General features: G+C 44.2%; 1 protein-coding gene across 1 annotated transcript; it reads right to left on the bottom strand.

The window, feature by feature from the left end:
- Positions 1 to 1,722: 1,722 nt before the first annotated feature.
- BUB1B (BUB1 mitotic checkpoint serine/threonine kinase B) lies at positions 1,723 to 53,776 on the bottom strand. Its single transcript, XM_056133598.1, has 23 exons — positions 53,572 to 53,776; positions 50,842 to 50,988; positions 44,650 to 44,709; positions 44,114 to 44,258; positions 41,052 to 41,248; positions 36,560 to 36,732; positions 33,804 to 34,018; positions 33,505 to 33,596; positions 29,643 to 29,872; positions 27,696 to 27,808; positions 26,806 to 26,918; positions 26,192 to 26,238; positions 24,515 to 24,575; positions 24,290 to 24,395; positions 20,791 to 21,065; positions 18,870 to 18,997; positions 17,834 to 17,974; positions 17,412 to 17,512; positions 14,476 to 14,625; positions 11,664 to 11,806; positions 6,335 to 6,506; positions 5,273 to 5,379; positions 1,723 to 2,031 (listed from the first exon to the last, which is right to left on the bottom strand). The coding sequence occupies exons 1-23, from the start codon at positions 53,601 to 53,603 to the stop codon at positions 1,791 to 1,793; spliced, it is 3,189 nt and encodes a 1,062-aa protein (XP_055989573.1). The 5' UTR covers positions 53,604 to 53,776; the 3' UTR covers positions 1,723 to 1,790.
- Between the last annotated feature and the right edge of the window lie 7,172 nt (positions 53,777 to 60,948).

Below are 60,948 nucleotides of genomic sequence, written 5' to 3'. Positions count from 1 at the left end.
TATATACGCTTAAATATTTTATTTTTAGTTGGAATACACTTAGCATTTTCTGCTTTCTAATAATCTTATAGCAGTAACAGTGACAACTAGAATTAAAAATTAGACACCAATAATTTTGATATTTAGATATGAAAAATATAGGGAAGAAAATTTGTGGAAAACTATTTCTAAGGCCAGGTGTAATTCATGCTCCCATTTGTCGGCCTAATATGTCTCCCAGATCTTTTTTTTTTTTCCCCTTTTTGCGTTACACCCGGTGATGCTCAGGGGTTACTCCTGGCTTTGTACTCAGGAATTACTCCTGGCAGTGTTCAGGGGACCACATGGGATGCTGGGAATCGAACCTGGGTCAGCTGCGTGCAAGGCAAATGCTCTACCCGCTGTGCTATCGTTCCAGTCCTGTCTCCCAGATCTTCTCCCCAGTTATTTTCTGTTTCAAAGTTGTTGTTGTTTTTTTTTTTTTGTGGGGGCTTGTGGTTTGGGCCACACCTGGTGCTCATGGCTGACTCCTGGCTCTGTGCTCAGGGGTCACTCTGGCGGTGCTCAGGGGGCCATCTGCGGTGCTGGGTATTCAAATTAGGTTTGGTCACATGCAAGTGCCCATTCACACACTATTACTATCTCCTTGGCTCCAAAGTTACATTTTTCATTCTGACCTGCCTCTTCGAATATTCCCTATAATAAAATCCCATCTTCCTTTTTAATTTTGTTTTCTATCTTGGGTCACACACAGTGGTGTTCAGGGATCACTCCTGGAAGGTTTGGGGGGTTGGGGGACTGTCTACAAGTTAGCTCCCTTAAATCCCAGTGGATGAAATCCGGGTCAACATCTTAACCTCTGTACTACTGAACTCAGTTTCTTATCTCTCTCTGGTTTCTGGGCCACACCTGGCAGTCCTTAGGGCTTACTCTTGGCTCTATACTCAGGGATCACTCCTGGTGGTGCTCAGAGGACTCTATGGGATGCTGGGGACAGAATGGGCCAACCACATGCAAGGCTGTAACTAAGCTCCACTAGGCTGCTGTGCTCTCTCTCCAGCCAAGTCAGCTCCTTCTCTTCTATTTCTTCGATACTCTTCTGTCTCCCTAAGACATTCTACATGTAACAGAATGACCAGGGAGGCTGATGAACCCCATTCAAAAGCTTTCTTTTCCTTTCTGACAGCCAGAAACCCTGGAGCGGCAGCATCACTAGATTACACAGACCAACGGCTCAGTGAAAATTGACCAACATTTCAAGTGGAAAAATTGCTTAAGAAAATTTGTACGTCATTTCATCTGCTTTTCAATGTAGACCCCTGCGTGAAGCGATAAGGAACCATTGGCTTCCCTGTCTTACTCTAATCCCAACAGTGCCCAGTCTCACATACATTCATTTCTATGGTAAAGCAGCTTCTGTCTACAAAAATCAAGTCATCCGTTACCTTAAAAAAGCAGACAAGATGTTAGAAGCAAAAAAATGAACAAATACTCCTTTTTTATTATTTACAAAATACAAAGCGAGCATGAAGGAACAGGTCACAAGTTACAAAAGGGAGGAGACAAATGCACAAAAACAAAACAAAAAAAAAAACAAAACAAGGTGCCATCCACATGGAGCCCGGCTAGAAAACGGAGTTGTCAAGGTTAGATACAGCCAAGAACAGGGTCCGTGCTATGTCAGGATGCCAGGGGTCTATAAACAAACCTTTACGAAGAGTAGGGGTGGGGGTAGGCGGGTAGGTGTTGGTAGCGCGTCTAAATCTATCTACAAGAAACGACAGCGTAGACCGGTCTGTTATTCCCAAACTTCAGCCACTGGTCTTAGGAACCTGAGGGAGGTCTGCTTGTCTGTCTTGCTGGGACAGCAAAACCTCAGGACTGACAAACTTCCCCACCTTCCATAAGGCTTTGTTCAGGTGACTCTGGAAGGTGGCATCGAACAGCCCGCTCAGGCCCGCTGCGAGTTCCCTCAGAACAGACACTGTGGGCTCCTCACTGGCATTCAGAATCCGCACAAAGAATTTATTCCACAAGTCACCATCTTTCAGCCTAAAAACACACAAAACCGGTTCCATCAAGTTTAAGGCACGCCAAAATTAGGGTCATGTCTGTATTCTGCTTAGTGGCACGTATATGCAATTGAGATGACTGAAAGTAAGGCCATGACCTCTAAGGTTTGAGATCACTTGAGCGAAACCTTTGAAAGCCCAGGGTGAAGAAAGGAAAAGGAAAAAAGAAAGACTTCTACAGTTGGAAAAGCCTGAACAAAATGCATGCAAGAGGAAGGTGTCATCTAAATTGGCAACCTTCTTCTTTGTTCCAAGATGCAGTACATTTTTCCCCCTACAAATAGATAAGAGCTAACTTTTGTTTTCTTTTCTCTCTGGGCCCACTCGAGCAAATCGACGATCAACGGGAGGGCCTTTACCTTTACCTTACACTTGGCTGTGCTCAGGGCTTACTCCTGGCTCTGCACTCAGGAATTACTCCAGGCAGTGCTGCGGCAGGGGGTGGGGGGAACCATGTGGGATACTGGGATACTGCGGATTGAACTAGGGTCAGCCATGTGCAAGGCAAATGCTCTCTCTGCTGTATGATTGCTCTGGCCCCATTTTTATTTTTAGTGAAGTTTAACAGATTTTGTCTGGGAGTTTTGGGGAGGGGAGGGGAGGGGAGGGGAAGGGAGAAGAGGAGGAAGGAGAGGGGAGGAGACGGGGAGGGGATGGAAAAGGAGAGGAGAGGAGACAGGAGGGGAGGGGAGAGGAAGAGAGAGAAGAGGCGAGGGGAGAGGCAGATCGAGCTCCTAAGAGAATGCAGGCATCTGCAGAATGGAGAGAGCCCTAGTACACATTCCAGTGTTTCAAGTATGAAGGCACGGAACTCCACATCAAGAGGGGCGAAGTGGGCGACGGGGACCTCAAGCGCTTGGCAGCAAAGCATGAGGGCAGCAGAAAGGCTCAGGTGGCATATGCGCTGTCTCCTCTTCTCTCTCCTAAAGACTAGGTCAACAGAAATAATATGGTTCCCTCCTGGTGCATCCAGTGACTTACAATCTTCAGAAGTCACCGAAAACTTCAAGCTTGACTGAATAACTACTGCTTAAATCTCTGAGGCTCGGGCCTCAGTTCGGTGTTGTTCTTTTTCTATTGTCTATGGTGGGGTTGTTAGAACCCACACAGCAAACCCCCCACCCCGCCCCGTTTCTGTTGGCATCAGACCCACCTAGGACCCTAACCAGCAGAGAGACTGGAAACTACCCCATGTGTTTCACACTGATCTCAAGCCTAGTTTCATTTTCTATTTTTTTGTTTGTGGTCCATACCCAGCAGTGCTCAGGGCTCCCTCCTGGTTCTGTGCTGGTTTGGAGGGGGTCCACATGCAGGGTTAGGGATCGAAGTGGAGTCTGCTGGGTGCAAGAAAAATGCCTAAAACCCTGAACTATCTCTCTGGCCCACTTTTTGCTTTTTGGGTCACACATGGCGATGCACAGGGGTTACTCATGACTCATGCACTCAGGAATTACTCCTGGTGGTGCTCAGGGGACCATATAGGATGCTGGGAATTGAACCCGAGTTGGCTGTGTGCAAGGCAAACTCCCTATCCGCTGTGCTATTGCTCCAGCCCCTTAACTCGATTGTTAAAGTGCTTCTTAGAGATAAGGTTGACTAAATTCTGAATTCAAACAAACCAAAACCTTCTACAATTTAAATGTTGGGAGGAGGAGTATTAAATTTCTGATAATGATGGGCTGAGAGATAATACAGCAGGTAAGTTGGCTTGCCGTGCATGCAGCTGAACTGCCTTGGGTTCCATCCTCGGCATCTCATATGATCCCAGAGCCTGCCAGGAGTGTGGGAGTGCAGATCCCTGAGTGCAGAGCCCCAAGAGTAAGCCCCACACAAAGTCGGGTGTGGTCCCAAAACAAAACAAACACCCAACCCCCCCAAAAATCTCTGACAATGATTGTTTTAAAACCGTACCAGTAAAGGGCCAAAGAGATAATACAGCAGGTGGGGTGCTAGCCTTGCACATGACTGACCCAGGACCTGGCACCCCATATGGTCCCCTGAGCCAGGAATAAGCCCCAAATACCACCACGTCTGGCCCCAACACAAACAACAATCTCAGTGAGTGACAGTAAGCTTATCCTGGGACATTATTAGCATACAAAGCTAAATCAGAAGATGGGATAGTTAGTATGTTTGAGGAACAGGCTTGATGGAATCCCAAGGACCTGAGATCAAGCAGTGCTTCGCTAAGAGAACAATTACTTCTTTTGTTTTGGGGACCACACCCAGTAGTGCTCAGGGCTTACTCCTGGCTCTGTGCTCAGGGATCACTCCTGGTGAGGCCTGGGGAACCATATTGGGGTGTGGGGAATCAAACCAAGATTGGCCTCAAGGCAAGCATCTGACCCGCTGTACAATCTCTCGGGCCCTGAGAGCTTTTCCTTCTTCACTAAGAAGATTCAGTTCTCTGCTCTGGTTCTACTCATTCAATAAGTAAATGGCACAAAAATAGCGTACAATTCAGAAATATAATTTTTCAAAGATGTTCAGTATTTTTTTTAAGCTTTTTGGGTCACACCCGGCGATGCACAGGGGTTGGTTACTCCGAATTACTCCTGGAGGTGCTCAGGGGACCATATGGGATGTTGGGAACTGAACTGGGGTCGGCCGCATGCAAGGCAAACCCTTTCCTGCTGTGCTCTTGCTCCAGCCCCCTCAGTAACTTTTAATAACAATAACTATTAAAAATGACTGAAAGACTAATACCAATTCGTTAGAAAATTATTCGCACACAATGTTTCTATTAACACTTCTATTGATTTAATTTTTTTGGTGGTGGTGGTGGGGGCACCTTGTTGATGATCAAGGGTTACTTCTGGTTCTGCACCCAGAAATTACTCCTGGCAGTGCTCTGGGGATCACATGGGATGCCAGGGAGTGCGTCTGGGTTGGCTGTGTGCAGGGCAAGTGGCCTACCCGCTGTACTCTCTCTCTAGTCCCCTATATTAACACTTCTAAACTGAGACGCTTCCATCCATTTGGTCTGTAGGATACAATCTAGACTCAGAAATATAACTTGATAATCTAAGTCGTTTGATTCTTATTTTTAACCAGCAATTTCTTTGTTCTGCACTAGGTACACCCTGACATTCTGACAAAAAGGGGTTGGAATTAATGGAACCATGTCATTAGCAGAAACTAAGGCTGCCAAAGCGGAAAGAGCATCCAAGAAGAGAAGACAATTTGGCTAGACAAAACACCCTGAAATCACCAATACTTACTCAGAAATATTTTGGCTAAGTTTCCAGAGGGACCCATCCCAGGTGACCTGTAGATGTTCCTTGAACAATAGTAAATGTGCTAAATCTGCTATGCCAAACAGATCTACCTGAAATCACAAAAAGCACCATCAGCTAAAATAATTCTCGGCTACTATAGTGGCAGTTTATTTGCATAGGAAATTGAAGGAACTATAATAAGCAGGTTTATCTTTTTTTTGCGGGGGGGAAGGGTGGTGGGCGGCACACCCAGTTATGCTTAGGGCTTATACCTTGTTCTGTGCTCAGGGAACACTCCTGGCAGTACTCAGGGGATCATATGTAGAACTGGGGATTGAATCCCAGTTGGCTACAAGCAAGGCAAGTGCCCTACTCCCTGTTCTACCGTTCCACTCCCAAGCCAGTTTATCTTATGACATATATATCGGCAGATCATTCCTTAGTCTTACATTAAAGGGAGAACCCCCTCCCAAACTGATTAACAGCACCAACTAAGAATCAGCCTTAAGAACAAAAGACGACAAAATTATCTGTGCTGTCAAATTGGAATCTGTAGACCTACTGAATTTGCATGGACTCCAGCTGTGATCTAAATGCACTCTCCACAACTAGTTGGGTTCTGCAGCAAATACCAGATGTCCAACACTGAGCCGGAAGAAATTCTTGCACAGAACGCCACCATATACAACACTCCCTTTGTCCCTCATGCTCTTTCTGTATCATTGTTTCAATTGTTTCATGTGGTCCTCACAATTATGACTTACACAAGCCCACGGCTTTCCTGATTTCACGGAGAGCACAGAAAACGGCAGCTAAAAGACCACGTAGCTGGGTGACAGAAATGGCCCTGACACAGTGACTGAGTCAGCCAACAGCCCGCACGTGCGTCCGCTTCAGTGTAGTGACCGAAGAATGGCACATTTTTCTCGACTTGGTGAAATCTGAAAACTAGGTCATCTATTCTGAGAGAGACACTCTGAGTAAATACTAGCTCCCGCCCCCGATTAGAGTCGGGAGAGGTTCAGGAGCCCTCCGCGTGTGCGCTCAGGCCCGCCTCGGGCTTACCTGGTAGGGAGAGGAACAGTTAGCCAGGATCTTTTGTCCTTCCAGGAGCTGTACAGTCCGAAAGCCGCTGAGAGCGAAAACGTCTGGCTGTGTCCTGAGGTCGACGCTGTAGGAAAAGTCCACTATCTTCAAGGCTTCATTGCTCTTACTACAGTCATACGGATCATGAATTCTAAGGCCAGATTTCAGAGAAAGAGATCATTAAAATAGGCCATGAAAGAAGCTGCAGAGCTGGTCTTTTAAAAAAGGAAGAAAAGAGAGAGAGAGAGAGAAAAAAGAGGTGCTGCAGGTGTCTTGGCCGTGCCAACGGCTCCCTCCAGTGGTTAGTTATGGAACTGCATCTCTAGGAGCCTTGCAAAGTCCATCCAAATGAGAAATGTCATGACAGTTTATTCACACAAAGTTGCCCCTGAAACTTAGGTGGGTTTATTTATTAAGAATTAATGGCTGGACGACACCCAAAAGGGGAGAGATAACAAAAGGGAGTGCCTTGCCACAGAGGCAGGGTGGGATGGGGGAAGGGGGGGTGGGAGGGATACTGGGATTGGTGGGGGTGGAGAATGGGCACTGGTGGAGGGATCATTGTATAACTTTGTAAGTTATACAAAACACAAAAATTTGTAAGTCTACAACTGTACCTCATGGTGTTTCACTAATTAAAAAAAAAAGAATTAATGGCTGGAGGGGCTGGAGCAATAGCACAGCGGGTAGGGCATTTGCCTTGCACGAGGCTGACCTGGGTTTGATTCCCAGCATCCCATATGGTCCCCTGAGCACCGCCAGGGGTAATTCCTGAGTGCATCGCCAGGTGTAACCCCTGTGCATCGCCGGGTGTGACCCAAAAAGAAAAAAAGAAAAAAGAATTAATGGCTGGAGCAATAGCATAGCGGGTGGGGTGTTTGCCTTGTATGCGGCCAACCTGGGTTCAATTCCCAGCATCCCATATGATCCCCCTGAGCACTGCCAGGAGTGATTCCTGAGTGCAGAGCCAGGAGTAACCCGTGTGACCAAAAAAGCAAAAAAAAAAAAAGGTACATATAATATCAACACTTGATATAGGTACTGACAGATGATTCATCTGTTTCCAAGATGTTAAGATGTTTCCCGATGTAAACTTACAAATTGGGATGGGCAAATGCACTATTAATAAAATTAATAACTTCCCTTTTTTTTGGGGGGGGGGGGTGACATACCCGGCAGTGCTCAGGGATCACTCCTGGTGTAGTTCAGGGGCCAACACAGGGTACCAGGGATCCCAGGTCAGCTGTGTGCAAGGCAAGCACCTTCCCCACTGCCCCTGATCTTTTTCTTTTCCAAGCTGCCTTCATTGAAAGAATACAGCCAACAATACATGTAATACACAAAGTATTGCACGTAACACAAAGTGTTAACTTTATGTAAGCTTTCTGTAACAAGCACACCTTAATAGCTAAGTTTTGGGGAGTCAAAACTTATATACACAGCTCCCCGGCTATGGAATGGAAGGGCCATCAATATCCTTGACTCCTGCATTGGCCATGGGTCAAGATATACCTAAGCCACAGAGCACTAAGCTTCCATGTGGCACAAAGAACTGGGAACAAATGGGAATTGAAGCAATAGAACAGCGGGGAGGGTGTCTGCCTTGCCTGTGGCCGACATCCCAAATGGTTCCCCAAGCACAGCCAACATCCCAACATCCCAGATGGTCTCCCAAGCACGACCAGGAGTGATTCCTGAGTGCAGGGCCAGGAGCAACCCCCAAGCAACCCAGGGTATGGACCAAAAATAAGTAAACCAACAAAAAAAAGCACTGGAAGTAAAGTGCTGGTCTTGGATCCTACACTCACTGCATACAATAAACAGCCGTGATTTAGACACTGCTGAGTACTATGTTGGGGGCAATTAAGTGTTATAAATATCATAGGCTTTCTTGGTTATTATTATAGATTTGACTTTCAAAGCATTCAGGTTCCTCCAATCCCAGAATCTATTTTTATTTATGGATTTTTCTGCTTTTTGGGTCACACAATATTTATTATTATTGTTATTTGTTTGTTTGGGGTTGCATCTAGCTGTGCTCAGGGGTTAGTCCTGGCTCTGCACTCAGGAATTACTCCTAGTGATGCTCAGGGCACCATATGGGATGGCGGAGATCGAACCCAGGTTGGCTGCATGAAAGGGAAATGCCCTACCGGCTATCTATCCTCCAGCTCCATTCCAGAGTTTAATTGAAAATAATATATTAAGTCTGGGTTTTTTGGGGGTACAGGTGCCACCGGTCACCACCTGGTTTGATTGGAAACATTGTCTCTCTTATTACCTGTTATTCCACCTTTATTCCTTTGTTATTGCTGTTTATGGAGCACAGCTGGCAGTGCTCAGGGCTTACCCCTGGCTCTGTGCTCAGGAATCACTCTTAGAGGTGCTCAACAGGACACATGAGGTGCTGGGGATCAAACTGAGTCTGGCTGCACGCAAGGGAGGTGCCTAAACCCCTGTACTACCTCTCCGGGCCCAACTTTTCTTCCTTTTTCTTTGGTGAGGGGTATGGGGAGCGGTGTTGCTTACACCCAGTGGAGTTCAGGGATCAATCCTGGCTGTGCTTAGAGGACCATGAGGTTCTGGGGATAGAACTAGGGTCACCCATGTGCAAGACGAGTACTTTACCTCCTGCACTACCTTCTCTGAAGCAACTTTTCTTGAGAAGTGGATCTCACAGCACTAATTTTCCGTGAATTAATTAATAGTATTTTCCTTTTGTCTCTGCTTTTCTCTGCTCCCTCTGATCTGATTGATGATTAATGGTAGAGGATCCTATGTCTAAACAGAGGCTTTGACTTTATTTCATCACAAACCCCTACAGCACAGCATGATCTATAAATATTTACTTCAACATTCATAATTGTGGGGTTGGAGACTATAAAATTTACAACTGTGGGCATGGGGTTAAGGCACTTGCCTTGCACACACTGACCCTCGTTCAATTCCTGGCATCACATACGGTCTCCTGAGTACCACCAGGAGTGGTGATTCCTGAGAGCAGAACCAGAAATAAGTCTTGAGTACAGCTAGATGCAAGCCCAAACCCCAAAGAAACTGTTATTTGTAATAGTAATAAACAAAATTTATAATGGTTTCCAAATGGTTCCTTGGTACAAGATTCAACTTCTTTTTGGTCACCATAAAATCTTAGTTCACAAATATGTTGGAAACTTAGGAGAGGGGCTTGAGGGATATACAGAGGATAGGGTATTTCACCTTGCACATGGCTGAGCCTGGGTTTGATCCCTGGCCTCCCATAAGTCCCCCAAGCACTGCCAGAAGTAAGTAATTCCTGAGTGCAGAGCCAGGAGTAACCCCTGAGCATTACAAAGTGCAACCCACAAGAGCCAAAAAATAAAAATAAAACTTAGGAGAGGTAGGAAAACTATTTGTTCAATGGATAAAAAGAAATAAGTTGTTCTAGCTCTCTAACAGATCACTCTAATTATGGGAACGATAACTCCTCTATTTTGAAACTCATTTCCTCCCTAAGAAATAGGTAGGAATGCCTTAGATGATTTTAAAAGGCTACTTTCATGTCTTGTGGAACTTTTATTTTCTACATAATTTCCTGAATCGTATTACCACGTGCTTCCCTAGAGCCCTCGGGTGGTGTAAGGAGAACATCTGAATCCATCCCGAAGGGTGAGACAGAGCCTTTGCTCATACTTTTCAAAGCTCGGGGAGCTCTAGCACCATCCTAGGATGTTCAATTTTGTGAAAAAGATGAAAATCAACACTTCCCCTGGTATTTTCACATGGAGGGATTTTTGGTGTCTACAATGGCTGGGAATATATCATTTAATTGGACAGGCAGAAGTTATCAGAAGGTGTAGGACATCTTGAAATGCTTGGAACAAACCCACATGAACTCTCCTCCAAAACATCTGTGGCGGCCTGGCTAAGAAACATTGCTGAGGGCTGGATAGTACAGCGGGTAAGGTGCTTATCTTCTGGTTTTGCACGTGGCCAACCTGGGTTCAACCCCCAGCATCCCATATGGTCCCCCAAGCCCCACCAGGAGTAGGCCTGAGCACTGTAGGGTATGGCCCCAGAAAAAGAGCAAACAAACAAACAAAAGGAAGAGAAATGTCACCAAATCACGCCTGGGGAAACTTCTAGGAAAGAAGGTGGGGTCCTCTAATCCTTCAGTTCTAATTGAAGAAAAGCATCGAGGATTTTGATTTTCATGCCAAACATGATTTAGTTTAATTTCCTTTTGCAGTGTAAGTACTTTGGAGATATGTAAAAAGAATGGTTCTACATATTAGCATATACCCTACTACTAACTTCAGAGAAAGTTAACTGCTTACCCTAAGGCACCACATTGGGGCAGAAAAAGCATTTTTAAGCCACGCTTCAAGCACCATGGACATGAAGGGCCATTGAAAAGAGGTGTTGGAGCTGGAGCAATAGCACAGCGAGTAGGGTGTTTGTCTTACACACGGCTGACCTGGGTTTGATTCCCAGCATCCCATATGGCCCCCTGAGCACCGCCAGGAGTAATTCCTGAGTGCACGAGCCAGGAGTAACCTGTGTGCATCGCCGGGTGTGACCCAAAAAGCAAGCAAAAAACAAAAAAAGGAGGCTGGAGCAATAGCACAGTGGGTAGGGCGTTTGCCTTGCATGCGACTGACCCGGGTTCGATTCCCAGCATCCCATATGGTCACCGCCATATGAGCACCGCCCGGAGTAATTCCTGAGTGCAGAGGCAGGAGTAACCCCTGAGCATGGGCTGGGTGTGACCCCAAAACCAAAACAAAACAAAAATTAAAATAATAAAATAAAAAAAACCAAGCAGCACTTAGGGTTTTAACTAGTATCTTTGCTAGATCTGCCCTGGCCTAACACAAAGCGAGACTAGGCGATCTGACTCGCATAGCTCCAAATGTCCCAGTTTTTGTATCTTCTTAACAGGAATCATAGAGTATGTGATTCTTTTCTTCTTCTTTTTTTAAATGCATTAAATGTTTTATCCTTTGAGTACTTTAGGAAATGCGTTAGAGATCTGTTCACTTTAGTTTTGTGTTCAGTGTCAGTCCTGGTTGGTGCTCGGGGAACCGTAGGTTGTGCCAGGGATCGAACCGCAACCTCACGCGATGTCAGCCTTGGCCCCTGTACCCCCCTCACCCCCGCCCGCTCTCTGAATTCTTTCCAACCGCAGCCAATGGTGACTTTTACACAGCCAACATTCTCGTAGCATGCTGTGTTTACTGCTATAGGTCTTATCAGCTATCAGAAGAAAATGGCAGGCACACAGATTTCGGGAGACAGTGGACACCCCCAGAGCGGAGGAAGGACGCACCTGTTTCTGAGAACCAGACTCCGGGCCCCCAGGTCACCGTGGACTATCTCTGCTGCGTGCAGCTCCTCAACTACCGCCAAGAGGTTATAAATAACCAACACCACTATTTCGTGAGTAATGAACTCATGGTGCTGAAGAAGATCCTGGAAACAGAAGAGGAAATTCATGAAGCCTTAGCTGAGGGGGTTAGTGTCATCTCTAATATGCCAACGCTAACTCCTCCTGGTGCCTTTCCGGTTTTCCACTAGAATGTGGGTTTCTTTGTGGGTTCTTGGAACCCGTTTTAACACTACTCTTCGATAAAACTCTAAGAACTTTATGAAATAATGGATAAAGACCATAAATGATGTGCCAGAGGGGACCCTCCCCTCCCACCCCTACAAAAAAATAGCATTGATCATGAGCCCAGCCCATAACAGCTGCTCTTATAAATGGCTTTTTGTTTGTTAAATTTAATCACTGTGAAATACACTAACAAAGCTTTCATGATTGATTCTTGGTCATACAATGATCAAACATCCATCCCTCCATCAGTGTACATTTTCCACCAATGTCCCCAGTATCCCTCCCACCACTCCTACCCAATCCTTCCCAACCCCACCTCCTGCCTCTATGTCAGACAATTTCCTTTTTCTTCTTCTTCTTCTTTTTTTTTTTGACAATTTCCTTCTTTCTCTCTGCTCTTGGGCATTATGGTTTGCAATACAGATACTGAGAGGCCATCATGTTTGGTCCTTTATCTACTTTCAGCACACATCTCCCATCCTGAGCAATCCCTCCCACCATCATCGACATAGTGATCCCTTCCCTATACCAGGTGCCCTCTCCCCCAGCTTGTGAGGCAGGCTGCTAACTGTGGAACAATCTTCCTGGTATAAATGGTGGTTTTAACATATTAACGTTCCAGTGATTTTATAAAATGTACATTGTTTACCAAATATGCAGTAAAAACCTCTAAGAATACGTCAAAGAATGATATTGTGTTCGGGCTCTAAAAATCACCCAGTGGGGGTGAGTATAGAAAAAACGAGGCAAAAATAGGCCTCTAGACTCGGGTTCCTATTCTATATGTAGAAAGTTGAAGCGCTGCCATTCTGCCCTAATGTGAAAAAGGCTGAAGAGAGCGAAAAACTGGTGCTTCCAAGGTCACAGGCAGAAGACATAGTGCTAACCACTGACTCCAAGACCGGAGAAGGCAGGTGCAGCCACGGTCCACAGGGCACTCTGTGGGGACCAATGTTGGAGCAGCTGGGCTGACTGGAGGGTCTGTACAGACAGGGCTGAGTGCGGAAACTCCAGGGAACCAGGCGGGCCGTGTGGGGAGGGGATTTCCCAGGTTTGGTCTCTAGGAGCTAGAACAGGTTGTCTCAGTAAATAACAGAGAGCAAGCTCCCTTGGGAAGGAGAATTATTTTGAAAATATGCCACTCCAACTCTGTTTTCACCTTTTTTTTAAAGGGGGTTGCACACCTGGAGATGTTCAGGGGTTACTCCTGGCTCTGCACTCAGGGATCATTCCTGGCAGTGCTTGGAGGACCATATGGGATGCCCGGGATCAAACCCGGGCCTGTTGCATTTAAGACAAGTGAGTGCCCTAACTGCTGTACTATGCCCTTAGCAACTCTATTCTTAACAAAGCCTGCCATCAGGGGTCATAGCAGAATCTTCTGGGACTTTTATCATTGCCCACCCAATCTGGGGAAGAGGAACAACCCATTCTAGCCCACCAGTCCCAGGGCAAGCAGCACAATCAAGATACACTCGAGACAGTCACAGTCTGTAGGCACAGACTCGACTGTATGTCATCTCTGCCCAGACTCTGTCTCAACCACATTACTGCAGCTGCTCTGATCTTGCACATTAAATCCACAACCAAGAAAAATTTACAAGGCATACTAAAAGGTAAAAAACCCCACAATTTTGAGGGATAGAGAATGCATCAAAACCAAACAAAGTGGGGGCCAGAGAGATAGTACAGTGGGTAGGGTGTTTGCCTTGTTCGTAGCTGACCAGGGTTTGATCCTGGCATCCCATATGGTCCCCCGAGTGAGCACTGTCAGGACTAATTCCTGAGTGCAGAGCCAGGAGTAAACCCTGAGCATTACTGTGTGTTAGCTGAAAAGGAAAACAAAAACAAAAAAGAATAAAACAAAATCAACCAAAGTAAGGCGGTACAATTAATTATCAGACTAGGATGAATGATTACTATTAGATGATTGGTTCATTGCACAATTCTATTTTTTGTATGTTTGAACAATGGCATAATAGTAAAATAAATAAATAAATAAAGCCAAAACCAAACTCAAAACAAAACAAAAAACAAACAAACCCAACCCAAGGACTCAAAGGCCTAAGGTGTGTGTCTTGTATGCTCCAGGCCCGACTTCACTGTCCTGTACCCCTGCTCACACCCCCTGCACTGCCTAGAGGGGTCCTGCTGGCCACTGGTACAGCTGGGTTGAATAGAGAACTGTCAGATTTGCAGGAGTGTTCCCTGGACTTCTGAGCCCTATTGGGAGGTCCAAAAAGAAATAATTTTTTTTTTAATGTAGGAGTACTGCTATTTATTCAGCCACTGATTAGCTGATTGAATTGTGCATGAACTCCACAAAAGGAAAAAAAAATTTAAAATAATAAATTTAAAATAAAAATACCACCAGAGATTCTTGGTTAAAAAAAAAAAAACACTTGGGAGAAAGAATGATCAATGCTTTAAGTTCAACTTAACGGGTCTATTTCTAAAAGCAGTAATTTCTCTAAAGCACGGATTTCCCTAAAGACTTTTAAGTGATACGTCTTAGATTATGACAAACCTGTAGAGTGAGGCAGTTTATATACTGGTACCAAATAATACAGCCGTCTTGATACTGAAAACAGTTGCAAAAATGATCACATTCCTGGTTTAAACGTTCCTTTAGTTTGAGGCTGATATAAAAGTCCCATGGGACGGGCTCAGACAATACCTGTAATAAATTATATTAGAAGAGAGGGGGAGAGGGAGAGAGAGAGCCATCAGAATCTCTGGCTGTGACGGCAGACTGAAAACACCCTTTCGGGTCCCTCTTGGCGCTGACCAGAGAGCGAATCTACCTAAAAGACTCACTAGGAATACATAAGAAGCCAAAAAGGGAACAATGAGTTAACAACCCACTTAGCTGACTCAAGGAAAGTGGACGGAATAGAGAGGGAAGCAGAGAGCAAGCAACTTCGTGCCTGTTTCCTGAGGGTATCAAACGGGCCCTGTAGCCCAGCCCCCCAACCGCCCTTCCAAAAGCCTCGCGGTGCCTGGCGAGAGAGCATGAAAGAAAAAGCTGTGGGCTAGAGGGCACCACTCCAACTGTGATAACGCCAGAGTAGAAAACCGGGGGAAAAAAAATTTCTATTTGAGCGTTAGTTAAGATGGAGCTCCCAGCCCTCTCCCTTCCGTTCCAGATTCATTTCCTCATTCAGTTTTCAGAAACCTCTAACCGGCTTCTGTGATCCAGGCAGGAAATTAGAAAAGTTTTCTCCGAGTGATCCGCCTGCGGGAGAGGCAGTGTTTCCAATAAAAGGGCCTAGAGACCATCCCACCAAGGCCCCGACTCTCAGGGTCCCTCCCCAGAGCTTCCCAATTGCCTTTTAGGCCCCACACGGAAATACAGCAGAGTTGAAGACTTGAACAAGTAAGAGAGCAAATGGACAAAAGGAAACAGGATATAGAGGGGGAAAAAACAAAACCCCAAAATCAACTTTAAAAATTGGTATGCTCAGAGAAATAAAAGCAATGTTCTATTTTTTTTTAAATTAGTGAAACACCATGAGGTACAGTTGTAGACTTACAAACTTTTGTGCGTGGGTTTCAGTTATACAATGATCGAGTACCCATCCCTCCGCCAGTGCCCATTCTCTACCACCAATGATCCCAGTAGCCCTCCCACCCCCCCCCACCCCATCCTCCCACCCCACCCCACCTCTGTGGCAGGGCTCTCTCTTTCCTTGCAATGTTCTATTTTTGAAATGAACAATACATTACATAAACACAATTCTGAGACTAAAAGAGGCTTTGCAAAGTGAATATATGGTAAAAGCAACAAAGAGCTCACTGGGGCTAGAGAGAGTAGAGGGGTTAAGGCACTTGCCTTGTTGGCGGCTGACCCAGGTTCTAGCCCCCCATATCACAACGGCCCCTTGAGTACTGCCAGAAGTAAGCCCTGAGTACTGCTGGGTATGGCTCCCCACACCCCTACAAAAAAACCCCAAACTCACTAAGTGGGTCAAGAAAACAATATCAGGGTTAGGGGCGAATTCTGGGTACCACATGGCCCCTGAGCACCACTGGTATGGCCCCGAAGGTCCCCATCCTTGGGCCCTAGCACAGAACCATTGGCCTGAATAGCTGAATACTACTGGGATTGGTCCTCAGGACCACCTGAGAAGGCCGTCCCCCCTCTAAAAAAAAAAAAAGTTTTTATTTTACTGAAAGACAAAACTGTCAACAAAACATTCTAAAAATAAGAAGAAACGACAAAGACAGAACACAGAAGGAAAAAAAGGTAAAAATTTCAAAGGATCTATCCATTAGGCTCCATGCCCTAATAAAAGAAATTCTAGAACGTGAGAGAGAAGACTGAGAAAACATTTCTCTAAAGTAACCATCTCAGAACAGAAAAAGTTTCCAGATTGAAATGTCTATTGAATTTCTAGCAAAAGGAGAACAAGAGACTTTTACCAAACCATGAAACTGTGAAATTTCAGAATAAGATCCTACAAAGATCAGAGAGGTAAAAATAGGCTCACCCACAGAATAGCAAGACGTTAAAAGCAAGATTAGAAGTCAAAATAAAACGGTGCTCATCTTCAAAGTGAAAAGGAAAAAAAGTTTTGAACCTAGAATGCCAACATCAAGCCAAATTATCAAAGATGTGGAATAAGAAATGTCAACCTACATGATTTCCAAAAATTCATATCCTACGCATCCTTTCTCAGGAAGCTAATAAAACACGAGGGACCTGGGTTCATTAATGCTGCATAATCCTACGTAATATTAAGCCTCCACCTTCAAAGTAATGGTGCCCCCCCTCCCCAAATGAGATCCAGAAAATTGGACATAAAATGTTAAGAGTTACTGTCAGACCCTGTAGCACTGTCCTCCCGTTGTTCATCGATTTGCTTGAGCGGGCACTAGTAACGTCTCCATTTTGAGACTTGTTGTCACTGTTTTTGGCATATCGAATACACCACGGGGAGCTTGCCAGGCTCTGCCGTGCGGGCGGGATACGCTCAGTAGCTTGCTGGGTTCTCCAAGAGGGATGGAGGAATCAAACCCGGGTCGGCCGCGTGCAAGGCAAACACCCTACCTGCTGTGCTATCGCTCCAGCCCTGTCAGACCTTAAGATTGGCAATTTCAAGGGGACAGTGCATATGTGTGTATATTTGTGTGTGTGTGTGTGTGTGAGAGAGAGAGAGAGAGAGAGAGAAGCTTAGACTACACTTCACTTAGATAACTGCAAACCAGACAATTCCAAAGTTCCTCTAAAAGTTAAAAGTGAAAAAATATACTCTGTAACTATCAAGAGACTTCACTATCACATCCCAACATGATATCTGATGCAGGCCAAGACGGTGAGGGGTTCCTTTAGGGTCCCTGATTTTGCCTGGAAACTTTCAGAGGATTAGAAAGAGCTCTGATTGCGTGACAGGACCACAGCGACCAAACCAGCCCATGTACATAAAGGTAAGGTAATAAAACATGACAAAGGATCAGTCCCACCTTTATTATGGTTAATTCCGCAGAGTTTTTAGGTGTCACCCAAAATAATTTGTAATCTTCACATGTTAGATATTCTTGTTTAATGCAATAATCCTCATTACCTGTTGAAAAGGTTTGATTCTATTTAAAAATCACTGTAAACACATTTAATCCCATTGCTTTTATCTCCTGGTGTAAGGGTAACAGGCACTTTATATTTGCCCACTAATAGTATCTAAAATACTCTCCAAAATTATCTTTAAGAACTGAAAGCCAGAATTCCCATTGTTACTCAGACACGAACTCTTTAATATGCCAACTTCTAGATGCCATTTCTTACAGTTTAGACATACTTAGAGTGCTTAAGCATTAAGTTAAAATACAATCACTCACTTACTCATCCTCTGTCATACACAAAAGGACACACATCCAAGGACACTCACCTAACTCAATCTCCCCTTCGATTTCCAACTTAGGCATTGGCCTGTCTTCTGTGAAAAATTCCATGGAGGCACACAGGTCTGGAAGGGTTTTTAGCAGTTGCCTTCGATATTGTGAACACCAAGGTGACTGAGCGGGGTTGTCTGGATGAGGAGGAAAAAGGCGAAGGCGAAAAAATATCACCCCAAATTCCAAACTGGATAACAGAACGGGGTGGTGAGGGTTGAAACGTCAACATAAAACTAGACGATCAGCACAGTTAATTTAACAATAGTGAGACACCTCAAGTCTTTATGACACAGGGTTTAGTAAATACCAAGTTTTTCTTTGAAATGTCACATTTGATGACAGCTTTTCTTTCCTTGCAGCGGGCCTACCCTCTGCGTTGCAAGGGACTGAACCTGGGGCTGCCATATACAATGCAGCCTACCCCTGCCCTCTGAGCTATGTCCCTGTCCCTAGTAACTGCTACCCACTCCCCAGCCCTTTTATTGCCGTGCTAGGGAATGGACCCAGGGCATTACATGCGCAAGGCAAGCAACTTGACTGATGAGCCATATCCCTGGCCTTACAGTAACTTTCCTGGAGAATAAAAACATTCCAGTAGACTGGAAGAGACAAAGGGTCAGTGGTAGAGGGTCTTGGACAAATTGTTGGTGGCAAAGGTGCAGTAACTTTGAGCATCAAAACCATGAACATGAACACCATTACAACCATGCTGCTTAAATGCCAATGAAAAGAAAAACGCCATATATCCTGGTAAATTGAACTTGGTACATGTTCATTAGACAGGGACTTATGCTTCCAAGTGATTAATCAAAACTTCTTCAACTTTTTCACTCTTAGATCCCTTTTGAACCAAGAACTTTTATGGGATTCCAAGAATAGAAAATAGGTACACAAATCAAACAGTTACTGGTAATAAATCATACATTTGACCCAGAGAACACATTTCTCATCATCTCTGCATCAGTTATATGAACCATGACGTAAGGTCATATGTCCCTGTAATAGACGTCAGAGTAGCCTGGAGCTTACCTGCAATTTCACTGGTAAGCTCCAACTTCTCAGGAATCTGGAGGCACTTGATGGAGGAGGTGCTCGTGACGGAGGAGGACGAGCACCCGGAGGAATGTGTGGCTTCTCGGCTGTCTTCAATGATTGGGCTGGAAAAAACACAAAGGAGTCAATCCTCACAGGAATAAATTTCGATTGATCTTCAAGGCTCACATGTGAAAAATCCATGATCAGAATCTAGGGAATAGTGTTCTGCAAGCAATGCCTAGCATCAACGTTCTGAATCTCATTTATAGTATATGCCAACACAACCATTCTCAACTATGTGGGAACTTTAAACAAAGACACCAACTTTCTTCCTCTTTATCAGTTCTTAAAATATACTTTTTTTTTTAACCCTTCAATAAGAAAAGACCATTCAGGAAATGGATCAGCAGCAGCACCTTGAAGTGGGAGAAGGAGGAAACATCAAGAAAAGGAAAATTGAAATCATTCAGCATGAATGCATGCTGGCAAATGGGATTAAAAGTTAAAGAAAACCTTTGATGGGTCATTTTTCACCCCGCTTTGGTGCCAGGTATCAAACCAGGCCCTTGCATGTGAAAAGCATGAGCTCTCCCATTCACTAAACTACCCCTGGGACCCTGAAAAAGCAATTTTATTAATTTATTTTTTTGGGGGGGAGGAGGTCACACCCTAGAGAGCTCAGGGCTTACTTCTGGCTCTGAACTCAGGGATTACTCCTGATGGCTCTCCAGGGACGTTAGGGGACGCTGGGGGTTGAGCCTGAGTTGGTCATGTGCAAGGCAAATGTCCTACCCACTGTACTATCATTCCAGCCTCCAATCAGCCTGCATGTAAATATGGATAACTCACAGGCAGGCTGTGTCTGACTTCCCACGCCATTCCCTCAAATCTATACATAATTCATTTTCCTGTCTCTTGAGCAAAATCCACTACTGAAATATACATTGGTTGCTGCCTACTTGAAATGAGTCTTGAGCAGACTATCATTATTCTTTTTATATTAAGATGTGTATTTTCCCCTTAAACATAATCGCATGCAGGAGTAATTCCTAAGTGCAGAGCCAGGAGTAACCCCTGAGCATTGCTGGGTGTGACCAAAAAAGCAAAATCAACAACAACAACTACCAAAAAAACCCCCCATAATGACATGTATGTTTTGATATAATGTGATTTTTGGGGGGGGATGGGACATCCCCAGTGTTGTTGGAGCGGGGCATACGGCCACAGTCAGTGAGGATCTGACTATTCAGTGGCTCACTGTTATTTTATTTTATTATATTTATTGTTTGCTTTTTGGGTCACACCTGCGATGCACAGGGGTTATTCTGGCTCATACACTCAGGAATTACTCCTGGCGGTGCTTGGGGGACCATATGGGATGCTGGGAATCGAACCCCGGCCGGCTACATGCAAGGCAAATGCCCTACCCGCTGTGTTATCGCTGCAGCCCCTCACTATTATTTTATCTCAGAGTAAAAGAGGAATAATTGTCTCTTTCCTCCCAGTCAGGTATGCTTTGCTGAGTTTCCTCAGATACTATTTTCCTGGATCCCTCAGTTTCATGACCGTGACAATTTACTGTTGTTTTTTGGGACACAGCTGGCGGTGCTCAGGGCATAATTCTAGTTCAGCGCTCAGGGATCACTCCCAGTGGTACTCATGGTCCTGAGAATCAAACTGAGGTTGGAAAAGAAAGAAGGCAAGAGCCTGACCCGCTGTAGTCTCTCTCTGGCGCCCGCAAACTTTACTTTAATGTCTGTATTCAAATCAATGATTATATTCAACATACTCTCTACCTAAGGAAGCCTACATATCATGTATGCACCTAGTACAGGGCTGGGCTGGCACTAAGAGATGGATACTCGGTGGTCACAACCGACAAGCACGCCTCCACCCAATATAGGGCCCCACACACCTCAGCTTCTTGATGCTCAGAGGTGGATTGTAGATAGTGCCACAGGCGATCTGCTGGTCCTCACAGGCCTTCCCGTCTAGATCTTCTACCTGCAACAGTCGCTCAGCGTCAGGAGGAAGGTCCTTCAAGGCTGCTATCTCGTGGAAAGGGGTGGACACAAAACGAGCTGCTCTGGCAAAGTCACAAGTGTCTTCTGGGTTCGGACAAATGGTCATATTCCTGAAACCCGTGATGATAGCATCCTCACTCAGAGGTTCGATGCCTGTGAGTTCATCCTGAAACAAAGACTACATAAACGTTTTGGAATAGTTCAAAGAATGAGAACAGTTATCTTTACTACTTTGACATGTTAGGGAAGTAATCGTCAACACAGGGTCTACTGAAGCAGCATATCTGAATCTCTAGGGTGGGAGACAAGTTTAAAAAGTACATCAAGGGGCTGGAGTGATTCACTAATAAAAAAATTAAAAAATGAAAAACAAACAAACAAAAAAAAACCCAAAACTATTTTACCCCCCAAAATACAATGATTCTCCAAACAAAGGAAAATTATTAGGGACTTTTCCCAACTATTTTGGTTCACATTCAGAGGTGCTCATGGGCTGCGCCAAGCTGTGTACTCAAATTTGGGGGCTATTACTGGCAATGCTTACTAAGGAAATTTACAATAGATAAAACTGAAGTGGTTGTTGGTTTAGGACTAAATAAAGATGCTGTACACACACACACACACACACACACACACACACACACACACAAAATGGAATACTAGTCAGCTATGATAAAAGATGAAAATTTGCCACTCACAGCAAATTGAAAATGAACTCAAGGAGGTTATGCAAAGGTAAGAAAGGTGAAAAGACAAGTACTGGAGGAAATGACCAATGTGCACATAAGGATATGAAATTTAGGAATGGACAAAAGAATAAATTAGTGAACACTGAACTAAGATTTCCTGAGAAGAGAAAAGGCAGAGCGTGTAAAAGCTAGGTGTTTTTTTTTTTTTTTAAAAAAAAGGGGGCTGGAGCAATAGCACCGTGGGTAGGGCGTTTGCCTTGCACACAGCCGACCCAGGTTCGATTCCCAGCATCCTATATGGTTCCCTGAGCACTGCCAGGAGTAATTTCTGAGTGCAGAGCCAGGAGTAAACCCTGTGCATCGCCGGGTGTGACTCCAAAAGAAAAAAATGGAGGGACTGGAGAGATAGGACAGCATCATGTGGCTGACATCTCCAGGTCTGACCTCTAGCATTCCATAAAGTCCCTGAGCACAAGTTAGGAGTAAGACCTTTGCACTGCTGAGTATGACAAAACCCAAAAATTAAATTAAAAAATTTTTAAAACGACAAAGAAGATCTAGCAATAGTTGTATTTCCACAGCTTAATGAACAGATACCTAAAGAAAGAAGTAAATTTAAAAAGTACCATATTTACAAATGTTTTACTGAGGCAGTCATCCCCTAGAATGTGAAGAATACACTGCTTTGAATTACTCTAGTAACTCAGCACACTACTCTTTAAAAGTCTTCAGAGAAGCTATTCATATCCTTAAAAAGCTGGGAGATAGCTCAAAGGGGTAGAATGCAAGGCTTGCATGCATAAGCCTTGAGCTGTGGACCCAAAACTAAAACACTAAAAATAGAAATCCTTCAGATTAGGGGTGGGGGATGTAACTTGGGGGTATCTAGTTCTATCACTGGTCCCACAAGATTAAAAAAAAAAGTGTTGGTTAAATAGTCAATTCTCTTCAACTTCAAATTTCTAGATGCTTGTTTGAAAACAAGATGACTTTTATTCCTTAAGATGTCAACAATAAAGGTCATTCATTTATTTTGACTTGAAGGTTCTTTTCAAGAACAGGTTCTTTTTACTATTATTATCACATTACTAGTCTACAGTGTCTATAATATCACTTTAAAAGCTTGCATAAATTTTCCATTATCAAAAACGGCATTATCTATCTACCTATCTATCTATATTTTTGGGGGGTGGGAGTTTGTTTTGGGGCCATAACAGCTGTGCTCAGGGATGACTCCTAGTGGGCTTGGGGGACCATATGGGGTGCTGGGGATCAAACTTGGGTTGGCACTGAGCAAGGCAAGTATTAATGCTTCAGTCCTGGCATTTCTTTTTTTTGGCTTTTGGGGTCACACCCGGCGATGCACAGGGGTGACTCCTGACTCTGCACTCAGGAATTACTCCTGGCAGTGCTTGGGGGACTATATGGGATGCTGGGGATCAAATCCAGGTTGTCCGCATGCAAGGCAAACGCCCTACCTGCTGTGCTATTGCTCCAGCCCCAGTCCTGGCATTTCTTATATTAAAAATCCTTTGCTACAGAAATTACTGCTGTAAAACTATTTTAAATTATTTTGAGCTAGTGATTTTTTTCCCCCACTTAGAAAAAGAGATGTAATTCATCTACCAAAGACTCACCCATTCAGTACCCTCCAGTACAGGATTTAAGGTACAGAAAGTAGCACAATCATCACTAATATCTAACTCCAGAACATTTTTATCAATCCAAGCCCATTAGCAATCACTTCCAACCTCCTCTTTTCCTCATTCCCTGGAAATCCCTAATCTACTCTGTCTTTACAGATTTAGCTTATTCTGGACATTTCATATAAATGCAATTATACGATATGTGGCCTTTTGTGTTTGGTTTCATTTACTTCGTGAGGCATTTTCAAGGTAAATTCATTTATTTCAAGGTAAATTTCATTCCTATTAAGGTCAAGTATTAATTCAATGAATGCATAAACAACCTTTTGTTATCCATGCATTAGTTGACAGGAATGGCACTATTTCTATTTTTGGCTATTATTGAATAATGTAGCTTTGATCATCAATGTGCAAGGTATTTTTGTGTGAACATTTAAATTTCTATACATATACATGTCTAGACTATATAATTAATGTTTTAATTTATCTCATATCTAGAATATAAATGTTTTAACTATATTATAAATATATTCTAGACATATACAGAAATAAATTCAGAAATAAAACAAAGGAAAGTATGTCCTAGATATATTTAGAAGAATATATTCTATTCTAGATTATCTAGAATTACATATTCTGGATATAGATACAAGAGAAATTAAAACATGTTAATTATATATTCTAGACATATGTATGTACAGATACATGCAAATATATGGAAATTGCTAGGTTATACAGTAACTATGTTTAACATTTAAGGAGCCACCAAATTCCAAAGTAGCTTTTGTTTTTATCTAGTCCTGACAGTGTAAAAGGCCTCTAATTTCTCCATACCCTCACCAACACTTAATTTATTGTTATCATTTTTAATGGCCATCCTAGTGGGTGTAAAGTATCTCTCTGATTCTGACCTGCATTCTCTGATGATAATGATGCTGAGCATTTCTTCATGTTATTTGAACACAGTGATTTTAGTTTTAGCCCTAAATTTTTGTAAGAACCCATCAATTCAGTCCACTGTTCTCTTTATATGAATATAGAGATACTGATCTTACACAAACATCTGGAGACACATCCTCAGGTGAAGTGATGCTTTCTGAAGTTTTGAGAATTGAAAGGGGTCTTCGTTGGGTTGAAGCCTGTGCGGAATCTGCAGGAAGGCTGGGAAAGACAATGACAGTGAGCATCTGTTTGCCCTGTGATCGGAGGAGCCCCTAATTCATTCCCATTAACAACAACAACAACAAAAATGTCTATGTGTAACAACAAAAGCTTCAAACCTGATGTTTGTTTTCTCTGACAGAAGAAACTCATCAAAAATGGGGAATGGTATACTGGGACCTATAAGCAAAGAGAGCAGTTTAGCGTTGCAGAGTTAGAGTTGAAGTGCTCTGCTCTTCAACACGCAGGTGAATAATACCTTTGTGTCACATGATAGCAGACCGAATGTTCCATATCAAGAATTTTAAACACAAAAGTTGAGGTTTTTATCAACACACAGATGATCTTGTTTCATCTTTGTTCCCCCATCACTATCACTCTCCAAACCTCAAATCCCAACTCTAAATTATTCTGAAGCAAACCTCAGACACCTTATTGTCCCACTGACAAAAGATGTTCTTTCGGGGCTGGAGTGATAGCACATTGGGTAGGGTGTTGGCCTTGCACACAGTCAACCCGGGTTCGATTCCCAGCATCCCATCCCAAGTACTGCCAGGAGTAATTCCTGAATGCAGAGCCAGGAGTAACACTGTGCATCGCAGGTGTGACCCAAAAAGACCCCCTTGCCAAATAAATAAATAAAGGTTCCTACTTTAAAAAAAAAAAAGATGTTCTTTCCTTTCTAGGTTCGAACATTTCCCCAATATCCTGTATTGCCTTGAAAACAAAACAAAAAACAAGTTTTTCACAGTTTCATATTTTTAACATTTAAAAAAAAATTTATTTTCTTCTTGGGGGGCGGGGACGGTGGGAGGCGTTGCAGCCAGCAGTACTCGGGCTTACTCACGGCTCTGTGTTCAGAGATCACTCCTGGCAGGCTTGGGGGAACCACATGAGATGCTGGAGATTGAACCCAAGTCAGTCGCATACCAGGCAAGTGCCTTAGCTACTGTACTATCTGCCTGCCGCCCCACCCCCTGCCTCCCGCCCCCCCACACGGCCTCCCCTCATTTCTATGGAAGAGAAATAAATTTGAATGCAAAACAGCTTTTGTTCTAAGCATTTTTTTCTAAAAACCCACTTTCCAGTCTCAGTTGCTGGTTACCCCTTAAATGCCTTATTCAGTAGACAGCAGTTAAGTGAAAGGTTACTTAGTAGTATGAATTTAAATCAAAGCTCAGTATGTCACAGCACAGAAGAATCTGATGAAAATAACTTTCACTCTATCTCACTCAAATCATATGCTTATACTCAAATTCCATGATTTAAAGGTAAAATTCCTTAGACTCCTTTTCAACTCTCTTTTTACTACACTTAGCATTCCTCAGGGCTCACTGCACTCTGTGCTCAGAGGTTACTCCTGTTTCTGTGCTCAGGAGTATACCTGGCAGTGCTCTAGGGATCATATGTAGTACCAGGTATTGAACCTGGGGAGGCTGCAAGCAAGACAAACGTGTTAATTGTTATACTATCTCTTCAGCCCTCCTTTCTATATATTTCTTAAATTCCCTCTATTATAAAAAAAATAGGGGCTGGAGCGATAGCACAGCGGGTAGGGCGTTTGCCTTGCACGCAGCCAACATGGCCAACACAGGTTCGATTCCCAGCATCCCATATGGTCCCCTGAGCACCGCCAGAGTAATTCCTGAGTGCATGAACCAGGAGTAACCCCTGAGCATTGCCGGGTGTGACCCAAAAAGCAAAAAGAAAACCAAAAAAAAAAAAAATATTTATCAGTTGTTATGGACTGTATTTGTTATCAGTACATACTATATAAGATTGTCAATGCAACTCACTTTTACATTGAGATTGGTCCTGCCAAATGTTTACTGCTGAAGTCTCTCTGTGAAAAAATGTTTAAAACATATATAGTATACACTGAATTCTTAAAAGTCAAATAAGAAAAATATTCTAATAACATCAATACAAAATTTTAAAGATGGAAGTCATTAAAAGTGCTACAGATATATATCTGATAAACTATGTTAACATGGAAGCCAATTATAAAATATTAAGCTCTCAATTTTAAAAAGCAAAATGGGAAGTGGAGGGATGAGGGGAACACTCTGGTGGAGGGGGCGGCATTAAAATGCTGTACCGCATGTAAACCCTATCATTGATAACACGTTAATGCAAAACAACACATAAGGAAAGAAATACCAAAGCTATAGTCATCATCTTACCGGACAAAATGGGCGATTTAAGAGAATCATTTGGTTTTTTTCTATAATAAACATGTTTTTCCCATTAAGAAAATTAGAATCCCATCCTCCCTCATTACAAAGTGGATGCTGTGATGGAGGCTTCCCTGAGACTGTAACAGCCAAGGGGACAACAAATCACTGCAAAGCCCAAGGCCGGTTCCCAGAGCTCTGCTATAAGCACTGCCCCTCCACCAATGTGGTCCTACCTGGCCGAGGTCACTGGACAAATGTAAGTGGACGGCACCGTGCCTGGCACCTCCTGAGGTGCAGAAGCAGTTCCTGGCCCACCAGTCTCCTCTGCAGGCATCTCCACGTCCTTCTATTTGCATTAAACAAACAAAAGTCAATGTGTCCCTCCAACAGAGAAAATGTCAGTTTCAAGATTTTGACATAACATTAGTTTTACCATATTCTTCCTCTGTAGAGCCACTAACCATATGACGTAACTTACTAGTAAAGGTTCTTTCCGATCATTTATATGTTTAGTATTACTGGGTACTGTTATGCCCAACTGAGCAATGCCAAGCATGTGCTCAGTCTCTATTTTATTTATATGGAGGGCCTTCCAGGCAGAGCCCAGGGACGTGGGGACCACCCCTAGTAATATTCAGCCAGTAACACACTGCTGCTCAGTCCCAGGGCTACTGGGGCCACCAGGGCTATACCAGGGGATGCTTGGGCGGGGGGTGGGGTCATTGGACTCAGGGCTGTGCGCATGCCAAGTATGGCCGCCAGCTTCTTGACCTGGTTAAACCCATCTTAACAGAATACAGCAAGAATGAAAACAGTTAAGTCAAAAGGAACAGGACAATGGTTTTTAGTGTGACTAGTCAATAAATTGCATCAATTGTATAACAAATGACCAAATCCATTTGAAACTGCCTGTTAAATTATTTTCTGCTCAATTTCCTTTACACTAGTAGCTAAGAAAGTACCAAAAACTTGGAATGAGGGGTTAGGAAGACTTTCACCTTACATAATGAGAGAGAGAAAGAGAGGGGGGGGGAGAATGAGGGAGGGTGGAGAAGGGAGACAGAGAAGAGAGGGGGAAGGGAGAAAGGGGGAGGGAGGGAGGGAGAGAGAGAAGAGAGATGACCTGTTCGCTGGCTCTTTCTTGCTGTGTGCTTTGGATTTCTTTCAGCTTCTTCTCCATCTCTGCAATCTGTTTCTGCATTTCTGCTCTCTTCTCTGCACTGGTCAGGAGCTCAGCTAGTAACAATAAAGTTGGTTTAGGAATGACTATTCACAGCAATCCATTCTGTCAAAAACTGTCTTGGTGAATATGTCAGCTAGATGGACTAGATGGATATATGTTAATATTAAAGCTAGAAATGATAAATGGGACAAAATTCTCAATTCGAGGCCCAGTCCATTTTATTCTATTATATGCGCAGTCTCTTCAACACCATCGGGAGTGGTTTCCCGGATAAAAACCAAACAAACTGGGGGCAAGAGAGATAGTGGTCCCTGCCTTGCAATGTGGCTGGCCTGGTTGAATCCTCACTCACCCAAAGAACTGCAGAACGTGAAGCCAAAAGTAGCTCATGAACACTAACTGTGGCGCAAACTGCACCCCCTCAAAACAAAGCAAAAACAGAACAGACAAAATGCAAGGAGAAAAGCGGATTTTAGTCATGGCAGAAAAAAAGGCAGGATCAGAGAAACAGAATAACCAGTAGGGCACTTTATTGTGGCAAACTCCCAGGTTCAATCCCAGGCACCACACATGGTTCCCCAAGTACTGGCCGGAGCGATCCCTGACAGAGTCAGGAGTATGCCCCTGAGCACTGTTTGGTGTGGCCAAACCTCCAAATCAGAATGAAGGCAGAAAATCAAGTTGTAAGATAGTCTAGCTAAAAACTTTATGGCTTGGACTAAGGAAGAGTAGAAATAGTCACTGTCACTGTCCTCCCATTGTTCATTGATTTGCTCGAGCGGGCCCAGTAACATCTCCACTGGGACACTTGTTACTGTGTTTGGCATATCGAATACGTCATGAGGAGCTTGCCAGGCTTTGCCGTGCAGGCAAGATACTCTCGGTAGCTTGCCGGGCTCTCCGAGAGGGGTGGAGGAATCGAACTCGGGTCAGCCATGTTGGCCGCTTGTAAGGCAAACACCTTACCCGCTGTGCTATCGCTCCAGCCCAATAGAAATAGTAATAAATTATAAATTGTATTAATAAAGTGAATTATTTATTGTATCAATAATTCATTAGGTAAGGGGAATGATAAAGAGGGATCAAAGATCATTTCTAGGGAGCTGGAACAGTAGTACAGTGGGTAGGGTGCTTGCCTTGCAAGCACGTGCAGCTGACCCAAGTTCGATTCCTAGCATCCCATATGGCCAGTCAGGAGTGATCCCTGAGCACACAGCCAGGAGTAAGCCCGGACACCACCGGATATGGCCCCACTCCTCAAAAAAGAAAACAAACAAACTTCTAAAACAAAAACAAAGAAAAATTGAAATGGTAACTTGATTCAACCAAAACAAAATTTCTAATGATGGTGAGGATCAGGGGACAGTGGGGAAAATGGAAATTTCTAAAACATTTATTTTGCTGTGAAGAGGCTATGAAAAATAGAGTCATGGGTGGAGAGGAACACAAACACAAAGATAATGAAGGACTTTGGGACCTCTGTGTGGTTTGTTTTAAATAGTGAAGTCCTTGGTCTGAGAGAAAGGGAGGGAAAAATAAGGGGGGCTACTCCTCTGACTCCTGAGTGCAGAGCGAGGAGTAAGCCCTGAGCAGCCAGATATGGGTGCCCTACCCTCAAAAGGGGGAAAATATCCACAATACAGATATAGCCCGGAGGGTTGGGATTTATATATTGTACACGGAGCACTAGGTTCCATCCCTAGCTCTGCACAGAGCCCTGAGCACTGCTGGGTGTGGCACAAACAGTTACAAACAAAACCAGAAAAAAAGCAGTAGAAACCAGGGGGAGGTACAAACCACCTTGGGGCAATCTTCACCAAACATCTCTCAGTTCAACCTTCCCATAGGGAAGTTATTTTCACAAACTTGAATGACATCAACACATACCTTCCCTTTGCTCTTTTAATTTCTTCCGGAAAACTTCAGCCCGGATCTCTTCAAAGGAAAACTCGCCCACCCCTGCATAAATCTTCTCCTTACAGTACATCATCTTCTCCTTCTTCTCCCCAGAGTCTTGCTGATGGCTTTGAACTCTTTGCAGGAAATCTGCTTCCTCCTTCCCAGGTTTTCTTGTGCTTAGAATATGGTTTATACTGGGTTCAATTTTACATGGAGTCCTAAAAGAGAAAAATTATTTGCCATATATCTTGAATGACTTATTACCATCATCATCATCATCATCATCATCATCATCATTATTATGGTTTTTGGGTCACTTTCGGCAGTGCTCAGGGCTTACTCTTGGCTCTGCACTCATGGACCACTCTTGGTGGGCTCAGGGGCCATATGGGGTACTGGGGATCAAACCTGGGCCAGCCATGTGCAAGGTAAATGCCCTACCCACTGTACTATCATTTTGGCCCCAAATTCATGTCTTTTTTTTCCCCTTAAAGAGGAGCACCCAAGAGTGCTCAAGAAACTACATGTGGCACTAGAATTTGAACTGGGGGAAGGCATGTGTGAGCCAAGTGCCTTATTCCTGGTCTAATCTCTCCAGCCCATTTACATGTTTTGACAAGACAAGGACATCAGTTCAAAGGCTGTAAGTGGGAAGATTTTCAAAAGACAAAAACAAGACTGAGAAAAGCAGCTAGAAGTAATTTAGATGGGTCATCAACAATTACGTTGTGAATGAGAACTAGCCACTCTCTTCTGAAGAAGGAAATTAGCCGTAAAATATCTTATATTCCTCTTAAGTGAAAATAAATCTTAATATCACATTTTAATCAAGTTTAATTAAAGGAAATTAACCTAGACGGTGCAGTCCATTTCTCATCGTATGGCACCCTAAAGAATCGGCGTTAGGAATGCAGCACTAAGAGAAATCATGAGGGGCCAGGCTCTCAGTTAAAGGGATGAGTGAAAGGTCTTACAGATTTGATATGAATGAAGCATAAAGAGTCTCGGTCAGGATAGGGGAGATGGTCTCAATCCAGGCCATGGATTAAGTTTCTTTTTTCTTGATTTTTTTGGTCACTCCTGGTTGTGCTCAAGGGACTGTATGTAGTGCTGGAGATGGAATCCAGGCTACTGCCTTTACACGCTGTACTATTTCTCTGGCCTGGATTATATTTCGTATATGTCCTTTGTTTTCTTACGTATCTTTGTTGGGGGGGGGACATGCGGGAAGGGGAAGCACATCCAGTGATGCTCAGGAGTTACTCCTGGCTCTGCACTCAGAAATTCCTCTTGTGCTAAGGGGACCATATGGGATGGTTGCATGAAAGGCAAACACCCTACCTGCTGTATAATCTTTCCAGCCCCCTCTTATGTTCCTTGTAAAATTAAAAATACTTGCTTCTTAAACAGCTCCTCCAAATCAAGTTTCCCCATGCTTTTAGAAGCCTTCCTCAACATGCTCAATCTGATAAAGGGTATTTAGTAAGCATCTACACAATCATAATTAATGATAGGAGGCTGAGTGCTTCCCCTCTAAGACCACAAGATAAACAAGATAAAGTAGTGACAATTCCATTCTACATTGTATTGGAAGTTCTGGCTAGGGCAATTAGGCAAGAAAAAGAAATAAAAGGCATTCAGATGTAAAAAGAAGTGATTTCTATTAGCAGATGACATAATCTTGCTCTGAAAACAGCAACAATCCCCAACCAAAAAAAACCTAAAAAACCTGCCCACAACTGGATCTGGAGAGATAGTACGGTACAACGGGGCAGGGGTCTGCCTTGTAAGTAATGGACTCGGATTTGATCCCCAGCACCCACCCTATATGGTACCCACAAGCCCTGCCAGAAGCCAGGAGTAAGCCTGAGCTCTGTGGCCTGTCATCTCCAGCACCACAAACGGTGTGTTTGAGCACATGATGCGATTGAAGATGACGCCCCGGGCAGGCACCGCAGCTAAAGGAGAATGGACCCCTTGAACAATGATGGTGAGTGTTGGGGCCAGAGATAGTACAATGGGTGGGGTATTGCATGGGGTGACTTGCTTCAATCCCCGGCACCCCATGGTCCCCCACCCACCAGGTGTGAATTGTAAATGGGAGTGGCCCAAGCCCCAACCATCACTCCCCAAAAAACCCCAATCAAACTGTCACTAATCATAGATAACATGAGATATATATACATACACATATATAATATATATATACAAACCCTAGTCTCCAAAAAAAAATTTCTAGAAATAAATCAATATGATAAAGTGATAGGCTACAAATAATACAACAAAATCTGCCACATTTCTATAAATAGTGAAACAGAAAATAAACTAGTTTTTAAATCCCATTTTAAATGGCTCTCAAAAAAAAAAAATCAAGTACCCAGCAATCAACTTAACAAAAGAGGTAAAAGAAGCCTGCCTCAAGAGCAGAGGGGAGAAGGCAGATGGAATAGAGAAGGGATCACTAAGAAAATGATGGCTGGAGGAATCAGTTGGGATGGAAGATGTGTGCCGAAAGTAGATACTGGACCAAACATGATGATCTCTCAGTGTCTGTATTGCAAACCATAATGCCCAAAAGTAGAGAGAGATTATGGGAATCATATCTGCCATGGAGATGGGGGGAGGGGGGGTATACTGGGGATATTGGTGGTGGGGAATGTGCACTGGTGGAGGGATGGGTGTTTGATCATTGTGTGAGTATAACCCAAACATGAAACCTTGTAACTATCTCACAGTGATTCAATAAAATTGAAACAAACAACAACAACAAGAATTGTACAAAGAAAACTAGGGGCTGGAGCGATAGCACTGGGGATAGGGCTGTTTGCATTGCACACAGCCGACCCAGGTTCGATTCCCAGCATCCCATATGGTCCCTCAAGCACCACCAGGAGTAATTCCTAAGTGCATGAGCCATGAGTAACCCCTGTGCATCGCTGGGTGTGATGCAAAAAAACCAACCAACCAAATAAATAAATAAATAAAGTTTAAGAAGAAGAAAAAAAGAGTATAAGAAAGAAAGCGAGAAGAGTAGAGGGGAACCATCATAATCCCAACAATTGTCAATAATAAGGATAACATCTGTTTTAAATCACAGTGATTATGCCTCCAAGAGTATCAAGTGTGAGTCTATTATGTGTCTTAATAAGAATGAAGTGGTCTTTTTGAGGGTGGAGAGAGAGCTGGAGAGAGGAGAGGGAGAGAGAGAGAAAGAACTGGGACATTGATAGTGAAAAATGTACACTGGTGAAAGGTTGGATGTTGAAACACTGATGACTGAAATCCAATCATGAACAGCCTTGTAACTGTGTATCTCACCGAGATCAATGAAAAAAGGGAAAGGGAAAAAATAATAATATATTCAAGGGAAGGGCCAGAGGGATAGTACAGTGGGAAGGGCACTTGTCTTGCAGGCAGATGACCTGGTTCCAACCCCCAGCATCCCATATGGCCTCTTCAGAAGTGATTCCTAAGAGCAGAGCCAGGAGTCACCCCTAGCACTGCTGGCTGTGGCCCAAAAACAAGCAAAAAATATAGACACATACACTCAAGAGAAACTGACAAAAAGGCACCAGGAAACTGGCTCTCCTCTGATCATACCTGGCAGAGCTTGTAGACTGAGCTCAGGCTGAGGTGCTTGGGATCACTCAGGGCAGTACTCAGGGGACCACGTGGTAGTGGGATTCCTAAGCCACGACCTTTGGGGGGCTATCTCCCCAGCCTGGACCCGTTTACTTGTATTCTCATAAAGAAAACGTGGTGGGGGAGGGGCCGCAATCTGGTGATCTAGAGAGTTGCTCTCCAGCCCGGAGTAGTTCTCACGGCAGAGTAATCTGAAAATCAAACTCACATGACTGGCTGCTGTGCCGTCTCCTCCACGTACGGAGTAAAGCTGGGAAGTGCGGGGGGCTCGGTCATCACTGAAGCGCCACTGCCACGAGGCTGGCGGTGAAGAAGACGAGAATTATTAGTTCATTGTGAAGTCCTGATGCCATAGAGGCAGACGGCACCCGGTGACACAGGCTCCCAGCACTGTGACTCTAAACCCCAAGTTGATGGGTGTGGGTGTCCCCGGGGCTCCTGGCACGCCAATTCTAAATCCCAAATTGGTCAGTGCGGGCATCTCCGGGGACCGCCCAGAGCTCTTACCCTGTGCTCCAAAGGCCTGCCCGCGTTCCAGGGGCCTGCCTGCAATTCGTTCTCTTTGGCCCTTGTCACAGGGCGGGCGGTCCACGGCTCGGCTGTGGGCACACACACCTCGGTGCCGCAGGTCTCACCCGCATTTTCATCGAAGACTGTGACTCTAGAGTTACTCTGCATCCGCCCCGGAAGTGGATTTTGCACTGCTCGGTTATGGCTTAGAGCTGGAGCGGGGGAAGGCAGGGAAGGGGATATTAAGACTTCATGTAAAATAAAGTAGTAAACACCAGCGAATGTACACCTAGGGAGTCCTGAGATCAATGAGATTACTTCTACCACAGGATCAAGTGCTTTTCCCACCGCAGACGAAGAGAGCATTTTTATTTTTTATTTTTTTCCTCATCAATATTTTATTTTATTTATTTATTCTTTTAGTGAATCAAAAATTTATTTTTTTTTTCCGAAGAGAGAATTTTTAAAGGGGACTATTTTTAGGGGTTTGGGTGGGCCACATAGGGTGGGGTTCCAGGCTGTATTCAGGAGTGACCTGTTGGTGGTGCTCAGGGGACCATACATGGTCAGGGGACCATATGTGGTACTTGCAAAAGAGCTGGGATTGATCGCAAGTTTGTGTGTAAGGCAAGCACCTTACCTCTATACTACCTCTCCGACCCTAATTTTTAAAAAATGTAATGGGTCAAATTAGTAATTGTTTTATGAGGGAGGTGGGAGGGGGTGTAAGTGTGGGGGATGGATCATACCCAGCAGTGATCAGGGCTTACACCTGGCTGAGCTCAGGTTTCGCTCCTGTTGGGGCTCAGGGGAGCGCATGTGATGTGGGAATCAAACCAGGGATGGTCATATGTAAGCCAAGTACCTTCTGCCACAAATTAGAAAATTTTTGTTTGGTTTTGGGGCTACTCTGGCAGTGCCCAGGGTTTACTCCTGGCTCTGTGCTCAGGGATCACGTCTAGAATTGCTCAGAATAGGGGGCCAGAGCGATAGTACAGTGGGTAGAGCGTTTGCCTTGCTCTCGGCTGACCCAGGTTCAATCCCCAGCATCCCATATGATCCCCGAGCACCACCAGAAGTAATTCCTGAGTGCAGAGCCAGGAGTAATTCCAAGTAGGTTGTGTGCAAGGCAAGTTTACTATCCACTGTACTATCTCTCCAGCCAACTATTGGGTGCCATTTGAACTTTTTTGGGGGTGCCATACCGGCTGTGATCAGGGCTTACTCCTGATTTTTGCTCAGGAATCACTTCTGACAGAGGTCAGGGGACAATGTGGGATGCAGGGTATCAAGCCTGGGTCAGCCATGTGAAAGGCAAATGCCCTATCCACTCTTATCTCTCTGGCCCTAAATTAGTAACTTCTATTTATTTTGGTTTTGGGCCACACCTGCTGGTGCTCGGGGATCATTATTGATGGGCTCAGGAAACCATATCAGGTTAGAGAGATGACTGAGGGGAAGGTACAATGCAAATACTCTACCCACTGTATTATCTCTGTCTTAAATTAGTAAGCTTTTCTGGTTTGTTTTTGGTTTTTTGGATCATACTCAGCAATGCGCAGGGGTTACTCCTGGCTCTGCACTCAGGAATGGCAGTGGTTCCTGGCAGTGGTCAGGGAACCGTATGAGATGCTGGGGATAGAACCCCTGCCAGCCCTATCAAGTGAGGTAATTGAGTGTAAGGCAAATGCCCTGTACTCTAGACCCCTAAATTAGCAATTCTTAAATCTGTTTTTTTTGCCCTTTTTCCTATTTTCACCTCAATTCTTGCTATCCATAGATATAGAAAAAAACCTCAAATTTTATATCGTCCTTCAGTCAATTCATCGTAATACTGGGTAGTCTTATCAGAGACTAACCTAGATTTTCAATATGAAATTTTCTCTCAATGGATATCAGCTGATATACTGAATCCATTAAAACAATTATCCACTTATTGAGATCTGTTGTGAGGCTATTTCAACAGTTTCACCAGGACGTGCATGAAATAGGCTTTAGGACAACCCATTTGGGGGGGATGGGAGTGGGTCTTGGGTACACCTGGCAGTGCTCATGGCCCACCCCTGACTCTGTGCTTGGAGGTTACGCCTAGCAGTGCTGGGGAACCAGCAGTGCCAGGGATCTCACTGGGGTTGGCCCCATGCCCGCTGGGACTATTCATCTCTTATACTCTAGTTATAATATGCAAAGAATACTCTAAATATTGGCAAATTGCTACCAGGAAAAGGATTTTTAAAAATTCTGGTCTGCTTAGCTAACTGCTATAAATGTAGTTACTTTTTAAAAGCGTACTGCTTTCACTGCTTTCTATTCAATTTGGCTGTGAAGCTACAATGCCCTCAAAAACAATGAATTTGAAAAGTCTACTGTCAATCATCTTTAGGTACATAGAGTCCAATTTCTGGCCCCTAAAGATTGAAGACCATGTAAACAAAACCTCCCAAACCTTGGGACAATATGCTTTATTGTTATCGCATATCATCTTCCAACTAACAATTCAGACTCAGAAAATCTTGATGCTTTTTATGTTAGGATTTTCTTAATTACTGTTACTCTTAATTAAAGACATAAAGTTGCTGACAGTTTAGTTTCACTGTACACTCTGATTTCATCTCTCCTTGGACCTTCTTCATCCTGCTACCGACTCCTGAGAAAACTAGGACAGTGTCCACATATATATTTATACATTAGCCCCTTACATAATTTGCCTACCACGGCAGACTAAGCTTCCCATAATAACAATGAGCAGTTACCCTTGAGAGCACCCCCTACACGGCTGACTGGAGCTCTTGCTATCTTTTTCCCTTTGCTCTTCAGTTCAGCCAGTGAGCTTCTTTGTGGTACAGAAGACGCAGAAACTTCATCCTCGTCTTCTTCTTTCTCAAGTGCCAACAGAGTTTGCCTAGACACTCGAGCTTGGAATTGTCTACAGTAAGAGAAGGATAAACATTAGCCACGATTAAAACTATTTTGTTAATATAAACAAGGAAGAATACTATGGGGAAATATACATATACACATATCACGATCATGATCACTACCACCCTGTTGTTCGTCGATTGCCTCGAGCAGGTGCCAGTAACGTCTTCTTCGTCCTAGCCCTGAGATTTTTTTTTTAAAAGTGCCATATTCAAGGCTTTTTCAGGGTTAGGAGAATGAGACCCATCATTGTTACTGGTATTTGGCGTATTGGGTATACCACGGGAAGTTTGCCAGACTCTGGCGTGTGGGCAGGTTACATTTGGTAGCCTGCCATTACATTTGGTAGCCTGCCAATATACACATATATATTAAAGAAAAGATTTAATTTCCTGGGCATTAAGAAAGAGATACCTTGAAACCAAAGACGGTTTTGTCTGGAATGAGTTAGAACCTCTCACCCACACCTTAAACATCCTCATCTGATCAATAAAAACTACTCTGCAGCACTATGTTAGAATGATCTAAGGATCGGATGGGAGGGACAAGCGGCCTAGAGTGGTAGTACAGTGGGTAGGGCGCTTGCCTAGCACATAGCCAACCAGGGTTCAATTCCTAGTACCCCATATGGTTTCCCAAGTTCACCAGGGATGATTCCTGAGTGCAGGAATAGGAGTAAGCCCTGAGCAATTCCGGGTGTGGGCTCCAAACCAAATAAACAACACCCCCCAAAAACCCTCCAAACCTCCCCAAAATAAACGGGATGTTTAAGACTAAGCTTATAGAATTTATTAAGAACTGTGTTTCAACCAACTTGTGATTAGAAAACTTTAAGATGTATATATATCTATATATGCAAGACATATGCTCTAATACTGAACTACACCCCAGCTATAAAGGTTTTTAAACGTACAAAACAGTTGAAAGAGGGCTGGAGCAATAGTACAGGGATAAGATGATTGCTTGCCTTGAGCACGGCAGGTTGGACCCTAATTCGATCCCTGGAACCCCATATGCCCCTTCCAAGCCCCTCGAGAGTGGTCAATAAGCACATACTCAGGAGCAAGCCCTGAGCACAGCTGATGTGACCCCCCCCCAAAAAAGGGGAAGCTAACATCCAAATACCATTCACCTAGATTAACCAATTGTTAATATCTTACACATCTACTTTAATCACTGTATGAGTCTCTCTCGACTCCTACAGCTTCACCCTCACACTTTTTCAGAAAGTAAGATTAAATCGCACCTAACGTGACATTTTATTTTAGCAAAGCTGTCACAGTTTTAAGTATTATCAAACTCACAGCGGTGTCTAAGACGGAATAAGTCCAGGAGAGCCTCTCATCCTGATTAGAATGAAAAATTCTACCCAGGATACTAAAAGAGTGACCAAGCCCTCTCAAAGTAATCCAAAGCAAGTGGACTGTGGAGAGGAGTCAAACTTGAACAACACACACGAGGTTGTTTCCTGTTTGGTTTTTTCCTTTCCTTCTCCTTTCTCTAGTGATTTTTTTTTTCCTTTCTGGGTCACATCTGGCAATGCTTCCAGTTAACTCCAGGCCCTGCTCTCAGGAATTTACTCTCGGTCGTACTCAGGGGACCACAGGGAACTCCAGGGGATTGAACCTGGAGCTCTGTGGCGGCCAAGTGCAAGGCAAACGTCCTATGCTGTACTACTGCTCCACCCTTCTCTAGTGGTTCTAAATTACTCGAACAGTGATGTGGAAAGCTGACAGTCCTAGAAGTAGCCTTGCATTGATTTGGTCAGGATACTGGGGAAAGGGAATTCTGAGAGGCACAGACTATGGGAGAAATACTCAAGAGGATGAATGAAGAGGATCTCCTAAGTTTATCCATGAGGGGCCTGGTATTCAAACTGTGACTGAATAGCACAGAGCTGGAGTAACGCGAACTGAACCATTTTCCACAGAACGTCAATTTTTAGGACCCTTGCTATACATAGAGTAACAAGATAAATGTCCAGAAAACAATCCAAAATTATTTGATGCACAAAGAACCAGGAGAATGTGACCAATTCTCAAAGGGAAAGACAACCAACAGATAACTCATCAGATTACTCAGAAGTCAGGGTTTTCAGACAGAGAGAGATCTATAACCTCGCTCCATGACATGATGGTAAAAAATAATTTGAAATAAATGGAGATTTTCTCTTCTTTACAGAGATATAGAAACGAAAGAAAGAAAGGAAGAAAGGAAGGAAGAAAGAAAGAAAGAAAGAAAGAAAGAAAGAAAGAAAGAAGAGCTTCCAGATCTAAAAAAGAATACCTAGGGCTGGAGCAATAGCGCAGTGTGTAGGGTGCTTGCCTTGTATATGGTTAATCTGGGTTCGAGCCCTGGCTTCCCATCTGGTCCCCCGAGCACTATCAGGAGTGATCCCTGAACCAAGAGCCAGGAGTAAGCCCTGATTACCTCCGGGTGTGGCTCCCAAAATAAAACAAAAACAAACCAAAAAAAAAGCAATATAAAGAATAAAAATAGGATGGAGAGATAGTACAGCTTTACTTGCTGTATGTGCAGCTGACCATGGTTTAATCCCCGGCACTGCCTATAGTTCCCCCAGTACCACCAGGAGCAACCCTTGAGAGCTTGGAGCCTGGAGTAATCCCTGAGCACAATCAGGTGTGGCCCAGAAACCAAAAAGAAAACAATTTACCATAAGAATGAAGTAATAGAATCAAACAATAAAGCAGAGAGTAAATGAACTGAAAGACAGGTCAGTAATAATCGACCATTTTGAAGAACAGATGGTAATTATACAAGTTTTTTTTTAAATGAACAGAGCATAAGGGAGGGACCTGTGATACATTAAGAAATCCAAGCGTTGTGTAACAGGAGTCCTAGAAGAAAAGATAAAGAAGTACAGTGCTGTAAGTACAGAGAAGTATTTTTTACAGTGATGGCTGAAAACAGTTCTCATGCCATACTCCATGTATGTGATATATCAAGAGTAAAACCCAGAGACGAAAAGCTACTTAGGTTCTTGGGCGGTTCAGTGGTGGAATTCTCGCCTACCAGAAAGCAGATGAGTGGGGGCTGGAGCGATAGCACAGTGGGGAGGGCATTTGCCTTGCATGACACCGACCCGGGTTCGATTCCCAGCATCCCATATGGTCCTCCTAGCACTGCCAGGAGCAATTCCTGAGCGCATGAGCCAGGAGTAACCCATGTGCATCTGTGCATCGCCGAGTGTGACCCAAAAAGCAAATAAATAAATAAATAAAATAAAAGGAAAGCAAGCAGATGAGTGTGTGCCTGGAACTGGGATGAGAGGGAATAGGGAGGGACTGCTCAACGAGTATGGGGTTCATTTTCTTTGTGTTTAAGTGTCCTGAGATGAGACTGTAAGGGGTGTATAACTCTAAAGCTGTTAGACAAAGAAAAAAACAAACCAAGGGAAAATATATACAACCAAAAGAAAGCCGGAATGGCTGCGCTCAGATAAGACCCGGTCACTGAGTGCAGGGCAGAGTCCCGGTCTCTCCTTCCAAAGCTGAAGCCAAAGCTAAGTTCTGAAGGCCACTGAAGCAGGGCTGGACAAGTGAACGACCACAAAAACTGGATGCCCCTCACCTAAGCCATCTTCAGACCACAGAGATTCTGCCACCTGGAAGTATTTTAGCTGGTATTATGAAAAGGCCAAACCATAAAACTGGGGTTAAGAACAGGAAAAGGTGTGGGTTACAGAACAACAGTATGAAAAATTGCTGTTGAATCGATTTGTCTGTCTGTCTTGGTTTTTTGGACCACACTCGGTGATGCTCCGGAGTCACTTCTGACGCTACACTCAGGAATTACTTGAGTGCTCAGGGGACCATATGGGATGCTGGGGATGGAAGCCAGGTCAGCCACGTGCAAGGCAAACATCCTCCCTGCTGTACAGTCGCTCCAGCTCCACAGTTTTTCTTTCTTGATCAGGGGAAAAACAACATATCTCTGTTCACTTGTGAAAATTTTAAAGAACTGCATGCCGGAGAGTGAATGTTATTATATGTTGGAAAATGTAATATGCCTTCTAAAAACTTGAATATTAAGTAAGCTTACCAATCCATGGAGACCACTTTATTTGGATGCCAAAAATGACCCTTTATATCTAATAGCTTTGGTTTTTTTTGTTTTGGTTTTGGGTCACGTCCTGCAGTCCTTGGGAGCTCTTTGTGGTTCTGGGCTCAGGGAAACAGATGTGCCTGGGATTCTGTGGCAAGGCCAGCCACAGAAAGGCGAGGACTTTACCTCCTGTACTAGCTCGTCAGCCCCTTTATCTGTTACCTTTAAAGAACTGGAAGGAGCCGGAGGGAAGCAACTTACCGGTGCTGGGACTGCAGCCTTTCCAGCGGCTCAGCCTTCTGCTGAATCCCTTCTTGAAAAACCTTATCTGCTTTCTTGAAATTTTCTCTAGCTTCGTATTCTTCTGCCCACGAAATATAGAACTGAGCAAGTAAAATGCCAATTCCTTGGTTGTGTAAGTAACTGTACATTTCCAAAGGCTCATTACACAAATGCCCCTGTAACAAATTAAAAACTTTAATGGTCAATTTCGAGTCACTTACGGAGTGCCTATTAAGTGCTAACAATCACTGCATGTAGTTTTACTACAAAAGTTACCATATGTTGTTTTTACATTGAAAGCCACAATATGGTGTTATACAGACTGTACTAAAAGAATCTAAAAAGCAAGCATGCAAAAAAAAAATCTAAGAAGGGAGATTTAAAGAAGTAAGATGGCTTTAAAGGAGGAACATCAGCCTCAAAAGAAAGGGAAGGAAGGGCATTCTAGACAGAGGAACTACATGAGTAAAGGCAGAGCAGGCTCAGCATTCACAGGGGTTCACATAGGAGCTTGAGGGGGCGGGAAAACGTCTTGAAAATCAAGTCAATCAATTTTCAATTTACATTACAGTCAACGTCTGCATGTTGGGTAGGAAAACTGTAAGCAAAGGAATGGCCTGATCAAAACTATGTTTTAAGGGGAACTTAAGAGTGGATACGATATAGATAACCACAGGGTGAGATCACCAATAGATCCCACATAATAGTGTGATATAGTCTCCTGAGTATTTATTTCCTTAAGGTACCTTTATCATTTCTTACAAATAAAATATATTTTATTGGCTTGCTTTTGGTAGAGCTGGCAATTTAACCCAGGGCTTGACACATGCAAGGCAAGTGTTCGACTGCTGAGTCATACCACCAGTTCTTTTATACAAGTAAAAAGCATTTTAATTGTATTTTAAAATTGCAATCAAAATAAAATTTCCTTTTATTCCACTAACAATGGTGTATCTCTTTTTTTCAAACAACTTATTTCTATTACTTTGAAATCTTTTGTGTTTTTATTTTCTGTGTTGAAGATCACACCCAGAGCATTATTGAGGTGAAGTGTTATTCAGAATATAACTGAATTATATCCCTGGCCCACTGTTTACTGTAAGTGAATAAATAATGTTCTGTGTAGAAGATTATTTTAATTACTCCCTATTTTTTGATAAACTCTATACTTTTGTACAATTATAAATAATTCTATAATACCTTCATAAAAAAGAAACTTTCACATTTTACATTATTAGTCCCTTAAGATAAAACTGCTGGCAGTAGAATATTAAAAAGTGACAAACTGTTAAGAGGGTTGTAAAAATTCTTAGTGCAGTAGTAATTCCCAATACTAACTTTACAGTGAACAGGTAAATAACTCCAATCAATTGTTACTTTTAATAGTTCCAATAAAATGCAAGTAGAATCCTGAATTATGTCATTTTAAAGATTTATCTAGTTCAGTCTTTTTTTTGGGGGGGGGGGGGTGAAATCACACTGAAGAACATTCTAGAGAGATCCAGGGAGATAGCCCGAGGGCTAAAGTGCATGCTTTGCACGAGGGAGGCTTGGCACATGGCTCCGAGTACCTCCAGCTGTGCCCCACAACAAAACAAGAAGACATTTATATAAAATAACAAAACCTATTAGGATACTACTTGGAATGGTAGTCTTCATGCTCACAAAACTGTTCCGCAGTCTTACAATACTGTCTTTTATAATAAATTACCTCTTGCAATAAATATTGTAATAGTAATTATAATTATTTATAATAAATTAAATAAAATATAGTATTTATTGATGATAAATACATATTTTGTAATAAATAACTAGGCCCAGATAGCACAGGAGTTAAGGCACTTGCAGTGGCCTGAAACAAGTTCAACTCCCTACATTGTATGTGGTCCCTTGAGCCCCGCTGGGAGGGATCACTGAGCACATAGCTGGGAGTAAGCCCTGAGCTCAGCTCAGCTTGGTGTGACCCAAACTTTTTTTTAAAAAAAAAAGGGCAAAGAAAAATAAAAAGGGGTAAAGGAAGTTTTAAAAACACAATGTTTAAAAAAAAAATTCTATAGTAAATGTACAAGTAAAAGACGAAAAGTTGAACATCAGGGCCAGGGAGATGGTTCGAAGGGTGTAGGTTCTCCATGCCTGAGTTCCATCTCCAGGACTATCCCTATCCCCTGCCCTGGTTTTTGGGCTACACCTGGTGATGCTCAGGGACTACTCCTGGCTCTGTGCTCAAGAATTACTCCTAGTGGTGCTCAGGGGACCATACGGAGATTGAATCTGGGTTGGCTTCATGCAAAGCAAACGCCCTACCCACTGTATGATCGCTCCAGTGCCAACATCACATCACTTTTTGATGGTGATTCTCAAAACAGGGGAGATACAGAATCACCTGTAAAAATGCTCTCCTCTGCCTCCCAGGCTCTGGGCGGGCTCCTCCTACTCCTCCTCCAACAGTGGCATGACCCAATCATATTTAAAACAAACAAGTAACTACTCCCACGGAGAGAGAAGCAGTCCCTGAGATCCCTCTTTGGGTCTTGTTCTGGAGCCACACCAGCAGCGCCAGGGCCTACTCCTAACTCTGGGTTCAGGGATCACTTCTGGGGGGAGACTGCGGACTGACTAGGTAGGATGCATCATGGCAAGCACCTTAACTCCTGTACTATCTTCTGGCCTTGTGATCACTCTTAATAGGGTGATCCCTCTTAATAAAAAAGTCTTTATTAAAGGAGACCTAATTTAACAAAAACCACATCTACTAAAAGTGATGTAGCTACTGACTTCTCAGCTACTGACATATCTGATATACTAGCTTACCTCTAGAAAAACTCTGTTGATATAATATCTACATTTAAAAAAAAAAGGATCCATTTCAACAAGGCGAGGCTGCTGGCATGGACCTGGCGGTTCAGGGTTTGGGCTTGGCCCTACCGGGACTGGAGCTGCCTTCAGGGCTTTAAATGCTCCAGCTGTGGGCTCTAGCACTATGAGTAATCTCTTCCAAACCTTAATCCTTTAAAGTCATACAGTACTCAAGAAAAACTTACCAACTTAAGCCAGAGATTGAGAAATCGAGGGTCGTTATAATACCGTTTTTCTCCTTGTAGTGCTTCTATAGCTCTTTCTAACAATGTTGACATATTACTCTCCTTCCCACCCTGAGGGTAGTTCTGCTCGGTCCAGTTAATATACCTGAAGGGAACGAAAAAGAAAACACTTCCAAAGTTTAACAGGTACTTTTCCCCTCGATCTAAGGCCCATTCTAGATTTCTTTAAACAGAAATAGCTAATATATTGAATGTCTCTTTAGAAGCTCTTGGTGACATGCTCTAAAACTGTAGCCCTCAAACTCTTCCAAGTGTCCGTACCATACCTCTGGGAAGTAATGGGCCTGGGGATAGAGGTGGAGTTCAACGTTTTCAGCGCTGAGCACCTCAGAAAGATACACTATGATTATTCTGGCTCTCTGGGTCCCCAGGACTCTACTTTCTGTTCTGATACAGTGGTCTACAGGCCCCACTCTGAGAAGCAATGCCTCAAAGGCTTGTCTGGTAAATTGTTAGTTCATAAAAAAGAGACCCACCTATCCCAAACATCCAGAGGGTCACTTCCAGTGTAAAATCGAATTTCAGATTCAAAGTCCCTGAAATTTAAACAGAAAAGAATAGCATAAGCAACAGTGAGAACAGTCAAATAAGTATTTATTGTCGTTCTTTTATTCATAAGCAGTATCAAACTGAGTTGATATAACTGATCTGTAGGTTAAACAAAAAGAAAGGTCTGGAGCATTTGTCTTGTGCATGGCCCTCCCACATTTAACCCACATTTTTTTAAAATTTCTTCTCCCCTCCCTTGCTGTCATCCTTGCTGTCAAGGCTGCTGCTGGGATGACTAGGGGCTGCACACACAGCTGCCTGTGAGTAGTTTCAGCATTTTTAGCTGCAGGGCACATGCATGATTAACAGCAGGTGGCACTCAACTCAGAGCGCCCCACCCCCACCCTCCTTCAAGGTTGCAATCCTTCAGTGTGGGACCTTAACTCCGTTGAGGCACAGAGTTATGGCTGTCACACTTGCTGTGGGTCACTGGTGGATGCATGCGTACACACTCACCGGAGTTCACACATACTGGCTATGGTACTTTTGCATCTGGTAATGCACAAGTGGAGCACTGTGGAGCTTACCAAGGGCTCCCACCCCTGTGGAGCTCACACCCCTTCTCTATCACACACACGTGGCTGCGGTGTGGCTAGAAATTGCTTGCAGTGCCAGGAATTGCACCCAGTACAACTTCTAGGATAGTACTAGGTGCATGTGGGACTGGGATTTGAACTCAAGGCCATTCACTAGCAAGGTAGGCACTCAGCCCGCAGGCTATTCCTCCAGGGCCTCCTGCATTTTCAAAAGTTCAAGTTATCTACCACTGTCTTTACTAACGGCCTACAATTGAACCCATTTGGCTAACTAAAAAAATCTGAACAGAATTGGACTTTTATTACAAAATGTTAGCACAGCGGATAAGGCATTTGCTTTGCACACAACTGACCCAGGTTCGATCCCTGGCATCCCACGCAGTCCCCTGCACACCGCCAGGAATAATTCCTGAGTGCAGAGCCAGGAGTAACCCCTGAGCATCGCTGAGTGTGACCCAAAAAGAATAATTAATTAATTAATTAATTAAAAAATGTAAAAGGAGAAAATAGAGTTCAGTGTTGTTCCTTTACAGAGGCCCCCAACAGGGACAGGGGCACCACCACAGGCATCTTGCCTGGACAACCATGAACCGACCACGATCCTTTCTGCTCTGAACATGTGCTAATTTGGATTTTAAGTGTTATCTAGTATAATTTGGCTGGTTATCTTTCAGGCCTGAAAATTAAAAAAAAAAAAATTGAGGGAGTCAGGGGACGTAGCTCCCTACTTTTGGTTAGAGGGGGAAAAAATCTATGTAATATTTCACAATTGCTCAGAAGGGATCATAAAGGCTTTTTTTTTTTAAGATACCAAGATGAGTTATATTAAATTTGGGGGAAAATCAAGATGGGGGAAGGTGTCTCCAAAAAAGAGAGAAATCAATAAAAAAATAAAGTTGCAATAGTGGGAAAGTTTATCCAGAGAAACCAAACGATCCACAAACTGTAAAGGAAAGCCCATGATGGGAATAAATGGAGGTGTCTAGAGGTAAGAAGGGCATTCAATGTAAAGAGTTTTGAGTCTATTTGCTCAAATAACCATTGATTCTTCGTTGTAGTTACATTTCTTCCAGTGTAGGGAAGGCCCTCACCCTGTGGTGCTCAGGGTCTAGTCCTGGCTCCGTGCTCAGGAATCACTCCTGGTGGTACGCGGCGGGGGGGGGGGGGGGGGGGGGGGGGGACCATGCTTGGTGTGCCAAGACGTGAACTGGAGATGGCTACATACCAGGAAAGCAAGCACATTAACCCCTGGACCATCTCTCTGGCCCTTATTTACATTTTTTTTTGCCCCCAGTTTTTGGGCCATACCCTGTGATGCTCTTGGTTCTGTGCTCAGGGGACCATACAGGATGCTGGGGATCAAACCTGGGTTGGCCCTGAGGAAGACAAATGGCCTACTAGCTGTACTGCCACTCTAGCCCTGGTCCCTATTTACTTTTTTTTTAATAGACACCAGCCCAAATAGTACTTAGGCCAGCATGTGATTCTGACAGGTCAGTGCTCAGGGCATTAGTACTCGGGACCATGCAGGGCCAGGGATCAAACTCAGGGATGCACGTGCTAAGCATGTGCTCTGCCAACTATCCCTGGCTCTTCAGTCCTGGTTCTTTAGTTGAAGGGTATCTAAGATAAGGTTTAGAATGGATAATTCAAACAGCATTACTATAGGAAACAGAGGGAAAAAAACAAGTTATGAAAAAGGATGATTTAAGTATGAAATATGAAATAATGGGGGTTTTATCTATGAAAATGTTTATTTTTAAAAAATAAGGAATGAAAGAAATCTAAGGCACTACAGATAAAGATCAGCAATGCTCCAGATTTACTACAGATTCAATGCAATCCAACCCAAATCCCAGCAGTCTGTCTTCTACAAACTGACAAGAGGCTTGAAAAGTATTTTTGGAAAGGCAAATAGCCTTGAAAATAAGCAAAACAATTTCAAGACCAAAAGTTAAGAGAACTCACTGACTTCAAGACTTATTATATAAAGTTAATCAAAATAATGTGTTATTGGCGAAAGACAATTAGATCAAACAAACAGAATAGAGTCCAGGAATAATCCACACGTAAGCAGTAAAATGCTTTTTGACAAGGGTCTTGAAACAATTCAGTGGTGAAAGGGAAAAAAAAATCACAAAAAAAACCCTCTACAAAAGGAGGTAGAATAATCAGATAGAAATATTGTGGGGATGGGGGGCGGGTGCAGCTGAACAGAGGGTCCCAGGGGTAGTCAATGGTGGAGCGAGTGTCTGTCTGGTAAGTGGGAAACGGTGAGTCTGACCTCTTTCTTGTGTGGTTCCACATGTGTGCACTACCCTTTACTTTGGGATTCTTTTTTTTTTTTTTTTGCCTTTTTTGGTCACACCTGGTGATGCACAGGGGTTACTCCTGACTCTGCACTCAGGAATTACTCCTGGCAGTGCTCGGGGGACCATATGAGATGCTGGGAATCGAACCTGGGTTGGCTGCGTGCAAGGCAAATGCCCTACCCTCTGTGCTATCACTCCAACCTCTTCTTTGGGATTCTTTCTCCCAGAAAACAAACAAATGTTTGCTCAGCAGCAAAACGTCCTGCCTTACAAGCATGAGCCTGCAAGGTCCCTGGTGCTGCCCACATCGTCCCAATGTAAGAGTAGTGGGAAGGCAATAAATAACATTTAAGATGCGCAGGACCTGGAGCGAAAGTGTGCTCATCTTGCCTGCAGCTGACTTGGGTCCCATCTCTGACACCCCATATTGGCCCCCTGAGCCCACCAGGAGTGATCCCTGAGTGCAGAGCCAGGGCTAAGCACTGCTGGGTTTGGCCTTAAAACAAAAACAAAGTTAAAATGAGCACAAAAACTAAATGAAAGCAACGGCAAGAAAGCACTAAAAGTATCTTTGGAATAACCAAACCTTTCTTAGAAGGCAAAATACAAACACTAACCATTTTTAAAAAGGTAAAGGTAAAGGCCCTCCCGTTGATCGTCGATTTGCTCGAGCGGGCCCAGTAACGTCTCCATTGGAGACTTTGTTGTTACTGTGTCTGGCATATCGAATACTCTCGGTAGCTTGCCGGGGAGGGGCGGAGGAATCGAACCTGGGTCGGCCATGTTGGCCACGTGTAAGGCGAACGCCCTGCCCGCTGTGCTATTGCTCCAGCCCATTTTTAAAAAATACTAATTAGTGACCAGAGAGATAGTATACATCAGGTAAGGCACTTTGTATGCAGTTGACTCTGATTCAATTCCTGACATCCCATACAGTTCCCTGAGCCATCTCATATAGTCTCCTGAACACTACCAGGAGTAGTCAGAACCAGAAGTAACCCTTGAGCACCACGAGGTATGACCTGCCCCCCAAATCAACAATAACAAAACCCAGTTAGAACAATAACAAAACCCAGTTAGAAGCTAGGGCATAGCTCATAGGGCCAAGCATACACTCTGCACACTGAAACGCCAGTTTCAATCCCTGGTACTTCAGTCTCCAGAGCACCAAGCCAGGGACAACTACCCCTCAACACCACCAGGTTTGGTTCCCAAACCAAACACAAAGAAAAATACCACCAAGGAAACAGCAAGTAATTGACTTGGAGCAAATATTTGCAAAACATGCAGTTGATAAAGGGATTACATAGATTTTTTTATAAACAAAAAACCTCCTACAGTCTAATTTTAAAACTAGACAAGATATCCAAACAAATACACCGTGTTACAAGGTGTGGTGCAAAAAGGTCAATAAACACATGTGAAAGTCTAGTCATCATCAGTCACCAGGAAAATGGGAAGTAAAACCAGAGTAAGATAGTATTACGTACCCACCAAAACGGCGAAATTGAAAAAAACACTGACAACATTAAATGCTCGAGTGCATTTGGATCAAATGCCCTCAGGCACTGCCATTACAAGTATAACATGTTACACGCTCTTGGGGAAACTGGTAGTTTCATAAAAAGTTAAATATACATTTACTGTCTGATATAATAATCCCCACTACAGAGAAATAAAAGTCTATGTCCACACAAAGTCTTGTACAAGAGCCAGGGATGTAGCTCCGTGTAGAGCAGTTACCCTGCATGTGTGAAGCTGTAAGTTCAATTCCCAGCACCACATACAAAAGCAGACTTGTATAAGAATGTAGCAAAAGAAAGAACCTAAGTGGCCATTGACTGATGAATAAATGGAATTTCATTTCATTTCATTTCATCATCCTGTTAGTCGTCGATTGCCTCGAGCAGGCCCCAGTAACGTCTCTTTCATCTTTTGGACAAACTTGCAATAAATGGAATACCACCGGAGAATGAACAGATATTACTGATAGGCACAACATAAAAAGACACAAAAATATGCTGAAAAAGCTATGATTTGGGGCTGAGGAGATAGTATAATAGTCCCTACCTAGCATGGGGCTTACCAGGGTTCAATCCCTGGAACCACAAATGCACCCCCACCCGCACCCCCCCCAGCCCCATCAGGAGCCAAAGGAAACAAAAATTTAAGGCAGGGATGTAACTCAATGGGAAAGTCAAGTCATGGCTAGGTAAATGAAGGTGTGAGCAGTGCATTATTCAGATAAATTTTGATACGATAGCAAGATGGACTAGAAAAAGGGAAGGTTATTTATGAATAGAGATGCACATTTAGTGTATTGCATGAAGCATTTCTCTAGATATAACAGGTAAGCTAAAAAGACATTAAGAATAGTAAACAGTAGCTAAATGGCCATGGAAACTTTGATATGAATAGAGAAAAAAAGGTTAAAGAATGGAGTTCACAAAATACCGTAGGAAGCCAATAAGAAACAGGGAATAGTCAGACAAGTGGGAATCTAGTATAATGCCACTAAATTCCAGGAAGAAAAACTACTATCTCTGCAATAAAACCATAAAGCCTGATGCTTTGGAGCCAGAGAGACACCTCAAGGGCTGGAGCACATGCTTTTGCATGAAAGCCCAGGATTTGATCCCCCACACTGTCTGGTCCCCACCCCCTCCACTTAGGAGTGGAGTGCTTAGGGCACTGATCATAGTCACCCCTGAGCAAATGAGCCTGGAGTAATCCTAGCACCAGGACATGTGACCCCCACCCCCACCCCAAACAAACAAAGACAAAGATGCTCAGAGGACTGCAGCACATGCTCTGCTTGCGGGAGCCCCAGGTTAGGTCTCTGGCACCACACGAGGCCTTAGTGTGCCACCAATAGGCTGGATGTGGTCAACCCCATCCTCAATCCTTCCCCCAACTTAATGAGGGGCCCAGAGATGCCTCAACCATAGAAAAGTGCCATCATGAGGCTGTTATACTCCACTGATGGTGGTACCCGCATGTGCCCAGCTACAGCTGGCTCATGCACTCAGGAATTACTCCTAGCAGTGCTCGGGGGACCATCTGGGATGCTGGGAATCGAACCCGGGTTGGCCATGTACAAGGCAAACGCCCTACCCGCGGTGCTATCGCTTCAGCCCAGGCACCCGATTTTCAGAAGTCCTCAGCAAGCACCATAAAAGAACCCTGTGTGTGTGTGTGTGCGTGTGTGTGTGCGCGCGCAACACACAGTCACTGCCACACCAGCGGAGAGAAAGGAAGAGGGAAATCAAACCGTTTCTGCTGCTGCAGAGTAGTGTTACAGGCCAATTCTTGCTGCGCCAAAGCTCCCTGAAGCGTGGACATGATCCGCCCCTGTCGTAAGGGTTGAACATTTTCTTTGCTCAGCTCCCATTCATCTCCCTCCAGTGACATGGCTTTGCTGAGAAAAGAGAAACAAAAGTAAATCCCACACCACTACAGCATAATCACGTCACCACATGACTGCCAACAGTTTCAGTTAAGTGATTATTCACGATCGTGGGGTGGAAAACGGCAGCCCGTTGCTTTAGTATTATGTTCCTAAGTTTCTAAACATTTCTGTGACCTGTTTGTTAAGTGTGAATCTGCAGTACTGCCTAATGGGGAAAAGAATGCAGTTAGGGTATTGGACAAAACGCTGTAGGGATAAACATCATCATAAAGAAAAGGTGAGGGGAGATCAGAGGGAAATCAGAGGGAAAGGCAACAGTTTCGCAGCTACAAATGAACACATCCAGTTGAACTTAAAATTAGAAAACTGGGCTCCAGAGGAAGATTACAGGGCACTTGCCTTGGCCACGGTGGACCTGGTTCGATTCCCAGCATCCCATATGCTTCCCTGAGTCTGCCAGGAGAGATCCCTTAGAGCAGCCACAAGTAAGTCCTGAGCACCACTGGATGTAGCCCAAAGATAAAAAATAAAACAGCCCCAAACCTGTTTTATGTATATATTATATTGCATACACTTTATTATACATATTATGTGTTAACCCTGTGTTCACATGTGTTTGTATGTGTATATATATATGACTACCATATAAACAAAAACAGTTTACTGGCTATAATGGCCCCACCCCCTCCAAATTCTGCATGTGTGATCTCACAATTATTTTTTGAGGCATTGCTCTTATTTTGTACTTTTTTGTACGCTGTACTCCAGAGTTTTCCAATAGTCAGATAGCAGCCAACTTTCCACTGACGTTATCTCTGGGATTAAAACCCAGATAGGCACAAATCTCCAAAGTAGAATGAAGTTAAGATGTAATCTCAATCAAGAGGAGAGCTGAAACTCTGAGTGTAAACTCTAAGTGAGCAACAACTCAGGTTGTAACTATTCACATTTTTTTAAGGTTCATCATAGAAAAATCTGTAAATGTTAAGGACCCTGTTATTTAGGTCTCCAGGATCTAGCTGAGGATCTAACTCTCATTAGTACACACTGAATAAGATGTACTGAGTTCCTCTGAAGTTCTCCTCTTGCTCTTGAAGTAACAATGATCTCAACTGGATGCCCCAGACTGATCTGCAGCTGGCTTCCTCCCACCTCCAGCCTTCCTGTCTCCAAATACCTAGGCTACTCTGGACACCCTCTCTCAAGCTCCTCCCCTCAGTCAGCAAATCCTGTCGGCTCTTCCTCACCACAGACATTCTTTTTATACTGTGGCTCCTTGGAGTGTATCCCCGGATCCCTTCACTAGCCCCTAAACTGATCTTCCTGTTTGCATTCTGTTCTGTCTTCAATTTTTTTTTTTTTTTTTTGCTTTTTGGGTCACACCCAGCGATGCACAGGGGTTACTCCTGGCTCATGCACTCAGGATTACTCCTGGAGGTGCTCGGGGGCCCATATGGGATGCTGGGAATTGAACCTGGGTCCGCTGTGTGCAAGGCAAACAGCCCTACCCACTGTGCTATCGCTCCAGCTCTCCATGTCTTCCATCTTTTCATCGCTCCAAGCCCAAGGGATCACACTTAAAAACTCAGGCCACATCAATGAGTCTTTCATCTACTCAAAACCTACCCGAGACTCTGGAACACAATCACAGTCAAAGCCAAGTCCTTAAAACAACGCCCACCCTCCTCCTTTCACATCACTTCTTTGCAACTTCACTCAGCTACTTTGTCAGGTGCAGCTACATCCCACCCTCAAACAACTCTAATCATCCCCAGGTAGATGCCTGAGTTTCCTACAAGTCTTGACCCAAAGGACACCTCAGCAGTAAAAACCCCCGTTCAAAACTATGCGAAATTCCAAACAGCTATACACTACCACTACTTAACCTATTTAATGGATTCATTACCACCTAAGGAATTTTAGTTTATCCTGTTCTTTGTTGGTTAGAGCCACCTGCCTCCCAGCCTGTTAAGCGTCTCAAGGGGTAGGAGGATTTTGTACCTTATTAACTGCACCGAGCACTCATCGATAAAGATTTGTGGCATGGATTTGAAAGTCGTACAAGGGCATTTACCTAAGGACGGTAAGTCTCAAAATGGGAACAATTTCAACCTCAAACAATAGGGATTTACAGGGGGAAAAGCAGCAAACTTGCACCTGCTTTTTTGTTGCCATTGTTTTGTTTTAAGATTCCTAATTATGCACAGGCATGATAGAGCCTGCAAGTACCACGCCCTTCCTTGGAGGTGGTCAATTTACAAACGCCTTTGAGTCAATCAGCAATTTCCCATAAAGACGCGTCCAAGGTGAAAGAGCACGCGGCGGGCCTCACTGCAAATTTCGAGCGCTTGGTCTTCCCGGGGGTCCCCAACCTCCTTTGCATTTGAGCCGGTTGCAGCAGGGCGCTCACGTGGGTGATCCCCACCAGAGGTGAGCGCTGACCCGGCCTCTCCAGCCCTCTCGTCTCCCACTCCACCGGGAAGGAGCCTCCGTTGGGGAACGCTCTCCCGCCCCTGCCCTGCTCCGGGACGCAGCCTGGACGGTCACGCTCGCCCCTGCTCGGCTCCCGCCGGCTCTTTCTCGCGTGCATACCTGAGCGCACCTTCTCTCCTAGGCGCCGCCATCCAGCATTCCCGGCGCGGGGTCTGGTCCTGCCGGGGGACTTGCTTCGGGTTCACAGACAAGCCCCGGCCTTCCTTCTGCAACCAGCACTCAGAGGAACCGAAACGGCCGGAGAACGCAGCGGGACAGAAGCGTGCTCCTGGCCAGGCTCACCCACCAGGCACCTTCAAGGCTCATCCCTAGCCGCCAAGTTTCAAATTTAACGGTCCCGCGCGGACGACGTGGCTCCACCCCCTCGCCGCTCCGTACGCGCGCTTCTCGCCCGAGGCATTCTGGGGCTTGTAGTTTATCCGGAGTGACGCCGCTAGGTAGCGGTGCAGTGTGGGAGTTGTAGTCGTCGGGGCTCCGGCTACCCCTATGCTGTGGCTACGCAGTAGAGATGGTACCTAAGCAGCAGGCGAGGCGCGCTTTGCATTTTGGTCCTTTAGCCAGTCTCTGAGGCCAATGACGGTGCCTTCGTCCCGGAATTTCTTTGATGTTTTGAGTATATCACCATATCTTTGGTCTCGTACATTTGATTTTCTGGGATGACTGGCCAGGTTATCATCAACCTCTGCTTGTCCCGGGCAAGCTCCATGTCTTGTACTTGGCCTGATCCAGCGGTTTGCGGCCTAACCTTTGAATTTGGAAAGCTGGAGTCCAGGTCTGTAAAAAGCTAGGCAAAAAAGGCTGGTGATTTGGCTCTTCCTACCACATGCGGTGCCCTGAGTTCAGTCCCAGTCCTGTATTCCCAGTACTTCCGCCTCCAGCATCACTGGGTATGACCCCTAAAAAGAAAATTTAGTAAAATAAAGTTTTTTTTTAAAGTATACCGAATATAATACACTATACTAAGTTCCTCCCCACATGGGGAGTTCATTTTTCTTTCTCTTCTACTATCCAGTAAATTTTTCTACTTTAAAAAAAAAAAGAAATTATACCGACTTGCACTCCCAAACTCATGTTCTCCCTTAAACACATATCTTTGCTTGTTTGCCTTTTTTCACTCTAGAAGAGAGAAATTATACCGACTTGCACTCCCAAACTCATGTTCTCCCTTAAACACATATCTTTGCTTGTTTGCCTTTTTTCACTCTAGAGGAGAGAAATTATACCGACTTGCACTCCCAAACTCATGTTCTCCCTTAAACACATATCTTTGCTTGTTTGCCTTTTTTTTCCACTCTAGAAGAGCTCATATTCTTTCTTGAACACGTGTTCCTCTTTCTCCTCATGTCGAAGTACATTTTTTCAATTAAAACTATCTTGCTACACACACACACACACACACACACACACAAGTGTGCAGTCTTAGATTAAGCTACATTATCTCTCTAACCTTCAGTTTTCCTCCTTTACTATATGATGATGATATTGCCTGCCTTTCTCTAGCATCTACAGGTAGAATATAAGCCATGCCATACCAGATTCCTGGTATCATGGCTTTTTCCCCTCTGGAGATCTGCTGCACTGAAACTGAACTCTTTGGATCCAGTTCCTGCTACCTGAGGGTGACACTACTGAAGGCCCTCAGTAGTGTGGTCCAGGGAACAGGGTCTTTTTTTTTTAATAATTTATTTATTTATTGAATCACTGTGGGAAAAGTTACAGAGCTTTCGGGTTTAGGTCTCAGTCATGTAAATATCAAACACATTTCCCTTTACCAATACTTATTTTTAACCGCGAACCCCAATAGAACCCCACCTCCCACCCCTCCCAATTCCTGTGAGGCAGATGAGTTCTAGTTAACACTCTATCTACTTTGACTAGATTCATTGTTTCGATAAAAGATGCACCATTATTATTTAGAGTTTACAACCCCCCCCCCAAATCAGACATGCTGGAAAAGTGTTGTGAAATGATTTGCTTTCTACAGCTGGGTTTTAAGAATTAAATGATGTCGCGGTTTTGGATTTCTGCTATTTTACTTATTAACCCTGGAAGTATTTCTATTAAAAGTTAGATAGTTAAGAGATTGGTTTCTGTGCTCTGGAGTCGTGGCCGTGCTGGAGTGCCGCTCGTGGGGGGCAACTGGTGACCTCGGCAGGGCGTGAAGGACGGACCGGAACGCCCCCCTTCCCATGAGGTCCCTGCCGCCCCCACCCCTGGCTCAAACCTGCTGTCCACAAGGCTCCCGTGCGGCCGCCACCTTTCTTTCCAGAGAGGAGAGGGCGGGTCTTTTTTTTTTTTAATGAATCACTGTGAGGTACAGTTACAGACTTACAAACTTTCGTGCTTGTGTTTCGGTCATGCAATGATCGAGTACCCAACCTTTCACCAGTGCCCATTCTCTACCACCAATGATCCCAGTATCCCTCCACTGCCCTCACCCCATCCCCCCACCCTACCCCGCTTCTGTGCAGAGCATTCCCTTTTGCTCTCTCTCTCTCTCTTTTTGGGTGTTGTGGTTTGCAACAGAGGTATCGAGTGGCCATCATTCGGTCTATAGTCTACTTTCAACATGCATCTCCCATCCTATGGGCCCTCCAAGCACCCCATACTTGGTGGTCCCTTCTCTATCTGAGCTGCCTTCTCACCCAGCATGTGAGACCGGCTTCTAAGCTGTAGAGCAGACCTCCTGGTACTCATCTCTACTATTCTCGGATGTAAGTCTCCCATTCGGAACAGGATCTTTCGAACAAACCTAGGTTCACAGGAATACTCCATGATAGAGGGGATGGTGGGAGAAGTGAGAACTCCCAAAGGGGAACTGGTGTAGGAGTTCATTGACCTCCAGTTTTTTCTCTGCTCGTACTACTTCAGGTCTTTTCCCCTCCAAACTGTTCAGACTCTTGCTTACAATGGAGTTGAAGTCTAATTCAAACTGGCTTACAAAGAGAAAAGGGAATTGAAGGGCTGGAGAGAGAATGCAGCAGTAGGGCTCTTGCCTTGCAATCAGCTGACCTGGAGTGAATCAATCTTTGCCATCCTGTATAGTCCTCTGAGTTATACCAGGAGGATCCTGAGCTGAGAGCCAGGAGTAAGCCTGCGCACTGCTGGGTGTCCCCCAGAAATTAACATAAAGACATAAGAAAAAGGAATGAATTGTCTCTGATGTGTAAAAGGCATCAGATCATGCCCAGCACAGTACTCATGTGGTATCATCAGGCCTGGGCCTCTTGCCTTGCCTCATCTTCCCTTTTTTTCATAACATTGGAGAATTTTAGCTTCCCAGGTTCAAGTTCAGACTCAGGAGTCACTCTATTTCACTGCTTTTCCCTTAATCATAACTGAGGTTATTGAATTCAGGATTCTAATTGATCATTTTAATTGTGTGTTTCACCTGACGACAGAGAAAAGGGAAGGGGGGTGTTTAGCAAACAAAGTTTCTGTCCTCAGGCAGTCAAAATTGAAAGCAGAGAAGGAACAAGATGAAGAGGAGATGGCAAACCACTAAAAACTTTACCTGATCCCAGTATCCTTCCCCCCTATCCTCCTCCCCCTTCCCCCCATCCCCCTCTGTGGTGGTGGGAAATGGGCACTGGTGGAGGGATGGGTATTTGGTCATTGTATAATTGAAACCCAAGCACAAAAATTTGCAAGTCTACAACTGTACCTCATGGTGTCTCACTAATAAAAATTTAAAAAACAAAACAAAACAAAAAAAACTTTACCTGAGTAAAGGGAAGAGAGGGGAGGGAAGCTAGGACATGGAGTCTCCTTAATAGGACACCAGGGAAAGATGAAAAGCTCTCTTTTTATTTATTTTTATTTATTTATTGAATTTTTTTTTTTTTTTTTTTGCTTTTTGTCTCACACCTGGCGATGCACGGGGGTTACTCCTGGCTCTGCACTCAGGAATTACCCTGGCGGTGCTCAGGAATGCTGGGAAATGCACCTCGGTCGGCCTTGTGCAAGGCAAACCCCTTACCCACTGTGCTATTGCTCCAGCCCCAACTTTCTCTTTTCGATTTGCTCGAGCGGGCCCAGTAACGTCTCCATTGGAGACTTTGTTGTTACTGTGTCTGGCATATCAAATACTCTCGGTAGCTTGCCGGGCTCTCCGAGAGGGGCGGAGGAATCGAACTCGGGTCGGCCATGTTGGCCGCTTGTAAGGCGAATGCCCTACGTAGGGCGTTCGCCTTACAAGCGGCCAACATGGCCGACCCGAGTTCGATTCCTCCGCCCCTCTCGGAGAGCCCGGCAAGCTACCGAGAGTATTTGATATGCCAGACACAGTAACAACAAAGTCTCCAATGGAGACGTTACTGGGCCCGCTCGAGCCTTTCTCTTTTCAATACTCTCTAAATTAGGTGGATGGTTGAGCACTTTGATTGGGTTTAAGACAGGCAAAGTGGTGAGATAAATGGGTTGGAGAGAAGCAGGACGTTTGAGAGGTGTTTTTTGTTTTTTTGTTTTTTTGTTTTTTCAACCACACCCGGCACTGCTCAGGACTTAACTCCAGACTCACCTGCACTCAAGGCTCAGGGGGTCATGTGAGATGCCTGGAATTGAACCTGGGCCAGTCGCATGTAAGACAAGCACCCCACCTGCTCTACTATTTCTCTGGGCCCAGAAAGGAGACATTATTCTGCCTCCTGCCCCACCCACGCACATGCACCAAGTGTGCTAAAATGCATTGTTATCTCTAAACTTTTTAGACCTTAAAGAAACCTCTTCAGGGGCTGAAGCAATAGTACAGAGGGTAGGGCATTTGCCTTGGGTGCAGCCAACCCAGGTTCGGTCCCCAGTATCCCATATGGTCCCCTGAGCATCACCAGGAGTAATTCCTGACTACAGAGCCAGAAATAACCCCTGTGCATTGCCGGGTGTGACCCAAAAAGCCAAACAAACGAAATGGAAAAAAAAAAAAGAAAAGAAACCTCTTCATATATCTCTCAGCATAAACTTTGGGTTCTTTAACAGCAGGTACTAGAATAAACTTTCTAAAGGAATAAATCTTAATGAAGTTTCAGGCACACTAGCAATTGGTTATAGCTGGAGACTAGCCGACCACTCAGCTCTACTCTTTGACTTTATAGGAAGAGCCATCCTGGCTGCACCCATGACTTCTACAGGGACTCAGGGAGCAGAAAATGTGTGCCTTCTAGTTTAGTCTTGTGGAGATGTATGTGTTCGTGCTTGTGCAAAAACTTATTTCCCACAACCCCTGTCTCCGCAGAGAAAGACTCCCTCCAGAATGAGTAGGGTTCCCCAGGAGGCTTATATGAAGTGAGGAAGAAAGAGGCGGCAAACTCTAGAAGGGTACCTACTGCTTCCCTCTCAACAAACCTTGGTCACCGAGGGTTGCCTGGGGGGAAATCTAGGACAGAGGAGTCTGTAATGAGTACCTGCATAATACAGATCTGATGTCCTGCCAGCCCCAAGAAGTGGTCACCAAACCACACCCAAGTCCCACTTGTGCTGCATGGTGTGGGAGATGACCCGTGGCACCTGATTTCTTAGGCAGTCGTGGAATTCAGGCTGGTGAGAGGAATTGCTGTTTGCAGGTAAGGGAAGTTAGACCAAATCTTACTCAGACCTCCTAGGCCCGTTGCCTTCCTCTCACAGGAGAAGATGAACAGTGAAGTAAAACAAGTTTGTTCAGAAAACAAGGGGAGGGGGCTGGAGCGATAGTATTGCAGGTAGGGCGTTTGCCTTGCATGCAGCAGACCCGGGTTCGATTCCCAGCATCTCATATGGTCCCCCGAGCACCACCAGGAGTAATTCCTGAGTGCAGACCCAGGAGTAACACAAAAAGCAAAAAAAAAAAAAAAAAAAAAACAAGGAGAGAGAAAGAAAAAAGATGTCTCAAGGGAGAATATGGAATGAAAAAAAAGCAAGTACACATGCATAACAGGGATGCCGGGAAAGCAGTCATAGGGCCAGGTGGTACCCTTCACAGGGGCAGATGTGAGCAAATACACCCTAAGGTAAAAGAAGGGAAATACACACTTCAGGCAGAGATGTGGGTGAATGTGCACCCTTTGCTCTGCAAAGGTAGTTTATGTACAGTTTTTCCAAACTGAACTCCAAAGTCAGCTGTGAGGGTGATTGCTAAGGGGGAGAGCTTGGAGCTGTAAATGTTGTCCCCCTTTGATATTCTTATGGCCTTTGTTTCAGCTGCAAGGCCTCTTCTCCCAGGAGTCCAGCCAAGCTCTGGGCTTCGAATTCTGCATCCCAGTCATTTTCCAGGTTTTCTTCCCGGGTCCTGTGTGTCAAAGACCTTTGTCGTATTGAGCTGATTTAGGTTCAGTTAGTATTTTCCTCTCAATTTACATTACCAGAGCCCCCATCTCCTGGCCTGCAGCAATCAAAAACTGGTTATATAAAATTCTACGCCAGCAGGGTAAACACAGCATGGATGAAAACCTCTGGGTCTCCAGGGAATACTTGGATGACTGCTTGTTTACTGTGTAGCCACAAGAGGAGGGAGGGATCCTGTGAGGGTGGGAAGAAGGTCAAGAGAGACCCAATGGGGGTGAGTGTGTAGGGCCTGAAGTAGACCACATCTGGGAAAGCAGCATCACCATGCTGGCCCTTACCCCAGCAACACCCTGGCCAATCGGAGCAGCTGCATATTGAATTGGCCAGTCATGGGTGTTTTGAGGTAGAAGAACCAATAAGAAGGGTGCATCATAATCCAAACCATTTTGTGTTGCCTGGAGAAGGGAGGTGAAGGGTGAAATGATTCATTAATTCAGGTCTGGGCTACCAGCTGCTGGTAGATGCCAGTAGCATCTCCAGCAGTTGTAACTGTCAGAGTTTTAGGGAACCCTTCAAGGATTTGGGTTTCTCTTCAGTTCTATGCAAACTCTTTTTGGACCATGCTTTCGCTTTTTTGCAGCCGTCGTTGTCTTCTTCTTCTTCTTCTTCTTCTTCTTCTTCTTCTTCTTCTTCTTCTTCTTCCTCTTCTTCTTCCTCCTCCTCCTCTTCCTCCTCCTCCTTCTCTTCCTCTTCCTCCTCTTCTCCTCCTCCTCCTCTTCTTCTTCTCCTCCTCCTCCTCCTCCTTCTTCTTCCTCTTCCTCTTCCTTCTCTTCCTCCTCTTCCTCTTCTTCCTTCTCTTCCTCCTCCTCCTCCTCCTCCTCTTCTTCTTCTTCTTCTTCTTCTTCTTCTTCTTCTTCTTCTTCTTCCTCTTCTTCTTCCTCCTCCTCTTCCTCCTCCTCCTTCTCTTCCTCTTCCTCCTCCTCCTCCTCTTCTTCCTCCTCCTTCTCTTCCTCTTCCTCCTCCTCCTCTTCCTCCTCCTCCTCCTCTTCTCCTCCTCCTCCTCCTCCTCCTCTTCTTCTTCTCCTCCTCCTCCTTCTTCTTCATCTTCTTCTCTTCTTCTTCTTCTTCTTCTTCTTCTTCTTCTTCTTCTTCTTCTTCTTCTTCTTCTTCTTCTTCTTCTTCTTCTGTGGTGATGGTGGGGTAGGGGTGGGGGCACACCAG

Source organism: Sorex fumeus, unplaced genomic scaffold, assembly GCF_029834395.1.
Source record: "Sorex fumeus unplaced genomic scaffold, SorFum_2.1 ptg000098l, whole genome shotgun sequence".
In the NCBI taxonomy this organism is placed as follows: Eukaryota; Metazoa; Chordata; class Mammalia; order Eulipotyphla; family Soricidae; genus Sorex; species Sorex fumeus.
This window is presented reverse-complemented; position numbering and strand designations above follow the sequence as displayed.

Coding starts and splice junctions, on each gene's coding strand:
- BUB1B (XM_056133598.1), bottom strand. CDS start 53,603: ATGGCGGCGCCTAGGAGAGAAGGTGCGCTCAG. Junction 44,710..50,841: donor ACTCTGCAGCAGCAGAAACG/GTTTGATTTCCC, acceptor TTTAAATTTCAG/GGACTTTGAATCTGAAATTC. Junction 21,066..24,289: donor ATGTGTCTCCAGATGTTTGT/GTAAGATCAGTA, acceptor TCTTTGTTTCAG/GATGAACTCACAGGCATCGA.